The sequence below is a fragment of the Melitaea cinxia genome, chromosome 15 (genome assembly GCF_905220565.1).
Source record: "Melitaea cinxia chromosome 15, ilMelCinx1.1, whole genome shotgun sequence".
In the NCBI taxonomy this organism is placed as follows: domain Eukaryota; kingdom Metazoa; phylum Arthropoda; class Insecta; order Lepidoptera; family Nymphalidae; genus Melitaea; species Melitaea cinxia.
Window position 1 is genome coordinate 16,502,340 of NC_059408.1, and position 72,089 is coordinate 16,574,428.

At 35.7% G+C, this 72,089-nt stretch overlaps 2 protein-coding genes across 2 annotated transcripts; one reads left to right on the top strand and one right to left on the bottom strand.

The window, feature by feature from the left end:
* The first annotated feature begins 9,634 nt into the window (after positions 1-9,634).
* LOC123660213 lies at positions 9,635-17,795 on the top strand. Its single transcript, XM_045595312.1, has 7 exons — positions 9,635-9,686; positions 11,181-11,589; positions 14,643-14,817; positions 14,914-15,501; positions 15,648-17,166; positions 17,341-17,452; positions 17,669-17,795. Exons 1-7 carry the CDS (start codon positions 9,635-9,637, stop codon positions 17,793-17,795), a joined length of 2,982 nt encoding a protein of 993 aa, XP_045451268.1.
* A 5,565-nt stretch (positions 17,796-23,360) lies between these two features.
* Positions 23,361-29,161, bottom strand: LOC123660214. The gene is made up of 2 exons (XM_045595313.1): positions 26,431-29,161; positions 23,361-25,750 (listed from the first exon to the last, which is right to left on the bottom strand). The coding sequence occupies exons 1-2, from the start codon at positions 29,159-29,161 to the stop codon at positions 23,361-23,363; spliced, it is 5,121 nt and encodes a 1,706-aa protein (XP_045451269.1).
* Between the last annotated feature and the right edge of the window lie 42,928 nt (positions 29,162-72,089).

Consider the following 72,089-nt stretch of genomic DNA (forward strand, 5'->3'; position numbering starts at 1 on the left):
ATTTATAATATAACACACGTGTCACTCCGCGGCAACTAAAGCTAGTGTCAACGAGGTGACAGGTTACAAGTGAGTGATTCACGTATACATTATGTTCTGCGATGAACAGGCGGTGTAATAGTTACCCCAGTTAGCAGTTTCGGGTTAAATTGAGACCATATATAACTCCGAAGTCAAAATTTGCCTTATAAGATGCGTAAGTATGTATATATTATTTATTAATGGGTAGAATATTAAAATATGCTAAAACTTTGATAAGAATTATTTATCTTCAATTACGATTTCAGATAATTTGTAATGTATTTGCAAATATAATAAAATTTTGTTATTATAATGAGCTGCAGGGGTAAGATTGGCAAAGCGCTTACGACGCTTCTAAAGTTGCAAGCGTCTATAAGCTAGGTACGGTAACCATTAGCTTTACCGCTTACTTGTTTGTCACAAAATAGAACACTGTCAATATCCCTTCCACAATTGCACGGTTACGTAATTTGTTTAATAACCTGTTTGGCCTGTAATTATTTACATAAGTCTGTTGGTGATTATATACAGTATTGCAATATTATTAAATTTGAATATTAAAAAGTATGATATATTAATAATATGACATTTTAAAAGTATAATGTGATATTGATTTATTTTTTCCCAAATACTTGAACAGAGAAAACAAATGGAACTATTCCGTAAACCGAGACCATCCTAGAAATTAATAAAGTCTATAGTCACTCAAATTTATATAAATTCATCCCTCATTTCACCTCTATCACCAAATGGCTTCCCACCGTTTCAAAGTCCATTAATAGCACAAAAAAAAAACTGTAGCAATTTCAATTTCACTGAACAATATTTAAAAAATGTAAAAAAAAAAAAATATATGAAAAAGTTTTTCATCTCGATAATAAATGCGTGTATCGTCCGAATATTTTTTTATTGTTACACGAACAATAGGTTAGTGGATTCCATTAAAGACAATAGATTCAAATTGATCGTTAAATTTAATTTTACTGCAATCGAAATATAAATAGCCTTAAAGTGATTTATTGCGGTAAAATGGTAATTCGTCACTTTTATGATCAAATGATATATTATTTACAGCTCATTAAACACAATGTATTTATTTATATATGTAATATAAATGACAAAACATTAGTGTTAAATTTACAGTCACTAGATGTTCCTCTATCTGTCACGAGTTGTGCCTTCGCACATGACAAATATTTGCATATTTGCATTGGCCATAGAGATTGTCGCGAATTGGGTGTTGATGTATGTATGTTGTGTTTCCGGATCCATGAAATATGATTCATATCTTACTGGAGAGTTGGAGACCATTGGATGTAAGGCATTTTATTTATTTAATTTTGAAATGCGAGATGACACGTTATCACCAATTCAATTGCTAACTTGAATTCAAAATGATGTGAAATTCACAAAAAAAAAATTGAGTTAAATACAACAGTTGATTTCGTGATAACTACAAAGACTAAAGTACTTCTTTAGCAAAACACTAGCCACAAATATCAAATAAAACAGCGATATCTAGTATAAGTACAACTTGAGAAAATTTATATTATTGCCTACATTTTCAACGTTACATAGATAAGTGAGATATATTGAGTTACAGTTTCGTCAATCAAAAACGTCAAACGGCTACGTCTTTATAAATTGAGTTAGCATCTCTATCACCGTTAATAGACTTATTAGGACAACGAGATTAATTCGTCACGACGCTGGTGCTGGTAACATATTATCAGGGAGGCTTATCTTAAGCAAATAATATCGAACGTTATTCCGATCCGATTACGTCGGCCGCGTATCGCTTATAACATCTAACGACTACATTAATGTTCAAACTATGGATGCGGCATTTTAAATGTTAAAAGCTAGCTTATGCCACATGTAAAAAAAAGGATATACACATAGATACAAACGCAACCTACACACATCAGTCACATCATCAGTTCAGCCTAATGCAGTCCACTGCTGAACATAGGCCTCCACAAGTTTGCACAACAATGGAGTGTTGGAGTGGACTCATGTGTTTTGCCCATAGTCATCATGCTGGACAGGCAAATCTTCGGCCTGTGTATTTCAAAGCCAGCAGTTGGATGGTTATCTCGCCATCAGTCGGTCTTTTCAGTTACAAGGTGGTAGTGGAACTGTGTTATCCCTTAGTCGCCTCTTACGACACCCACGGGAAGAGAGGGGGTGGCTAAATTCTTAATCCGTAACCACACAGCATAACCTACACACAGATTATTTTAAATATACGACCAGTAATACAACGTAAATCAGCGAAAAAATAGTCAAGTAAATACACGTTATTAGATATAACTCGAAAAGTACTTGATAGATCTCAATTAGACTTAAAAGACACGCATCATCTTTTGATTAATAAAAACCACCGAAATCGCTCGAAAGTTCTGAAGTAACATACAAAAAAAAAGAATAAAATCGAATTGAGAACCCCTGCATTTCTGGAAGTGGAAGTGAATATTATGTAATTACAATAGTTTAGGAGAACGAGAGTAGTAACTTTCATTGATTAGAAGAAGTTTATATCATACAATGTCGTAACTACACGCTATTATTATATTTATTTAGTTGTTCTAATATTTTCATTAGGCAATGATTTAAGAGCCATTTCGGTCAAAAATCGGTAACAATCCGCGAAATTGTAATATTTTGACGTCGTTAATCTCAGTGTTGGATGCAATAATGTAATAAAATAATATTCTTGAAATATAATAGAGCAACCTTTGTTGTAGTCCATAGTCAGATCAGAATAATGATTTATATTATGTGTATAAAATTATTAACCTTTTCATCAGCCTCCTCCCTGGGTAAACGGTCGCAATGTATACTTTGAAGTCCTACTTTTCAATAACCTCTACGTTGAAACCATTTTAAAAAAATATCATAATATGTGGAATATAATTTTGTTGTTCACTATCATATATTTTTATTCCATTTGTATCTCTATTAAACGATAAAAAAAATTTAAAGTTACGAATATAAAAGCGATATTTCTCTTAGAAAACTAAGAAATTTTAACGAACTATCTTCATCAAAGTAAACTTACATCATTAAGGAATACAAAAAAAATAATTAAAAGATGTAATTATTTTTAATACATTTTATATTAAATAATAAAAAGATAGTATATATTGCCACGCATCAAGCCCGGTAAATCAGTCGAGCGCTAGCGCTCTTAGAGGTAAGGTCCACGCCAAATTCTGCGCAGCCGTCTCTTTCGCTCACACGCGCCAAGCGCCTGTTGTTATAGCGGATAAAACGCATTTGATACTTTCATAATAAAATAAACATATTACGAAAATGACTGTAAAATAATATAATGATAATTTCTGTAAACAAATGTATAATTTAATTTTCTTTTCTCACACTATCAATACAAATAGGCATTTCAATCTGTTTGTCTTGTTATTTGTTAATTAATATGTTTGTCGGTGGCGATGTCATTAAATGCTTTTTTATTCATATCGTAAATATTAGATTCATTCGTAAACTGAAAAAACTAAATCAATTTAAAAAAATTGTTTCATAAAATTGATTTTTTAATTTTATTTTAAATTTATTGACTGTTGTTATATAACATACTTGAAATTTTTAACAAATTAATTATGTAAAAAACATTTTATACCATAGTTATAATTTTTATTATACATCAGAAAATGATCACGATGGTCTTTTGGTTGTCACACTATACGTACTAGCACAAAGATCGCGCGGCTCGTACGACTCGCGCGATGCGACCAAATTTACCTAAACTTGCAGAGCGTAAAATTGTGAAATGGCTCTTAAGGCAACACTTGTTTTTACATATTTTAATGTATTCACTTTTACAAAAAGAATATTGCAAGGCAGTTTTTTATTACTATAACAGTATTGTCTGTATTCCACTTGCTACTTTCTGTATTATCGACTAAAAATGTTTAACGTCTTCACTCTAGATATTTTGTGTTTCCATCTCATCAACCACATCCAATTTCGCGGCTTCATGTTCGAAACGGCGGGTCGAATCATTTATCTCAGTTTGGCGTGCACCCAGCCGCCGGCGTATCCCCGTCATGGCATCACGTCTCGCTGCTGCAGTTGATCAATTCTGTTACATGATACACTTCGACGTCATCTTAAATTTGTGACTAGCTATAACAGTAGTCATAACATTGACATTGATAAACTAATTCCTATATACAAATCAATTTTTTTTATAAATTGGTACACGATTTAAATACTTCGAATATTTAATAATAAATAATAATAATAAACGCTTCACACTCAACGGGCCTGTAGGATTAATAGCTTGTGTCGGGGGTCCGGAAACACACAATAAACAAGCACAAATGCCTAGACCACGGCAAACATCCGTATGGCCAATACAAATTAATGTTTGTCATGTGGGGATAGTGCAGCCACAAACCAGTGCTGTGAAAGTATTCATTTAACTGTATTTTTTTTTTTTGTTTAAGGACATTTTGTCACCGCTCATTACGAATGACAATTTCAATAGTAGCTATCTATACTTTATTTTTTTTTTGTTTGATGCTTATTTCCAGATCTGATGATGCATTAGCATTATTAATTTTCATATTATAAAGTAATAATTCTCATTAAAGTATTAACGTGAATATTGCAAATGAATACGCTATCACAATAGTAAACGATATTAGTTCGGATCATGTTATAAGAAACAATATGTGTAGCTCGCGTTGGTTACACAATCAGAAGCTGATAGAACGCAAACAGTACGCTAATCACCGGAGCGATCTGTTTGACCGTTCATTTGCCAATTGCTAAAACGGTAATCATTTAGCTCGATGGATGGAAATATGAGGGCTTTTAATTATGCATGATTTAATCCATCGTTATTATCGTTACATTTTGAATTTTCCGATGCCGCGGTGATTTCGAATCCCCGTGCGTTTTTAGTGTTACGTTTACATTCGATCGTTATTGAACGACAAATAAATCGAGATGATTCCAACGTTTATGACATCTGCAATGAATTTTATGTTGTAAAACAGTCTCGCGTCGATTTCCATGTTTCGTGTTGAACAAAGCAATATTGATGTCAGAACATCTATTGAAACGTTTCTAAGAATAAGACGAGAGAATTCGTCGTCTCAAATACTTTGCGACTAAGAATGAAATATTTGTTCAGTTCAGATAATATGAAATTTTCAAACGTCTGTTTGTCAAAGCCTAATGAAAGAACAAACAAAGTTGTACAAATTGTCGCTCCGACGGAAGATGGGAGATAAATCGCAACACGCCGCGCTCGACGAACGCCTCTAATCATTTAGGCTATTGTTAACATTTTCATCGACAACAACTCGAAACAATGTATCTTTTTCATTTGTCTCTTATTTCTGACGTTGTGGTTTTATTATGGAACTTTAAATTGTTTGAATTCTATTTCTGTGAAAATATCACAAAAACATTCAACACCACACTAATTTATATATAATTTCCGCAGTGAATTCTGTTTATATTTTCCTAAGTTCATATTCATGTCAGCCGTCTTGTATTAAATTAATCTATATTGGGTTATCAAAAGCGATCTGTATCATTTTTTTTCATCTCCATGTTGTGATGACGTTTGCTTTTTGCCTTTTCACATTCTTGGCAACATTGATATAAGGACCGCACACATGTCATCAATCTCAATTTTGCTACCCTTTGCGCGTTGCCAATTCTATTATCAAATTTACGAATCTGTGTTTTGAAATAAAAAAGTCGACTCTATAATAAGGCTGGGGTTCAGTACAACAGCGTATTTCTTTAGGCACCTTAATTTAACTTGCGGCAAAATTACAGGGACGAGATCCCTTTTAGAGTTGGGTGTCAAAGCGTTACCTTACCTAGTAACGTTTGTAGCAATTTTAATGGTATCGCTTCGCCATTAAAATTCCAGCGCATGTTCCAATGACGATCCCGCTTTAAAAGTGTAACTGATACTCATTCCAAAGACGTAATGGATGAGGTCGCGATTGGATGATACGGAAACTTGGAAGTAACAAGGTGTGGAGGCACGTCGGTTCAAATTTGTCAGTAACGTCGCTTTCCGAAGCTAATGTATTCGCAAAAGTTCGGTAAAGCCGACTCATCGGGTAAAGTCTCGAAGGAAAAACGAGTTGTTGCGTAATGGGAACAAGTTTGCGTTCGGATGGATCGGTTCAAGGTGACGATGGTATGTGAAATGTTGAGTCTTGTGATAATTCCAACGGTGCCGTAATTAGATTCCGTGCTACGGTAAACGAATAAAATGTATGTTGATTTTTGCGGCTGCAGCCTTTGAATGTTAATGTAATTTTTATTTTCTCGGTTACATGTTCTAAAACGTACGTGTGTGTGTTCAATAAAACATTGTTAGTTGTTCCGAGTTTTGATAATGTTGATGATAATTAATCTATCTACAAATAGATATTAAAAAATTTACCAAGTCTGACTTTACACATACGTGGTTTACTTCACAGTACACACAGTACATACAAGCTAAAAAATATTGAAAAGTAACGTGTCATAATATATGTAACCCATTTTATATTTTTTTGATGCGAAGTTACCAAGAGAGGTACCCTAACCCTAAGAGGGGTACCCAAGCCGGGTAAAAACGTCCGTAACTTTAAAGTACGTAAGATTTTTATGTATAGTCTATTAATTTTTATTTATAAAAAAAATCATAATAAATATGTGTACCCGAATAATTATTTTCTTTATACCTCGACTAGATATTGAAATAAATATTTTATAATTAGAAACTTTTTATAATAAGAAACTTCTTTCCTATCTGGTGTTCCACGACACCACACGGTTTTTTTTTTGTTTCAAATTGTACAAACTGTAGTGACCATACGCATAGTGCATTACGCACAATCCGTATAATGTCAAATATCTGCCTATCAAGGGTTCTAATACAATAGTACTATAGCAGAAAAAAAGACCGATCGAGAAATATTAATTTTAGAATTCTTTTTTTAAAAATTTAGGTACAGAGTACACCAAAAAGAGGAAATTGTGTGATTTTAATATCTGTTCCACACAGTCTGTTTCATATTTAAATATTGTATTCCATTTATCTTTCCGTTATTGAATAAACAAACATATTTGTATACCGTGTAATAATATTCGCATCATAATAAACGAATACAGTGAAATAAATACATCGCTTAAAAATCAACGAAATGTATCCAATCGTTTCTTGTTAAAGAAATATTGGCTATGTCATAATTATTATAATAGTCTTACCTAAACAATGGCTCGGGTCGATGTTTGTATTTTCCGTAGCAATTTTCAATACAAATAATAGCAATTGGAAAGGAAATATGAAACGAGTTGATTGAAGGGCCCTTCGGAAGTTCGACACAAAACAAAAGGTCACTCCGCGTTAATAATTCATACGCACTCTTCATTGTTGGTATAATGCGGGGGACCCTACGGGGACGTTATGGCAATAATAAATTATATGAAGCGATATCCGACAATTGAAATTTGATGAAGGAAATTAAGGGTAGATAACAATTATTCAAGTTAATTTGTTTCAGAAAACTGTTTTTCAATTATTTTCTTTTTTAGACTTGTGACCGATTTGTGCAATCGAGATTTTAAATAAGTACTAAGTAATGTTTTGCCGTCTCTTTCTTTGTCCACGCACTCGTTTCTCACTTTAATATAAATTTACAAAAATGTGTCTTTTTTTTAGACTTTTTTAGGACTTTGCTGCTCCAGACTAATTGTAAAGAGATTCGGTACATCGTACTTGGCGTATAGTTTATTTGCGTAAAAAGGATATTATCAACAACAACTAATTGTATATTTAACATTCCAAACAAGGTTTTAATTTAGCTAAAAAACTGCTGAACCATTCAAAAAATTCAGTAGCTCAGGAGTTCCCCTTCCTCATTATACCATACGAAGAATAAAAAATAATTTTCATTAAAACACTTAAGGATACTTGAAAAATTGGCTAACGAGACTAAAATCTGAATCCTGCAATAGCTTAATGCGAGGAAGATTGGAGTGCCTTTGAAAATGTAGATAAAATTACCGTTCTCATTTTTTCAAAGTAATTAGTAGAACTTTCAGTGACAATTATGAACGAGCGGGGATCCGTTTCTTATTAATTAGCATTGAAAGACCTTCATCTACGAACAAATTTGCGTCCCTTAAACTATGATGGATTATTACATCCATTGAATTGGTGACACTGTATTGTATCCAGTGTGATGCAATATGTCTTAATATTGTTTTTCTTTATTTATTACAAAGGTCGGCAAACAAGCGTACGGCTCACCTGATAGTAAGAGATTACCGTAGTCTCTAGACGCCGGCTACACCAGACGCATCGCAAACGCATTGTCGACTCTACTTTCAATTCCCCCCAGGAGCTCTGGTCACCTTACACAGGAACACAATACCGCTTGAGAGTAATAATATTTACCTGTGATCTTATGTAAGGTCGAGGTACTTATCCTACTGTGTCCTACCTCGGTGATTTATTATTATAACGATATATATATATTTTTTGGAGTACTATCAACACCCTATCGATATTTTCTAAATGCAATTTATACGAGTTCTATTCTGTCAATAATGAACACAAGAAAAATAGAACTATACAATTTTGTGCTGTCGTCCGAAATTATACGCATACATACATTTTTGTGATTCATTATTATTTGTATATAATATAAGCATATCGCGATATACTACTTATAATTTTGATGAAGTTAATAAATCATTCCAGTTACATGGCGTGACAAAATTGTCGTTAAAAGATGCGTCAATTTTCAATTGATGGAAATTGCAAATTACGGCTGAAGAAGTTACTGTATGTAAGCTAATTTAAACATTTAAAAAATACATTTTGAAGACCGAGAATTCCAGCGCGTTTTTTGTTTCTATAAAGAAAGGTACTTAACGAGGCAATGCGATAAAATACCAAGGATAAAGATACATATAGTTTTATTAACAATGCGGTAAGTTTTACTCAACAAACCTCTGGTGTAGTGGTACGTTACGCTTCAGCCTGTAATATCCCACTACTGGGCATAGGCCTCTTTCCCCATATAGGAGAAGGATCAGAGCTAATCCAGCACGCTGCTCCAATGCGGGTTGGCGGATATATTCCCTACTATGAGTAACGATCGCTATCAGGTGTACAAGATAACAACCGGGACCGACGGCTTAACGTGCTCTCCGAGGCACGGTGGGGAGACCCACAAGGACTGCACAAACACCCAGACCACGGCAAACACCTGTATGGCCAATACAAATGTTTGTCATGTGCGGGGATCGAACCCGCAACCGCCAGCGCAACAGGTACAATCCATGGCTGTAAGCGTTGCGCCAACGCGTGTCGTACGCGTCTAGTGGTACGTGTTGTCGCCTAAAGCATGTGCTCGGGATGAATTGTTGTATTTACGTTATGGATAATTGTATAGTTACTCATGGTAGGGAACATTTCCGCCAACCCGCAGTTTTTAAGCTCTAATCTTACTCCTACATGGAGAAAGAGGCCTATGTCCAGCAGTGGCTTGAATTGTATTATATCGTATTGGAACGAAGTTCCTTACGGTAGGCTTGACATTTGGCTAGGCGGCCGAACTAAGAAATGTGTGAGACTAAAACCGTAAGAAAAATATATAACGACAGTGACGACGACAGTGAGTAGTGACGTATGTAAAACCGAAATCATTTAACATTAACGCTATAAATGTTTGGCGTTTTTTAATTTTATACTCAGTGGTGGGAGATTAAGGAGATACAACAGAATTCGCGTAAACTTCGCGTTAAGAATACCAAAATTTATAGTTTGTAAAACAGTTATGGGAATAAAATAATGGTCACAAATAAAATTAAGTACTTAACTACAACTTAACCCAAACTACATTAGATTACAAAAATAAATATCAAATAGGTTTAAGGATCTAACTAAAAGAGGCGGTGATAATAGCGGTTGCATGTTTGTGCATGCTGCATGTTGCATGGTCGCAGTGGGACTCATAAACTGGGCATGAACGCCCAGTTTATGAGTCCCACTGCGACCCGCGTACTGGACCGTTTTTACGTATTCACTGTACTTACAAAAACTCTTTACATAACATTTCACGCGTGGCAATTTCTTTGTTGGTCAAAGCCGAAATGTTGATGAAAAAAGTCTTCTATTCGTTTACCGTGGAAAATGTGTTGCTCTCAAATATTTGTAGGGAAAACCATTATTTTAAATCCTTGAAAGATAATGTATTACGTTCAGAGCGGGTGATTAAAATTAAGGTAATTTTATTTGAATCCATTTATTTGTCTAACTCGATGAACAAATGAACAAACCTCTAATATTCAAATAACGAAACCCCATATAGCAAAAGTAGCAAAAATTCATAAAATGGAGTTAGATTTAGAAAAAGGAAAAGTCATTATACCATTAATTAAAAAAAAGAATAAAGTATTTTCGATAGCAACTTGTAAAGATATAGAATTTTCTCTTTTGTTAAAAACAATTAGCAGGCGTACAATTACCAATAAAAATACCCAATCTTTAGTTGAGTCCAATATCGTGGCTCACTAGGCTTTAATTCGGTCCGAATCAAAGAAACCCTTGCTAATTGAACTGTTCGAAGCGTCCGTTGTAATTGGGTCGTGATGGTATTTTCGTCCATCGACTGTATAGCCATCGCTTAATCTGTTCAAGCCTAAGATGTAATGGCGTCGCGACAAATAAGAAAAGAAAATATTTGCCAAAACATATTTTCAATCGCTGAGTCTGTTGCTATATTATTGATGGATGCTCAACTTTAAGCCATTCCTACCGTTAATTACTGACTGGATTTTCTGTTACGAGAAATATTCTAGCACTGAGTTTTTAGAGCATAAGCAGAAATGAACGATCTAATAAATTCAGTAACGTGATTCATAGAAAAGTCATAATTACCACGCGTGATTAAAAGTCAATATATTTTTATTATTATAAAGAAATAATTCAAGTTTATATTATATTCCATAATTACTTCATTAGGTTTTGTATAAAATTCAAGTAGATAATTAAGAGATATGTCATGTATAGTGTTAAACATTAAATCATAAAAAAAATTAAAATAGAATGAAAAATGATTTTTAAAGAAATAAATATGTTACAATTTTTGGATGATTTTGTCGATTAGATTTTAATATTGGTTTCTTTATTGTTTCAGATTGTCTCCATCTGCAACTGTATCGTGATCCGAAGGACCGGTACAAGAAGGGTCAAACGAAGGCTTCTCTTTCCCTTCAACACTTTCTCGGATTTGAATCAGGATTTACTTTAGATAAAGAGTCCAACACCATCGCCATAATATGTCAAGATGTGACAGTAGTTCTGGCTTTTGAGACCAGAGAGCGACTTATAGCATGGCAGGTCAAAGTTGGAGGTCAACTAGGTTCATCTAAGGAGTTCTTGGTGATGATAGGCAGTGGTGGATCTCGGAAACTTCCCGCTGGACCTGCACGGCTTCATCTTCAGGGTAGAAGATTTGCTCTGACAAGTGGAGTACCGCCTCGAGTACTTGGATTATGGGAACTTGCGCATTTGAGGTGAGGACTTGTACCAATATTCCATACGTACGTACATTTTCAAAGACCACAAAAGTCTAATAATTCAATACTGATACAAAAACAATGTTAAAACTATTTTCTAACTATTTTATATCAGCTGTTAAATTTTTAAAACTTAACTGACATCTGCACAGTCGGTGAGTTTTAGAGCAATAAATAATAGAGACTATAAAGTCTCAAGACGAAGGACCAACGAATTCAAGTAAATAAAACTGAAACGGACCATAAAACCGACGTTGGCTCCAATGTGAATGCAGTCACAGAACGACACACATACAGCTGACAATAAAACTCGATCATTTCACGGCCGCTCCATAAACGCGGCATCTGTTGGTTTATGTAGTTCGTCTGGTCGCCAGTGAGTTAATGGCGGCGACTTCCGCCATAGCAGCCATTTTGTGCGCCGCGCCGCCATTTTGTCGGCATCTTATCCCGTACTAGTGACTTTGCCAACGTTCTCCCCAAATGGTTTGATGCACATATTTTTAAAATTACGACCGCGTCACGGTTTTTTAGTCCCGTGAAAAATGATCGCGTAGTGTGGGTTATCTTGTGATGTCAAAGATTAACCGGGACGATATTCTCTTTCTACATAATAAAAATACATTATGATTTTATGAAGATTTTTCTTCGGAAGTTAATATCAGTACAATAATAAGTATAAAGTTCAGTTATAATTAACACTTAAATATAAAATGTCGATCGAATGTCGAAAATAAATTGTGACAACTTAAGCATTAGCGCAGCGGTCACAGCAATGGTTGTTGCGCTGGCGGTCACGGGTTCAATCCCCGCTCACGAGAGACATTTTTATTGGCTATATAGATGTTTGTCGTGGTCTGGGCGTTTGTGCTTGTGTATTGTGTGTGTTTGCGGACCCCCGACAGCGGAGAAAATCCTACCGGGGACCGTTGAGTGAGGCGTTTATTACGTTTGTTATTGTTAGATATACTAAAATCTACCTTCCGGTGTATAAGGTTATCTTATCTTGGTGTCACCTTTTTTATACGGTGTAATCTATACTAACATTATAAACCGGAAGAGGTTGTTCCTTTGAGCGCGCCAAAATCAGGAACTACCCATTCGAATCTAAAAATTAATTTTGTTTTGAATAATCCATTTACCGAGGGAGGCTATAGGCTATATAGCATCATGCTTCGACCAGTCTCAGCATTAATAACAAATGTTACGAAAACGGGACAAAAATCCTTTTTGGGAGCTTCCGTTGCATGCGCTGCGTAAACGGTTAAAGTTACTCAAAAGTGATTTATGTACAGCAGGGTTGATCACCGTTAAAGGTTCTAAGAAAAGTCCGCGACAGCATATAATATTTTAAAATTAACTCATTATAACCTTTTCATTATATTATTTAATCATTTTTTTTTCTAAAATAATGCACTATTTGCGAAGGTAGTTTTAAAGACATGTATCTTTATCCAAATAAATGCGTTATTCATCACAAGTATTTCTTTTTGAACAAAATTGTTATAGAATTATTATAGATTTAAATTAACTCTACAACGAATTAATGATTCACCAAAAATAAAAAGGTGATTTTATTGCATTAGTATTGGTTAGGCGTATCAACCCTTACGAATGAAAAATACTTCATCAATAAGATAAATCTATGGAGACGAAGTTTGTCGTTTATAGAATTTAATTAGTTCGCATAATTTAGGAGATAATGTAAAATCAAATGAAACAGTCGCGTCGCGTTGCGCGTCTTTGTAAGTCGCCCGAGTTGCAACCGCAAACGCGGTTGTAACCGCGGGATACAACTAGTAATTCTATATAACAGTTGTGGGTAGTAGACTTAACGAATCCTATTATCGAATATATATTTGAAACATGTACACAGAAAAAAATATAAAGATAATACTTAATGGTTAAATCTTCGATCACAAATAGATATGCCTTAGTTAGTCTTTAATTTTGGACCATTTTGCTTGTGCAACTCTGGTGTAATGGTGCATGTGCCGTGTCGCGGGTTCAATTCCCGCTCGGAGTGGATATTTGTGTTTATACAAATTAATATTTATTTCCGGTTTGGTTATTAGTTCTTGTGGATCTCCCCACCGTGCTTCGGATAGTTGCCTTAAACTATCGGTTTCAGTTGTTATCATGTACGCCTGATAGCGATATTTATTCATACTAAGGAATATATCCACCAACTCGCATTGGAGCAGCGTGGTATCCACGCTGTCGGTCCCGGTTGTTATTATGTACACCTGATAGCGATCGTTACTCACAGTAGGGAATATATCCGCCAACCCGCTTCGGAGCAGCCTGGTGGATTAAGCTCTGATCCTTCTCTTACATGGGAAAAGAGACCTATGCATAACAGTTGGATATTACAGGCTGAAGCAATAATTGTTTCGTTACGCTGTGAGTTAGAATTTTTGAGGCGGCTTTAGTTTCAATCTTCATATAAAATATAATATTTTCAATTAAGATACGATTTACATTTATTACTTTTATTTATTTAAGTTCCTTTACTCAAGTTACCTTTTTAGACAAAAATGCTAACTAGCATTATTAAAAAAGACGAAAGTAAAAATTTGACGTTTGAATGTAATATACCAATTAATATAATAATTTAATTTTACGTTGTATTGTATTATTTTATTATATTATATTATAATTATTATACAGGGGTCTAGGCTCCGAATATGATTTTGTCCCATTCGGTGTTGAGACCCTTGTTCCGTGGGGTCCTAGCGCTATAAGACTTTTTAAGGAAATAGCAAAAAGGTTATTCGACGTCACAGGAGACCGAAGACCTGGCAGCTACTTTAGACAAAGAATTAGTCTAGCTATTCAAAGGGGAACGCTGTCAGTATCTTCGGAACCTTGCCTAAAGGGACTCCTTTTAATAATATTTTTTAGTTATTATATTATGTTTATATTATACTTGAAGGTTTTTTAGTTTAATGTAATTTGTCTTATTATTATTAAAGTAATAATATAATTTAATTACATTCATTTCATTCAAATGTTTTTTAAACTGACTTATTTTCTTGTTCCTTTTTAAGGCGCTACGGTGTTGTAGAGGGACGTTTTTGCTTCGAAGGTGGATCTCATTGTGGTAAAGGCGAAGGACTACATATGTTGATAACCGATCAAGCTCAAGACATAACAGACGCTTTTGACCATTCCACTCATGGAAATCTTCAACAAAGAACACATGGACCTAGGAGTACTGGTAAAGTGGTTTCTACACTATTTTTGAAAAACGTGTTCCAAATATTTAGTTCTAAGCATAATACTTGTATTTGTTTTGCAGGTACCGAACGCAGATTCAAGTCTCGACCGAATACACGTTTATCCGACTTTAATACTGCAGATCAATCTATACAAGACAACGCAAGTGCTTTGTATGAAGAAAATTACTTCGGGGAAGATTGTGGAGATATATCGCCTTACTGGCCATCAGCAGAGAAGCGGGGATACGATGAAACTGAATACAGGCCTGATACAGAAATAGATGTTAAGCCACCTTGGAGTGGAGCAGACCACATCACTTTGGAACGCTGTAACAATTGTGTTACTAAGCTTGGCGGTGTTTCTCGATCTTCAACGGTAGCTCTTAACACAGGAAGTAACTTTAATCCTGCATGGACAATGGAAGCAGTACCTGAAAGTTGTTCGGATAATTCTTCCAATAGTACTGAAAATTTTACGCCTAAAGCTGTTAGAAAAGAATCTTGTCAGTGTAAAGAGAAACCTCCGCAAAGGCCGCCGAAACCACAACATTTTGACCAAAAAAAACCACCTGCACCATTGCCATCACAAGGTTGCAGTTGTATTTCAAATGCAAACTTTCGACCTAGCAACAACCCAAAAGTAGGGCCTTATGAAAACTACGATGTACCTAAAGTTTCGTATTCTGAGGTGATTTCAAAACCTTTTCCTACCTTAATTATGTCCAAACTAATATAACTTTTAATTTTACATAATAGTAACCTCAACATAAATATTTACTTTAAAAATATAAAAACAATCTAGACAAAGTATTGACTACTGTGTTTCTGTTACAGGTGGACAAAGAAGAGTACTATGATACACCGAAAAGAATTAAAGCAGCACTCGCTGATGATCTTTTTCAAGTTACAAGCACTTCGACGCCGGGCTCATTAGTATTAAAGAAGAAGTGTGGATGTATACTAAAATTTGGTTCAAAAAAGAAACCTGTTATTGTGGAATGCGATGAAAACTTACAGCCAGTTGATTGTCCATGTCAAAAAGTTACAAATTGGGCGAACAATTTAATTAGTCTACCGTATTGTAAGAGAAATACAAGCAACGAAAAAATTAGTACCGAAATTCTTAGTAACAGTAAGTTAGATGACATGGCGCTATATGCAACAGTAGATGTCTCGAGGAAAACTAATAGACAAAGTGCTTTGGATCAAGATAAAATACAAGATAGTACAGCTGAAATAACGATTACAAATTATCAAAATATAGAACCGAACGAAAGCAAAGACTTTGAAGGTCCTTACTCTAATTATGAAAATCTTGAATTTGCATTATCGTTAGAATACTATGAAAACGCAAAAGATTTGTTGAAGAAAGCTGGGGTCACTCAAAATGAATTGGATGCCCTTAGTGCTAATATTGATTTAGCATCTACAACTTTACCAAAGAAACCTCAGCCTTGTTTAAAATGTAGTCATCGTAAACCTTCTACTCTACATGATAATAAAAATAAATCTGATGAATACTTACTTATGGAACCAACGAAGGATATTAAAAGTTGCTTAGTTTCCCGCGCGATTGGAAATAATCCAGGTTACACTCCAATGTCACCCAATCCTAATTGGTCACAAAGCTTGAAACATCCTATTGTGAAAGTTCACCGAGCGGACATTGAAAAATCATTAAGTATACCAACGTTGCATGGAACTGGTAATTGTAGTCAACACTTAGATGGTACAATAAATAAAGAAGCCATTCAAAAGAGATCAAGTTCAGTAGATTCTGCGAGATTGCTTGAAGACTTAAAGGAATTCGATAGTAGCATAGGTAGTCATGCAACATCATCGTCCATGGAAACATTAAGAAATCTGGCTTTAGAAAACAGGCTAGCATCACCTTGCGATAATGATCGCGAGTGTTACGACTGCTGTAAATCATCTGGATCGGAAAACAAAACGTCAGAAGCTAGTTCTTCGAAAGATATACCTCATTTACGAAACAAACATATGGACAACGCAGCTATAAAACGGTCGTCAAGTGTACCATGCAAAGGAGGAAACAGAGACTCTTCTAGTTCCAATGACTCGGGAGTCTCAAGTTGTTCCTTGAAACACGGCGGTGGAGAGTTTCAAGAGTTTGAAATGCCTTTGACTTCAGGACATTCAAGATATCATTATATGGTAGCTAAAAGAATGCGAGGAAATCTTTCAGGGTCCATTCATTCTTCGCTACCAAGGAAATCTAAATCATCAGATCTTTTAAGAGATCAGCCTATGCAACTACCTAAAAGTAGTGCCCATGGTAAATCATCTTCTGCAGAAGCTGAAGTACCAGTGTTGCCACCAAAACAGTTTAAAGGTAAAATGTTTTTGTTGAGTATAGTAGTACTGAGAATAGTATAATAGAGAAGAGTCTTGTAACAAAAGTGCCAGATTTATATTCATATTTATTTAACATGTGTTTAGTAAATAGACTAACTACTAAGACTAACATGATTAGATCTCAAGTATTCTACAGTTGTATTTATTTTAGGTGTTTTGGATACACACAGCACTTCAAGCGGTACTTCTGACATGTCGGATTATATTGAAACACTATCACTGACGTCGTCTCATTCGTCTTCAGACTCCCCGATGGCAGGAAGGTATAATTCAAGTTGTACATTCACTTTCTTATTAAGTGTTTAAGATAGCAGACAAAAGAAGACTAGAGCTTGAGAGCATTTAATATTACTTCTCTACTTAACCTTAAACTATATCAAGTAACAAAATAAGTCTTTAACCTAAACATGTTGACAGGAATAGTTTATTTATAATTCAAATAATCGTAAGCTTGATTCTTAAAATTTCATCTCTTTCAGGTTAAATCGCCAACCAACGAGCACTCTTCGGCCACGTTCAGGCAAAGAATACCACAACTTGGATCCCATTATCACATCGATGTACAAGAACGGCAAAGATTTGGCTAACTATACTAATCTGCCCTAAAATATTGATATTATAAATTATTTAATTTATTTAAAATTATTTCATCGATTGTAGCTCGTCTTTTGATTAAAATGTTTATTTGTTTCATTTTCTCTGGTACAAATAACAAATTTTTGAGCTAGCGAAATCTTTTTTCAATATTTGCAATCATCGTATCGACAATTATCATTACAATGTATAAGCTGGTGCACATAATCGTCCTAAAGTGTACAAATCTGTCAAATGTGTGAAGTACCCATCCAATACGTGGATGCAATTTGAAATATAATTCAACATGCTAGCTCGTTGTAGAAACAGCGTCAATATGTGACATAGAAATACAATATGTCAACAACAAAAGCGATCTATAGCTCAGTGACTTGGATAAAATTTCGATGCACATTCCATGACATTTGCCATCTCATTCTAACCACCAGACGGAAGTATTAACCAGAAAGAGATGTCACGATACCTAATACAGTGATGTGATGCAATCGATGAAAAATGTTTTACTATATAACAAAAAAAAATATATACTTGAAAATAAAGTAAGGACAAAGGTTGTTGCATAAGCATATATTTACTAGCTTTCTCATTTGGTAACATTTGATACGATTTCAAGGAAGACGAAGATTAGTTTACCTCATGAAATACAATAACAAGGAAGTAATTAATTAATTTTATCAAATAAGACTGACAATGTTTTTATCTTATTTTTTTTTTATTATTTTTTTCACCAACCTTTTAATCTAGTCGAAATATTCTATAGCTTTTTTTTAATTTAGTTGTTTTGAAGAGTGTATTTGTAATATAAATTCTATTACTGTAATGTAAAGTTGTAAAAAGATTTTGGGTAATATGAACAACGATTACTAAACAGTTAAAAGGTAGATTGTAAAAACGTTTTATACCATGTTTTAAACTCAATATTTACCGACCTTGTAATATAATGTAATCCCTTCAGATTTATGAACAAGCTATTCTTGTAAATTACGAGCTCTAAACAGAGAATAATTTTTGTTTTTATTAAAAACGTTGAGCTGTAAATGTTGAAAGTTTAAATCGAAGAGCCATAACAGTCTAAAAATTGGATAAATTTATCAAATGGTGAGTTTCAGGCATTAAACGTTCAAGTCTGGCTTGTATTGCAACTCAGCTCTACCAAAGTGTCGAAACGATTCCTTTAAAGCACTTTCTCAAAATGACGATGTGCATTAGCTTGGATGTTTAAGAAAATAAAGTGAAAATGTTGCAGTAAGACCAGATTCAAGCATTTGAATGACATGGGAAAATTACTTGCAATCATTAAACGATCTTGAAAAAAAAGTGACGCTTCAAAACGGAGTAATAAATCTGCTATGCAGCTATAAGTACTCAAAAGGATCTTTAATGTTATATTGCAAGTGACAGAATAGAAGCTTATTCTACAGATAAAACTAATGTTCTAACGTGGAAGCCATTAATCTGAATGAATGAATGAATGTTCTACTGTATTAACTTTTATTGATATAAAATTTTCATTGATATGCTCGAATATTAGATCCATCTTCATTATATCTGTTTAAATACACTTACCTAAAAAGTTAAGTTTAGTTTTCATTTCTTCTACTCGATCTCTCGGTCTCGGTCTTGGAATTTTTTTCTTGTTAAGGACGATATTCTTAAAGCACCGAACCTTTCAAAGCAAATGAGAAATGACTAATTGTCAAATACGGGAAAGTCGTACAGTCGCAACAATTATTAAACACCAGCGTCTAAAGGTCTTCTTTCACATTAATAATAATAATTATCGTGGTAAATGGAATTAGGAAGAAAACGCTGTTCTGAAGTGACTGCAGACCATCTTTACTTACCATCTCTACTTAAAAAGGCACTTCATAAAGAAAAGGAAGAATTGCCAGTTGCTGGTCACAGTTCTTTTCACAAATTACACAGAGGAATCAGAATTAAAAATTACCAATTCCACTTTGAATTCGTAAAAAACTAATAAAGCGACCTTCATTAAAATTTGAAATGAACAAATTGGCGATTAAAGCGTTTAAGATAAGTCGAGCTGGCGTGATATTTTCAACTTTTGATCTTATACTCAAATAATAGAGCCTATTAATATAACTTACATAATATGAAGTGACAAAATTTCTAAAATTGCTATTGTTATTCTCTGTATAGAGTGTCTTAATTGTAGCTTGTTCGGGAATAATTTATAATTTATTTGAAATTTATGGAAAATTCATATGAAAGTATTATTATCATTTAAATGTATTATATATTTCTTATATATTTTTTCCAATATTATCCTAAACTTTATTATTTACTGTACATGTAGCGTGTGTTAAGCTACATTAGTCTAGTCATATAGGTATCAAGAGCAATGCTTAGAAAAAAGTATCAGAAAATATGGATTTTAGTATGAGGCCTTTAACGAAACTGTTTAACGATAGTCGATCAAGTAATGAACAGTCTAAATTAGTAAGCGTCGGTCCAAGGTTACTTTTGTTTAAATTATATTTCCTTATTACAGTCAATGATTTGATTCATATTTCTAATATTATTGAAAATTTGGTTATTTTGGTTTACAAAAAAACGGTCACTAAGCGAATTCTACGATCTACAAATAAATTTACGTTTTTTACTACTATTGCTATCTATCCTTATCAATCAAATAAAATTTATTAAGGTAATAAAAAGACAAAATCCAATTTTTCAAGTTCTATTTCCGATAGAACAATGAGTGTAATTGCTTCCACGCTACATGTACATGTAAAATGAAAACGTGCAATAAAGTAAGAACATTAGCAGGCCGACATCAACTCTATGTGTTATAATGGCTTATATCGTATGAATTGTGTGTTGTTTGCTGAGATTATATTACCTACATATCTGTAGTCATTTCGCTAGTATATACCTACCCAGTACCGACTATCCTCAAGTTACCTTTGTATACCTGCGTATAAATAAACATTATAGTTATTCGTAAATTATGGAGTTTTATTTTGCACGCCTCCACGGAGACTGTGCTTAACACTCACAAAATGAAAAAACTAAAATACACACTTATTATGATATTTAATTTACAGTTTCATGTGTACTACTTGACGATATGAGCTGTTTTTATATTGTGTCAGGTAACTATCGAACAAGAAGCCTATTGAATATGAAGGCTGAAAAATTCTTCAATTTTGTACCAATAATTATTTTTTGTTTCTCCCATAGTAAAATGTTATGTGATGTAAGTAAGTAAATCAGAGATATCTGTAAGTATCTGCAAGAATCAAATTAACTAATCGAACTTATTATCGTTGTATGGTCGGTCATTAGTTCCTAAACAAGCTACTAGATGGCGCTGGTAAGTATATGTTGCAAACAATAATTTCAAAGGAGTGCCCTTGCGTTTTTGGATATTTTTTTTTTTTATAATTCACGCGGTCTACGTAAGGCCAATAAGTGATGGTTAAGGATTGCAGAAAAACGGAATTTTCAGCGGGAACTCGGCGAGACTTATGTCCATTAGTTGACTGTGACACATTGAAGTGATTTTTCCAGATATTTCCATTAAATACATACATATATTACTAATAAAAATATAAGAACTATTCCTTAATCCATATAAATTAAAATGATAGTCTTTATAGAACAATGCATTATGTGTTCATACACATGGGGGGTTCTGTAGAAGAAGAAAATAAGCTTACACGTTTTTATTTATATGTATGTGTGCGTTGCATATTTATCCAGCAAAATCCTATTAATTCTATATATTATACTAGTACTTGTTTACTGTACAACATTTTCATGTATCATACAACTAGATATGGTTTTTTGTTATTATATCGTGTGTAACATCCAATCTCGTACGCAATTTACCATCAAAAGCGAATTGCGTCACGTAGTTATAGAGACAGTTCGTAAATCCACTGGATTCAGTATGCTATGAGCTCAACGCGTAACTCAGTGATAGCGTCGAGATTCTGGCTGACTTACGTACTTTGAAGTTGGATAGGAACTGTGCTAGCGTACTAGGAACAGTAAGTTTGACCATAGAAACAAAAACTTCAACTTAGGTTAATATGTCTATGAAGTATAACTAACTGATTGTTTAGTACTGTAATAAAATGTAGCTAAAAAAGAGGAGGTTACTCTATTCGACCGTATATATATATATATATATATATATATATATATATATATATATATATTTTAATGTATGTTTGGGGATAACTTCGTCGCTTATGAACCGATTTTGATAATTCTTTTTTTGTTGTAAGTTTCATTTAATCTGATTTGGTGGTGTTAAAACATACTGGAAAGTTTCGATCTAATTACCTTACATACGTTACTAAAAATATAATAGATATTACACCCGCTAGCTGAACTACCAGCGCCAAGAATAGAGCACCTAGACTACATAAGACGTTCGACTTCTAACTGCGTTCCTTCAATTGGGGAGTTCTATGGGTGTTAGATAACGTTCCAAGTTAAAAAAAATCGTAGCCTTTATTAAACTTTTACCTGTAACTTTTTTTGTGTTTACTTATAAGAGATAATCTGGTAAAGTACTTCTGCAAAACCTACTACTACTACTACTACTAATACTATTTTCCTTAGCCCTAAAAACGTCAATGAGGTGAAATGTTAATAATAATGGCCGCATACAACTAAAGACTCGCATATGGTAAGGAAATGAAAGGTTCATTATAAATTATAGCCTTGCTTACGCGCTCTCGAAGGGTATTATACGGAACGAGTCTATCAAACTATCCCGTCTGTTTAAACAAAGTTAAATTTAAACTGGCTAGAATTTTTTTAAGCGGCAGGTCATCTATTACACCTACAGAACCCCCCATTTGAAGGAACACAGTTAGAATTCGAACACCTTGTGGTGGCGCGGGTATACGAAATTCTAAGCGGCGATTTAGTGGACTGTATATTTTTTTGTTTGCTCGATCCCACAGGTAAATGGGACGTAGGGACTTTGGAATTATGGAGGAAGGGGAACTGACCTTTGCAAGCTTCTTCTTAAATGGCCGCCGCCGCTGTCCTTCGGGCACACGACGAGCGCAGTAACACTTTGTCCAGGGCTGATACAGTCTTCTTCCCTTCACTTACACAACTCCCAAAGCGGATAATTATAGATTTACGGTAGGCAATATTAATCAGACGGCACAAAACTACGTAGGTTTACAAAACAAATTAGCGGGCGCGGCGCGGTGCATTCGATGCGTTATTATATATTGACAGCAAAAGGTCCGAAGAAAAAACGAAGATCCACGACGTCACTCGATGAGTTTACGAATTGATGCACAGCTATAAAGTTGCACTTGCAATGTTCACTATAGGTCAGGGGATAGACAGCGGGCGGGATTTTCAAATGGATTGTGGATCGAGCATTATTTATTTCTAGATTTATTAAAGTTAACGCGCTGGCGCGTCCATGCCCCCGGGGTTGAAGTGCTACCTTCAAAGAAACTACGACGCGGAGTTTACGAGATTTAGAAAATAAAATTCGAAATCTAATCTAAATTATTATGAGTAATAAAACCAAATAAGAATAACCTAACCTAACCTACGCGGAATGACTACAACTAATTACTGTTTAGGTAGTGGACAAAGACGCACTACAGGACGCAAATACGTTCCTGTAGCGGTACGAACGCGAACAATACGCGTGACACCATTCGATCCAGGGAAGACTTCCTCAACTACCCCTAACGGCCAGTGAAGTGGCGGTGCATTATCGACTATAATTATTACCACATCCCCCTTAGCGATCGGATTGGTTGGAGTGTTCCATTTATTTCGAGTCTGTAGCGTATGTAAGTAGTCAGCCTTCCATCGTTTCCAGAACGACTGAACAAGTTTATCGATCAATTCTTGACGCGAAAGCAAATGTAACGGACCTTCTTCTATCTCCTGAGCCGGTAAGTATTTTAAAGGAGTGAGGGTGAGAAAGTGAGCCGGTGTCAACGCGAGAGATTCCGATGGATCGTTCGATAGTGTGCGGCACAATGGACGAGAGTTCATGACTGCCTCGATTTGAGCAAGCACAGTACTGAACTCCTCCAAGGTCAGAATTTGGTCGCCTATCACGCGATATAAATGAGCTTTGAGACTTTTAATGTTGGCCTCCCAATTGCCACCAAAATGACAAGCAGTTGGAACGTTCAGTGACCATTCGATGCGGTTTTCTGCAAGTATGTGACCAAATTCAGACCTGAAGTGTTTTGACATTAAAAAGTCGTGCAATTCAGATAGCGTGCGCTTGGCACATACGTAATTCGTCGCATTATCAGAGTGCACGCGAGCGACGAGGCCTCGGCGCGCCTGAAAGCGTTTAAATGCTCCGAGGAAGCTAGGTGTGCTTAAATCGCTCGCAACTTCTATATGTACAGCGCGAGTGGTTAAGCACACGAATAGACAAACGTATGCCTTTGCTGGTCGAATTCCGCGGCCGCGAGATATAGTCACTTTAAAGGGGCCTGCGTAATCAGTGCCAGTGTGCAAAAAAGGCTTAACGGCCGGCGTAACTCGACACGAGCGGTGATCTGCCATTTCCGGAAAATTTGGTTTAGCGCGGAGTCTAAAGCAGGGTAGACATTTGTGTACCCGGCTTCGAATTAAATTGCGAGCGGATAAAATCCAATATCTCTGACGGAGTATGGACATCAACAAATCTGGACCGGCATGGCAATTGACTTTATGATGATAATCAACCAGAAGATCTAATATATGACCCTTTCGCGGCAGAATGATCGGATGTTTTGTATCGAAGCTTATATCGGCGTTTCTCAAACGACCTCCAACTCTTATGATTTTATCCTGAAGGAAAGGTTTGAGGCGTTGAAACGTTGGGCTGCAATATTTGCCTGATTGTAAATTGGCAATTTCGTTTGCGAAGTAAGAGTGCTGTATTTCACGCAAAATCAAATTTTCAGCGTAATCCAGATCCGACGCAGTCACTGTTTCACGACGCGGTAGCAGCTTAGCGAAACGACAAACGTAAACTACACAACGTAAAAACTTCGACCATGATGAGAAGCGATCTGCGAGCGAAATTATTAGATTTCCTTCGCTGCCTTCTGCAGCGAGAAGAACATGTTTCTTTTCTTCCGGAGGCTGTGACACCGTGGAAGGATTGAAAGCGGTAACAGGCCAAAGATTTGGATCCGTTTCAAGCCACTCAGGGCCAGAGAACCAAAGCGGGTGATCAATTATTTGTGCGGGTGTAAGACCTCGCGACAAACAATCGGCGGGATTTTCAGTGCCTTGCACATGGAAAAAAGTTTGAACGGGAAACTGATTTTGAATTTTGGTGACCCTGTTGGCCACGAAAGTATCCCAACGATGCGGTGAAGAATGCACCCAGCACAATGCCACCGTTGAATCCGAAAAAGCGAGAATGCGGTCGATATTAATGCGGTTGTTGCAGGCTTCAACTACCCTTGTAATTAAGCTGCTTAGTGTAAGGATCGCACAAAGCTCCAATCGCGCTAGTGATACGACTTTACGAGGCGAGACTTTGGATTTAGCAGTTATCAAAAATACTGAATTCCTGCGAAGGCCTCTGCCATCTTTTACGTGGAAATAAACTACTCCTCCATAGGCCTTTTCGCTCGCGTCCGCGAACCCCACGATTGTTACGATATCGCCAGTGACGATGCCTACATGCCGTGGAATTTTCAATTCACTTAGCAAGGGTAGTTCCTTCTTGAAACGGGACCACTGTTCAATAATATGTTCAGGAGGTACATCGTCCCAATCACATTCGCACAACCAAAGTTGTTTGATAAGAAGCTTTGCGTATAAGACGACGGGAGCAACGAAACCCATGACGTCCCATATTCTAGCGACACATGACAAAATTGTACGTTTAGTACATGATTTAGCGGGAACACTAATCTTAAGACTGAAATAGTCTGTAGCGGGTGACCAACATAAGCCGAGTACCTTATGTGGTTCAGAATCGTCGAATTCTTTAACTGCGGAAAGACGATGAGACAGCGGAATTGCGTTTAAAACCTTTTGTGAATTACTCATCCACTTCACAAGGTCAAACTGACCAGCTTTCAGGAGAGCAATCACTTCGGCAGCGGTGGAGATAGCATCGTGTTCACTATCGACGCTGTAGACGAAGTCGTCCATATTGTTACGTGTTAGGGTTCGAAGGATTTGGAGAGAAAGACCTGCTGACTCTTTTCAAGACTTTATTCACTAGCACTAGGTCCAACACAAAGCACTAGGTTCAAACACTAAGCACTAAGTTCAAACACTAAGCACTCACAATGTCCTCAGTCGTAGCCAATGTCGTAGGTTTCGCTGGTACCACTCTTGATCACTAGTTTTCACTCGTGAAGTCGCCTCGAAGATCGCTCAAACTGAACTGCACTCGCTCGCCTCCCTGCGGCTATTTATATCGGCCGACACGAGGCCCAGACCATTCTGGAAAGTTCGCGCATGTGCCCGGTTTTCGAGACTATACTTCTACAAAGTTCCACAGTAGTTCCTCTAACGCCATCTAGTATTGAGTAGAGAGTTTCATGCGGTCTCTGTCTTTGTGTGGTTTCAATGGTTGCCGCTAGATGGCGCTAGTTTCTTCGAGTGTTCGTAACAATATACAACCCCGTATCTACGGTTTCTTTAGCGCGTGGGTATGAAGCACCTTCATCTAAAAGGAGTTGCTTCACTGTACGCAGAGCATGAAACGGACTTGACTTAAGTCCGAAACAAACGCGGTTAAATTCATAAACCTTTAAAGGTTCTTGCGGGGAAAAGCGATACAAAATGCGTTGAAACCTTCGATCGCATGGACGAATTCCAATGCAAAGGAACATTTGACGAATGTCAGCGGAAAGAGCGATACCATATATGCGGAAATTAACGATAATATTGAATAAGTTGCCCTGCAGATTCTGACCATTGTACAGAATGTCATTGAGGGAAACTTGTGTGGTTGTTTTGGAACTAGCGTCCAGAACCACGCGCAATTTAGAGGTCAACTTGTCTTCCCTTATGACACCATGATGCGAAATCGTGTACGATGGCAAACTCTGCGTTGCCTCCGTGTCCGAGGATGCGCGGGAGATATATCCTTTGTCTAGGTATTCCAGGATCACGCTGTCGTAGGCCTCTTTAAGCTTAGGCGACGCTAACATTTTGCGCTCTAAGCAAAAGAAGCGGGTTTTAGCCCTTTTAAGAGAATCGCCTAACGACAGTACGTCACCCTTAAAAGGGAGTGCGACCACGTACCGTCCGTCCGCTTCGCGAGTGGTCGTGTTGCTATAAATTTCTTCACACGCCGTGTCGTCTGGACTTAATGCTTTCGGTGCGTTCACCTCTTCCATCTGCCAAAATTTACGCACGGCGGTGTCTAAGGGATCTGTAGCACAACAGTAAGAAACCGTCGCGCAACTGTCAACACGAACAGGAGCAGAGCCGACGATAACGTAGCCTAACACCGTTTCCAGAGCTAGCGGCGAGGTAAGATCAGATTGACCTTGAACCTTACGTGACAACAAGAGATGCGGAAATATTGAGGCTCCAACCAGCAGATCAATGTCTCCTGGAATGAAGTAACTGTCGTCTGCCAAAGGTAAATTATTGAAATTTATTAAATTCGCAATATCTACGGGGACTGTGGGCAAGCGTTCTGTGACCTTGTCTACAACGAGCGAGTCTATGTCGAAACAAACGCTGAGATCGAACCTAGAAAAGAACCTTATCGAAACTGAGCCTTGAATCGGTTTGGTTGTACCTCCAATCCCTTTAACTACCGAACAGCTTGGATTCTTACTTGCTTGTAAACCTAACCGTTCGCATAAACTACGACTGACGAAGTTACTCTGTGAAGCACTGTCCAATAATGCGCGCACAGAATATTCTTTCCCTTTGGCATCGAAGACAATAACGCGTGCGGTGGCGAGCAGCACCGTAGTTGGTGAGCGAGAGATATTAGAACTCGACAATGAACAAATCGATACGTCATTGGAGCGTGCGGGTGAATCTGAAGATTGTGACTTACTGGTGTCGTTGCCAGCAGTGATGGTAGTAGCAGGATGGTGCACGGTAGCACCGGGCGCCTTCTGCGAAGGAGTGGCACCAGAAGTTGCACCAGAAGACGCGGAATTTACAAATGCGGAATTTACATTGGCGGAATTCCTGTGGATCATACTGTGATGAGGAGATGCACACCAGCGACACCGCGACTTACTGGAGCAAGAAGCTAACCGGTGGTTCCCAAAACAATTTATACAAAGGTTGTTCGCCTTAACAAACTTGAAACGATCTTCAACAGACATCTTATGAAAAGCGGAACAATTATAAAGATGCTCGTGTTGTGAATTACAGAGCGAGCAGAAAGTCTGTACAGGCGTAGTCGCGGTAGTGGTATATGTATGCGTCGACTTGGGCGGTTTGTGTGGCTTAGAAGCCGTATCCGCTTTTCGTTGAGCACCTTTCGGAACATCCTGTTTCCCAGAAGTGCGTTGTAATACCTTAATGTGTTCGCGGAGGAAAGCAACAAAATCGTCATACAAAGGTATGTCGCTATTATGTTTATTTAACTCGAAGAGGCGGACAGTTTCCGGATCTAACTTCTTTTGAGCGAGATATAAAAATAAGAAGTCAGCCAGATTGTCTAAATTTAAATTTTTAAGCGCGGCAACCGACGATGCAAAAGTGTCCAAAAAATTTTCAAGGTTGGTCGGAGTCGCGTTTGACATCGCCTTAATATTATAAATTTGATCTAAGTACGAAGTTGCCAAAAAACGTTTATCTTCAAATTTATCAACTAACGTTTTGAAAATTAGTTGATAATTTTCCGCGGATGGCGTGATTCCAGCGCAGGCCAATTTGGCCTTTCCGGATAATTTCCCCATAAGGTAGTATAACTTTTCGGCGTCGGTAAGAGTCTGGTTCTCATGTATGATTGTTTTGAAGTTTGTATAAAACAGACTCCATGCCTTCAAGTCGCAACCATCGAACGATACCAATTGAATCGGAGGTAAGTAAGGTTTCAGTCTTCGCGGGTCATCATCCTTTGCAATTTTATCACCTCCCGTATACTCAGAGACTAAACGCTTAACTCGGCTGTATAGGCGTTCAAATGACGTTAGGCTACCGAACTCCGGTTTCGCTGAAGGGTTTAGCAATAATAAGCGACTGTTATAGTCTTCCACTATTTTATTAAATTCGGAACGCAATGTGTCTATGTTAGAACTAGCGTCGAGGAAGTCCTCCCGTAATGAAGGTCTAGTACTAACATTTTTTGACATATCAAAAATTTCTTGTAGATAACTAAATATCGCATTGCGTTTTTGCTCCATTATAACTAATTGAGTATCAAAACTACTCTTATTTTCGGAATCCTCTGTCGTTTTGTTACTCTTTGACATGTTTACTAAGTACTAAGAAACGAAATATAACGATTGTAAGTTTTAAAAATTATTCTAATACGCGAGAAATGTTTGTTACGGCGTAAAGTTATTACTTATTAGTTAAGTAGCTAAAGTTATAAACTTCGGTTAAAGTGAAAGGGAGCGGTTGACAAGCCGCGGTACTCGAATCGATAAACAGATGTATTCTTTTATTTCACGTACGTAATTACGTAATTTAGACGATATATTTAATCAATAGACTAATTAATATCTAAGCGGGAGACAATTACTTATGTAAAATAACTAATATTACGATGAATATGTTACGTATGGCCTATGTAGGTACTTAACAAATCAATATAAAATTACCTTATTTCCTAAGCAATGCGGACGAACGAAATTAATTTATTTTAGAAACAAGATAATATGATGCGCGGAATAATTAATTACCTACGTGTAAATCTTATAAACTTAAACTATTTAACAATTAGCGGTTTCGAAATCCGGGTCGAATGGAACCAGCATTGGTGGCGCGGGTATACGAAATTCTAAGCGGCGATTTAGTGGACTGTATATTTTTTTGTTTGCTCGATCCCACAGGTAAATGGGACGTAGGGACTTTGGAATTATGGAGGAAGGGGAACTGACCTTTGCAAGCTTCTTCTTAAATGGCCGCCGCCGCTGTCCTTCGGGCACACGACGAGCGCAGTAACACTTTGTCCAGGGCTGATACAGTCTTCTTCCCTTCACTTACACAACTCCCAAAGCGGATAATTATAGATTTACGGTAGGCAATATTAATCAGACGGCACAAAACTACGTAGGTTTACAAAACAAATTAGCGGGCGCGGCGCGGTGCATTCGATGCGTTATTATATATTGACAGCAAAAGGTCCGAAGAAAAAACGAAGATCCACGACGTCACTCGATGAGTTTACGAATTGATGCACAGCTATAAAGTTGCACTTGCAATGTTCACTATAGGTCAGGGGATAGACAGCGGGCGGGATTTTCAAATGGATTGTGGATCGAGCATTATTTATTTCTAGATTTATTAAAGTTAACGCGCTGGCGCGTCCACCTTGTATTTAGGGGTCTGAGTGCAGACTGCCGAAGATCAGACTGATTGGTTTTGGTATAGACTCTTTAGTCTCCTATATATCAGCTTTAATAAAATTCTCTAATAGTTACAAATATAAACTAAATATGCAAGCTTAAGGAGTCGTAATATAATTTCTTAAAATATTTTAGGTTAGACCGTTATTTAAGCTTTAAGCGAAACAAATTCTATTCCTGTGTTATTTCCAACAATATCAGAAATATATACGACGTCTAAAATTCTTAATATTGCACCCAGTTTTGCATTTACATAGAATTAACATTACAATACTTTTTCCGCTTTGTTTCGGCGTAACAACGGTCTCGGAACAAACAAAATGATTATTGTTCTAGTTTAAAACTTTCCGTTCATTGGTGAAGTAAATTTTGATGTGCTTTTTTTTGTTTCAACCTTTTGTCATAAATTAAAAAGGATTGGATTTATTCATATTTCAATGTAGCTTTTAGTACTTTTGTTTTGTTTCCGTGACCTATTTGAAATAGTAAATTTTATTTATAAATATCGTCGCGGATGTTTTGAATAAAACAAAAATATCCAATAAGATAAAAAAACATTTATTTAATTGAAGTTAGAACAAAAAACATCGGTATTAATATTATTGTAAAGGTCATGTCAAACTTGGATAAAATTTTAAATCATCTTTAACTTATCATCGTTACGGTCTATACAGTCCACTGCTGGACATAGGCCTCCACAAGTTTACGACAAAAATAACGTGAACTCATGTGTTTTGCCCATAGTCACCACGCTGGGCAGGCGGGTTGGTGACCGCAGGGCTGGCTTTGTCGCACTGAAGACGCTGCCGCCCGTCTTCGGAACTCTAACTTATAATTATTAATCAATCATTGAAAAAAAAGCATGTGTGTGCAATTATCACACATATCAGAAATGAAACTTCTGTCGTAGGAAGGTTGCGAAGGGCCGCTGCGATTTGTTCTATCGACGATAATCACGGTCTCGTGAAAAAGGTCGTAAGCGCCCGCAAAAGGCGTCGCTAACGCGTCTTGAGCTTGAGATGAGATGCAACCTATCTCATTATCTTCTATATGTAGTCTTTGTTTCCTTATCATGACGCATTTTCGTTTCATCAAGTTTCAAATCACATCGCTGTGAAAAAGAAGAAGTTTTTTAGTCTCTTGTCTCTTTCTTTCTTAGTCTTTTGTTTTCTCTTGTGTAAAGAAGTTTCTCTTCAAAAATACACAATACAAAATAACTACATATTTTGCATATGATGAAACTGTCAATGATGGCATTCATAACAACGCACCCAAGTACGCTCCCCTCAGCTTAGCAAACTTCGTATGATTGGGAATATAAATCTGGGTACAGCCAGCCAACAACAATGATTGGGAATATACTCGTAAATCTAGGTACAGCCAGCTAGCTGTTGCTGTAATCTCAAACGACAGAGCAACATAATCAAGACTATTGTCATAGAACATTGAAGACAAATATTGGATGCGATACAGGCAGACGCCATTCCGATGAGCAAACTGACCATATTGTATGACACCAATCAATCAGAGATTTTATAACAATTAAGTTACTACATTAAATTAAGTGTACATTAAATTAAGTTAATAAACTAAATGTAAATTATTAAATTAAGTTACATTTAAAAACAAAATTTGCAGAAATATTTCAATCAACTGTTGTATTAATAAAATTTGTCCCTTTTTGAGGTTGATATTATGTCGTTTATTAAGTAACGGTCTTGCAAAAAGATTAAGGAAAAGTAATTAATTCAACTATAATAGTCAAACGCAGTATGGGACGACCTTCGGCCCGCTGGACTGACGATCATCTACGTAAGATTGCATGTGGTGGCTGGATAAGGATTGCGGAAAACTGGAATGTCTGGCAAAAACTTGGGAAGCTTATATCCAGCAGTGGACTGCAATAGGCTGAAGTGGAGTCACAGAAAAATATATCAATTTTAAATGAGAATAAAAAATGTGGTGTATAAGTATTTTTTCCTTCAAGGCACTCAGCCCTACCGTTACCAAAAAAAGAATATGAGAGAAGTACTACGATTTCAGGAGATTCGTCATAAGAAAACTATTTTGTTCCTAATTTGTCGTGTTAATGATAATATTTGGACAAACAATATGACCAGCTCAGGTCGCTATTAAATAGTTATGACAAGACATCTCTTATATTTTTAAACTAAGCTGATTACTAAAATAAATTTTACTAGACTACTTATTGACGTGACTCGAGAATAAGTTATATGTACTAATGTTATAAAGCTGAAGATTTTGTTTGTTTAAACGAGATAATCCCAGAATATATTGATTTGAATCAAAAAATTATTTTTATGTCGGGTAGTCCATTTAACGCGGAAGGCTTGTGGCTATAAAATATTCTAGTGCGTTTTTTCCTCAAATTAACGCCGATGAACCGTGAGGCACGGCTAGTTAGGGATAACAACAAGATATGTAGTAGGTAGTCGAAAATTATATGAAACAATATATATAGCTTATAGTTTAAAAACGGTTGGGTTCGTTATACTTTTGTATAACACATAAACATACTCGGAAGGAAAATCATACGCTCAGACGTTTTTGTAAGGAGACCACGAAAACTTTGTGTTGGGATTTGCGGATTCTAAAATATCCTCACAAGTTCAAGATTATACAGTTTAAAATTTATATAAATCTTACTTTCAATTTACTTTTGAGTACTAAAAGATTTGGAAATTTAAGCGATGAAAGTGTATTAAAAGAGAGATTTAAGTGTTTTCAATGAGTAGTGTCCTTAAGGATTTTTAGTTTTGAAGATTTATGTTGCTGAAATACTTAGGTTAACTATCTAAAAACAATTAAGAATAATCATTATGACGAATTACAATATAATTTTCAAATAATCAACTGGCCTAACAAGATAATGAAATGGTTACCGATTAATGAAAAGTCAACAAAAATATCATCAGAATTATAAGAATTATCATCATCATTATCATTTAAGCTTATTTCAGTCCACTGTTGGATATAGGCATCCACAAGTTCGCGCCAAAAATGAGGCGAACTCATGTGTTTTGCTCATAGTCACCACGCTCAGCGCTGAGTGGGAGGGTTGGTGACCGCAGGGCTGGCTTTGTCGCACCGAAGTCGCTGCTGCCTGTCTTCGGCCTGTGTATTTCAAAGTCAGCAGTTGGATGGTTATCCCGCCATCAGTCGGCTTCATAAATTCCAAAGTAGTAGTGGAACTGTGTAATCCCTTAGTTGCATCTTTCGACACCCACGATAAGAGATGGGGTGGCTATATTTTTTTAATGCCGTAGCCACACAGTATATGAATTAGCGGGTTCTCAATACTAGATATTAGAAATGTCAAAATTCCAAAAGGAGGTCAAAGCTGTTAAAACAGCAATGAAACCGAAATGGATAATTTATTCATTAGAACAATAATTTCAAAACTAAAAGCACTTGTACTAATATCCACCATGATGGGGCAATGAACTGCCAAACCTGCGGAGAGTATTTCCATCAAAGATTAATCGCTTAAGTTTGAGCGGTCCGAGTCGGAGTGAATCAATTAGCCATCGAATTTCATCGAGCACTTAGTTCAAACATTCATTACGATCTGTTACGCGGCACCTCCCGGTAGTCTTTTAGAATAGACACACAACTGGTTAAATATTGATAAAGTTTATTAAATAGTCCAAACACTTACAGTACTGTCCCTAGAAACACCTCACTTTCCTTTTCTGTATAAAAAATATATATATAGTGACGCGCTGGATGGTAAACGGCAACTGACTCGACCGTATGGAAAATGAAATATTTAAAGTAATTAAAATAGCGGCGTCAGCACTATCCGCGAATTAAACCTAGGCATAACATCTCCCCCCTTTTGATGGAGCTTTATCTTTCAAGATGAAGCGGAATTGAGACGCGACTAAAATCGAAAAGGTCAGAAAGGAAAATGAGCGTTTTACAATTTTTACCAAAATATTAATTAATTGGAATTAAAAAAAAAAAAAAAATTTATCATTAAACAATAAGAGAGCTGCTTAGCTACAATTTTAACAATGTTAATATTATCATCAATAATTAAGAATTTGACATTTTATCATAAAATTATAATAATAAGATAATTATAATAATAAGATAATTATAATAATAAGATAATTATAATAATAAGTTTGATTTAGAAAATTCATCCATATGTGTTAGTAACATTTTAACTTATATGACTAATGTTAGTCTATTCTAAACACAAACAATTCTCAAAGAAAATATAAATTTAATAAAATTCACAAAAATCATAAAATTTATAAAATTGTCAAAAATTGCCAAAATTCATAAATAAAAAATCATAACAAACTTTTATAAGTATCTAAATGTGTTTATCTTAGAGTTAAAATTATTATTTATTATAAGAATTAGTATAATAGTGTAAGAGATAGTACATTAATAATCTTAAAACATTAGTTTTATATTTAGAATTAGTATAAAAACATTTATTTAGAAATTGGATACATTACGATTTGAGAGTTTCATTACATTTAACAGTTAATTTATATGGTTTAGATTGAACAAATATCCACTTATTATTACTAAGCGTTTGCCAAATATCGACATTACAAAAGTTTATGATTACATTCAGGTGACATTGATAGGACTACTTCTGTTAACAATTTACTTTCACAACAAGGATTATTTATACTCGAATAAATGCTGAGCATAGGGCATATAGAATACTCATCGTTTATCAACTTACAATTGTTTAAGTTATCTAACAAGACGTAACTGAGCTTATCATCTGTTACTGCAATATAAGCTTTAGTCGGTTGCATTAAAGAAAACGTGTTAGCATTTTTATTATATGGAGTCGGTAAAGGAATATTTTTGTAAACAATGTATTTTTCTGGGTATATTAATGGTATTTTTAATATGAAAATAATCTTTTGTTATAGTAGAAACATGTTAGCTAAAATATTTGCTTTTAAAAATAAAATAGAATTAAGGATTACGTCTAAGAAATTAGAAATTGTTATCAGGGAACTTTCAATTAGATTGATAAAACTATTTATTCGCGTTACGTAGTATAAGTTATCATTTTGCTTTGTAACTTGAGAAAGAATATCATTTAGTAGGTATAGTTATATGGGAATTTAATTTAATTTCGTTTTGGTTTAGTCTTCGAATAGTAGAATTAAAAGTATTTAAGCTTGATTTTATGATTGTGCTGGCTTTATTTCATTTGTATGATATTTTATATCTTTACGGCCAATTAGTAAGGTCACGTTGTTTTTATTATGGACTTTTATTATTTTATAAGGGCCTTTCCATATTGGTGAGAGAGATTTTTTTATGAGATTTAAGAGACTTATATATTATAAGATTCAGTGAGACTCAGCGGCTTGGACTGAGATGCATTTATTTTATAAGATTCAGTGAGACTCAGCGGCTAGGACTGAGATGCATTTAATTTATGAGATTCAGTGAGACTCAGCGGCTAGGACTGAGATGCATTTAATTTATGAGATTCGGTGAGACTCAGCGGCTAGGACTGAGATGCATTTAATTTATGAGATTCAGTGAGACTCAGCGGCTAGGACTGAGATGCATTTAATTTATGAGATTCAGTGAGACTCAGCGGCTAGGACTGAGATGCATTTAATTTATAAGATTCAGTGAGACTCAGCGGCTGGGACTGAGATGCATTTAATTTATAAGAATTAGGAATAGTATTCATAATGATATGACTCAGGCCTACCTCGCGGGGAGGCTGAGATGATAGAGAATCGAAAATGGAGTTTGTGCCGTTTATAGCCGACGATTTCGACTGGCACGAGGCCGAAATCGGATTTAGTTTAAATCGTTTTCGTTAAAAGAAGTATTACATCGATCAATATTATCACAATGGTGCACGCGCGAATCGTTATTCGGTGCACGTGAACCCGTGGCGTTGCTTTGTGCAATCTGAGAAGAATCGGGTTGCAGTGTGCGGCGGCTATTGTTATATTCGCGTTTGCGACATTCGTTTATAACATGACCCTTGTTTTTACAATAAACACAATATTTATTATTATAATTAAAATTAGGTTTATAAGGTCGACTTAAAATAAGAGGATTTTGTAGATGAAATGTTTTTTGAAAATTGTTAGATTTAGTAAAATTAGGTTTTTGGTTTTTAAAACATACAGAGGTGTTATGACCTGATCTGTGGCAGATTGAACAATATTTAGAAGGTTGTTGAGAAATTTTGGTTAGGTTTAAAAGCCTTTCTTCCTCAATAGCAAGTGTGATAGCCTCAGATAGCGTCTTGGGATTACGACAGCGTACAATTTGCGATAAATTTGAATTAATCCCTAATAAAAAAGTATTCAATGCCAAATCCTCCATAGCAGCTAACCTTCCTATTAACTCGTTTGAGTTTTCGCAGCTGTTATGTATATCAGATAGTAATCGTGTTATACAAGACTCAATTCTTAATGAATATTGCGTGACATCTTCTGTTGAATTTTGCTTACAATTCTGTAGATCAATTAAAAGATGCGTGGAATGCTTTTTCTCACAAAAAGTGACTTTTAAAAATGATTTTATTTCGGACCATTTATTAAATGTTTTAAGACAGCAAGCCATTTGAGCCTTGCCTTCAAGCTGGGATATAATGTATTTACAAAGCACATTCTGCTGGTCAGCGGTTGCGAGAGAAATAGCATTTTCGCAGTTTGTGAGAAAAGCTGGCAAAGATTCGCGATCACCATTATAAGGTTTTATAAATTTGGTAAGAACAGATAGAGTTATCTTCTCAGCCATTTTCGGTTTTGAGAACTTTAAAGATGGATCTGAATAATTGCTGTCGGAATCAGAGCGAGCTTCCTCAATTACAGTCTTTTCCTTTTTAGGAGGCATTCAATTAAAAATAACAGTAATTTTAGTGAAAATGTAAATAGATTTTTGTAGAAGTTGTATATACGTGACTCTATAAATATACTAAGCTTGTTACTAAATTTAAGGTTTATTAAAAAAAAAGGTTAAGATATATTAATCTTCTGGGAAAGAATCACTGATCACTAGCACTTATTCACTTTTAGGCTTTTAGTAAAATAGAAAACTCACAATGAAACAGCAAGCGCGATCATATCTGCTGGGAAGCGTGACACGTGTTGATGACGTTGCGGGGCCGGAACTCGGACACGTGGTGGCTCTGTGAGTCGTATTGCAGCTAACGCGTCACGTTGCAATATAGCGACGTGTATGTAAAAATTTAGATGATGGTGTGGTTGCCTGGTGAGGGTTCTTCTGCTGGGACACAGTCTCAGCAGCGTGGGGCTGTAGATCTGCTAGAAGTTCCGTGTGTTTGGTGGACCTGCCTCGGCTCGTGGGGCCTGAGACGTATATCTGATGTAGGCACGGCAACGTGGGGCCTGTGACCTTGTGTAATGTCTAATGACGTACCTGGGTGCCAGGGTTCGGATGTCAGGGTTTTACACAGAAAACCACTTACGACATCCCGCTTCTGACACCAATTGTTACGCGGCACCTCCCGGTAGTCTTTTAGAATAGACACACAACTGGTTAAATATTGATAAAGTTTATTTAATAGTCCAAACACTTACAGTACTGTCCCTAGAAACACCTAACTTTCCTTTTCTGTATAAAAAATATATATATAGTGACGCGCTGGATGGTAAACGGCAACTGACTCGACCGTATGGAAAATGAAATATTTAAAGTAATTAAAATAGCGGCGTCAGCACTATCCGCGAATTAAACCTAGGCATAACAGATCGTTAGTATCTGATTTTGATTAGCCGATAAGGTAAATTATTCGAAATCTGGAATGTTAGCTTAATATTCTACTAAATACAGACTTACATGTAACTGTGATCTGCAGATAATGATTTGTGTTAATAATATCGTGACATTTCCACTAAAATAAAACATAATTTAAATAGATTGAAATCGTTAACGAACTCAATTTTTTTTTTATACAACAAGCGTATGGCGCTGATGGCAAGCGATTACTGAAAGCTTAGATAGCTTATAGACCTGCAACACCAGAAGTATCGCAAGTGCGTTGCCCTATCCTTAACCTCCATCAGTCAGCTTAGTCACCATGTGAACAAAAGCAGTATTATTTAGCTGTGATCTTCTGTAAGGTCGAGTTTCTACCACAGTCAGTTTGCTCCATATTTTGAACAGAATATTTCCCGCTGTGCATCTTATTTAATCTTAAGCAAGATTTCAGTAAGTATGTCATCACGTTGTCTTTTGATTTACAACAATAAAAATAGTCCTGTGGGCTACATGATACCAATAGAAACTATAAAACTTATTATTAGATAATATGAAAAAGTCTATCTTGCAACTGAAATAAAAACGTATTTACTAGTATAATGTGCTCATACCAATGGAAACACAGTCACATAATCTACAAATTTTAATGGCACACAAAATTCTTACTTTCTACAGACTGCAATAATAAAAAGAAAAAATAAATATATTTTCCAGTTTATTCACAGCTTCATTATACGAATGAATAACAAATAAAACATTTCATTAAAACAAAGCATACGCAAGAAATACGAAAACATTTTTCTCACTAATCTAATCAGCGTCCGCTTCGCAGACAAAATTAAAGGACGGTACAATAAAACCATATGAGAATAATTACAAATCCGAAGTCTGAATAAATAAAGGCCCATTATTCATTCAAAGGCAGAGTCAACATTTTCGATTAAAAAGCGAACTCGTTTTTATTCCCTAAGCAACAAGTAGGCAATGGCAATGGGCACTCCCAAATGGCACCTTATTTTAAAGCAATCAGCAATTCAAAATGGATCCGAACGGACATCAGTGTTCCTATCACACTCACCATCAATATTATGGTGTGAATAGACGATTAAAAAGGTACTGTTGCGTTTACACTGACGCTCTATGTTTCAATTAAAAATGATATTTCAATTAGAGTCAATCATTGTAACGTGTATTTTATTAATATAGCTTAGTTTCAGTCGATTTCCTTTGAGATGTTTTTTTCATCAGATGGTTTTATCTGATTGAAAACTGGTTTTCAATACGTTTTTTGTAATTCCTAAGCCTTTACAAATATTGACGCTGTGGTGTAAATCTAAGGCTATGATAAAAATATTCAACAGCAATATTATTTGTAAAATTTTTCATAGCAACCTAAAATATGTGTGCCATGAACCAGAAATGACTATGATTTCTAAGCCATTTATTTTTACTTACGGCAGGCGACCGTGTATGCGTTTTACGTAAAATATTTTGTGTAGCTGATGTCATCCGTAATGACATAATAATAATAATACTAAAAATTAAGATCAAGTTTTTACGGCACTCGTGATACGAATGTAAATTTTTAAATTTACATCGCTAGATGGCGCTGACAAAATCCGTATAATTTTTCTAAATTGTATTTTTTTATTATATTTTAAATCGGTTTCATATTTCTTATGTGACGATCATTAAATCTGAAACTAAAATGTTTGTGAATGGAACTGAAAAAATTTATTTTAGATTTATTCATAAAAAATAAATAAATGATAATTTAACTCAATAAAACAAATAAGGTATATATTTAAAAATATAATATATATGTATATACAAATTAATATTGTATAAAATAAATTTATTAATTCTGATAACAATTAAATAACACTAAATTTTAATTACCGTATTTGCATGAACAATTAGCAAAATAGAATAGAATGCTCATTTATTTATTATATAAGCGAATTTCTATATGTAAAAAATTGGTAATACTTCATTAAGCATCATCATTTACGAAGCAGTACCATGGCTAAGATATCACAGACAAATATAACATTATTTAAATAGTAATACAGTAATGTACACTAAAATTACAAAGATGACATTTAGATAATGTGGAGGAGGGTAAAGACACCTCGGGGCAACGTCCGTCCCTTATTCCGGTGGTGGGGCATTAAAATTCATTTTTACGAAATGTCACATTATTCTACAATCCTCCGGGGAGAGCGCGGAAGGGACGAGATATATTCCCTTTTTAAGAGATAATTCGTTACCACAATGTTCAAAACGGTTTTTCTTATCGTGAACATTCGTCATATCATTGTGAAGCTGAATTAACCTTCAGGACTTGTAAAATAATTTTCTTTTAATACACCTAGGTCGGCAAAAAAGCGTAGGGCTCACCTGCGATTACCGTAGCTTAGAGATCTGCAACATCAGAAGCATCGCAAGCACGTTGCCGACCCTATCCCCGATTCTTCCCAAGAGCTCTGATCGCCTGACTCACCAACAGGAACATAACACAGAAAGCCGTAATATTTAGCTGTGATCTTGTGTAAGGTCAAGGTACTTCCCCTGTTGGGCTGCTCCACATTTAAAGCAGGATATTTCCTATCTATGCCCTACATCTGTGATTCTGATGTTTGATGATGAAAGACTCATTGATTTCATGACAACTTCTTCATCAATAAGACTATACAAAGCTAAAAAGTGATTATATGATGCTTGAATTGGTATTTTTACCTCTTAGTGAGTTGATTAAGGTTATGTGTTTACGTATGATACGATTCAGCCTGTAACATTCCACTGCTTTTCATAGGCCTCTTTCTCTATGTAGGAGCAGGATCGGGGCTCAAACCACCACGCTGCACGCTGCTCCACTGTATACGATAAAAACCGAGATACACCTTAATGTACTCTCCGAGGCACGGTGGGAGACCCATTAAGATATCCAAACCGGAAAGAAATATTTGTGCAAATACAGTTATATATCATCATTTCGAGGGTACTACAAAAAATTAAAGTCATTTGTAGCATACACTACACTTAAAGGCTCTCTCTCAAAGATAGGATTAGAAATGAGACTATCCGCGAGAGAACGAAAGTAACCGACATAGCCCACAGAATTAGCAAGTTGAAGTGGTAGTGGGCTGGCCATCTCTGTCGCAGCACCGATGGTCGTTGGAGCAGACGGGTCCTTGAGTGGAGACCGCGTCTTGGCAAACGAAGTGTGGGACGTCCTCCGGCCCGTTGGACCGACAATCTACGTAAGATTGCCGGTGCAGGCTGGATGAGGATTGCGGAAAACTGGGATGTTTGGCGCGAGCTGGGGGAGGCCTATGTCCAGCAGTGGACTGCAATAGGCTGAGCTGACTACACTTAAACACACTTTAGCCTATCACAATCCACTGCTGGACATAGGCCTCTCCAAGTTCGCGGTCCCGCGACACAAGTGACAAGCCCAATTCCACTTCAACTTGTAGCGTATTTTATGTAAATTCTACATAATTCTGGCCTACTCAGTAATTCACACGGCGGTCTAGATATATAGTGGAATATAAATTTGATTTAAATAACCTTCCTTAAATATAACCAACACATTACCGACCTCTCGATGTGTATAGGTTTTACGATATTTTCCTTACACCTTCATTGAAAATGGGGTGAATATAATTATTTTACAAAAAGACATAAATATTTAACCCCCACAGATTGATCCACAACCTTTTAACTAAAAACACAATTAACAAAGACTAAATCATTAAAATAAACACAAGCACCTTTTAAGGTAATATTCGAAAAATTCAAAAAGCACTCAGAATTGATAAAACTTTATACTTTCATTTTGGTATGGTTTTGAATTCATTATTCGTTGCTCGTCTTCGACGGTAGAGATAATGTTGTTACAGTACACGAATGTATTGGCTCACCTTCGCTTCTATGAAATATGTATTGAATTTATTATAAATGCATGGAAAGTGATTACACGTCTATTCATGTTTTCATGATGAGGCTATAATTATTATTATTTTTTGTAATTAAAGTCACAAGGAATGATTTAAGTAACAACTTATGAAATTCCCAAATGTTTTGTAATCACTTTGTGTGTTAGGGTCGCGCTACAAAAACGTAAAACAAAACACGGCTTTAAGAAGATCATTTTTAACATTTACTGTTACAGCCTTGTTATTAGTTAAGTTTACAATTACTTCTTAAAATTCCGTTATCGTTCTGCAAATTACTCACATGTTTTGCTGCCGCAAATACTTCTTTAAAAAAAATAGCTATTAATTGCTCAGAAAACGTTCTGACCAAAGCAACCAAGAACGAAGGAAAATACCCAACACAGCAACAGCTGATCCTCAATAAGCGAAACTTTTATAAATTTATAACATACATCTGTAGGGGTTGAAAGTTTTAATGCAACACGCACGAAGTACTAGACCATCTGTCAGAAAGACGGAATATTCTCGAAGCTATATCATATTGTTAAAACTTTTACCAGTACAGTCAGAGGAAGATAAAGATATATATATTCATATTTATCATTACAAGGCCTAACTTTGTATTGAGTTAAATATTCATAAGATATCCCTACATTCTTTCTATTTATTATGATTCCCCAACGGACTTTTCTTTTATGAGGACTGTTGTTTGTCACAAAAATGTATGAAATATGTATTATTTATATTGCGCTAATATGGTCGCTATCATAAAGATAATTTGACGTTTATTTATTAAAGTAATACTAACAGATAAATAAAAATAGCTTTTTAACAATTAAATTAACATTTAATTAACAATCAAAATTAATATATCTGAAAATTAATATATCTGAATTTTATTTAATTAATTTATATTTTTATTAATTTTCGTATTTTAAAATAGTATTAAACGTTGAAATAGAAACAGTTTCAAAGCACACTTTCTAAATCAATTTCATCCCCAGTATACTCTCAGAGGCTATCAAGTGAGTGCTAAGTGAGAGCTGGAGGGCGGAGGACGATATAAATCAACTACTAAGCGGTAGTGCTCCGAACCTCTGGCTCAAGCGCTCCGTACTTACTGGAATATTGGTTAATTTGAATATTTCTTTGATATTCATTGATATGTCGCTTAGCCTAATATTTAGAGATCAGTTCAGGAAGGCCTCCAACGAAACCCTGTTATAACGCCTATCTGCCGCCGTCCACCCATGTGTTACAAGAGTTTTGACCTATAATAGGAAGATACTTAAATTAATAATAAAAAAAACCGACTACAGAACTAAATTGGGATTAAACAAAAGATATAATAAATGATAATAATAAATACTCTTTATTGTACACCATAAAGAATCATTACAAAAAATGTGATACATACAAAGAAAGATGTACAAAGGCGGTCTTATCTATAATATAAAAATGAATCGCTGAATGTGTTGCTAAGCGCAAAACTCGAGAACGGTTGGACCGATTTCGTTAATTCTTTTTTTTAAATATTCCTTGAAGTACGAGGATGGTTCTTACGGAGAGAAAAATTCGAAAAAAAAAAAAAAAATTAAATTTTCTGAAAAAGTCTAAAAACAACACTTTTCTATACTCCCATACAAAAGATTTGTGATAATACTTAAAAGTCACTGTTAGGCGATACGAAGTTCGCCGGGTCAGCTAGTCGCTAATATATATCCAATACCCAATAAAGATATTATTGAATTTATAATACATAAATTCAAGGCAGCAAATATAAAATAACACCCTATGCTTGGATTTCCTTTTGTAACCGGTTAAAAGTGACAAGTTTGCTTACTTTTTTACCAAACGCTTTTTATTATCTTCACCTGTATGTTTGTATGTTTGTAACCGACTCTTTTGGACTTCATTTTGACCCACTTCGAAAGTTCAGATTTCATTTCAACTTAGTAGGCTTATCGAGGACCGACGGCAGTATACTAATTTGATAAGATTATTTCAATACCCTGATACCCTCATATATGAGTCTATATAACCTACACTATACAGCTTAAATTCAAAAGAAAATCGTAATATGTATAAAAGGTCTTTCCAAAATATAATAATATTTACAAGAATAAGAGGAAAATGTCAACTGTCATTGCACAGTGATTGATTTATCGGAATGTCAGGATTTCCTTTGACATCCTCTGTCCCCTCAACAACAGGCCCCCAGGGACAAGGGGAACCCTTTAAAATTTACATACACATGTGGGGGGACACATCGCAACTTCGATAAGCCAACTGTCTGATGCTATAGTTACATATTTAAATAGTTAAAAAGTTTAACGTGAACCTTTTGCAAATGTTTTGACTAATAATATTCTATATAAGACATATGATTACAGACATACAATTGTGTTTTTTGCACATAATTTGGGTATGTATAATTTGGGTATGGTGATTACCTCGATAGGATCTATAAAACAGGATTCTTTTCCTAATGAGGAACTTTAAGTGTCATACTTTTATTTATTTATATTAATAAGAGGACCGTCTGGTGTAACCGTGCGTGTGCCATGTCGGCGGCGCCTAAACACCAACAGTCGTGGGTTCGATTACTGCTCCGAGTGGATATTTATGTTTATACGAATATTTATTTCCAGTCTGGTGGTTATTCCTTATGGGTCTCCTCACCGTGCCTTGGAAAGCACGTTAAGTCGTCAGTCCCGATTGTTATCATGTACCTTTGATAGCGATCGATACTCATTGTAGGGAATATATCTGCCCACTCACTTTGAAACAGCGTGGTGGATTAAGCATTGACATTTCACATGGGTAAAGAGGCCTATGCTCAGCAGTGAGATATTACAGGCTGAAGCGATATTAATAGAGAAATAATTCAGTCTTAAAGATGGTATTTACAGGATACAGCAATATTTAAGATTTTGCTGAAAATTTTCTTAAAATAGAATAAAATTAAAATTTTCAAAATTTTTATAATAAAAGACCTTCGATGCACTTGTTAACTTTTAGTAGATTTAAATTATATAAAGATATAGAAAAAAATATATAAAAAGAGAAATAAAGCTAAAACACAAATAAGAAAGCATATCTCTAATAATTATTTAGTCTGTATGAAATGAAACATAATTTGTCTAAGATAAAGATCTCAGAATTTCTAAAGACTCCTTTTAAATACTAATCGAGGTCCCCCGGCGCGTCTTCCGCAGGTATCTGACGACGTACTTGACGGTTTTGTTTCCAAGAAATATTATCATTTCTATCAAAAAGAAAACGGTTCTGTCTTTTTTCTTACAAGTAATCAATTCTTTTTAGACGAGTCAATGACATTGTTAGGATTTTTTTTTGGAAATATTTGTATTTCACTCAATGTAGAGTTATCTTATTGATTGACGTTTTTTGATAAGTAATGTTTCTTTTTTATACTATTTTCTTAGGTGAGAACATTTGGTTACATTTATTTTGTAGTGGCTGTTCACCGCGGCTTCGCTCCCATTGATTTTTTTTTAAATACCTTCAAGTACATGTGTACAAAGTTTCATGATGTTCGGTTAAGTAGTTTTCGCGTGAAAGCGTAACAAACAAACTTACATTTACATTTATAATTATAATATTATATTAGGGATTGGTTTATAAGATGGTATAAAATGGTATAACTTTATTCAAAATATTGGTTCAAAAATAAAATAAAACTTTTCAGTGTTAAGTAAATATATACTAGCAATATATATAAATAAATTATATATATATGTCAATCAATAATTAAATATATATGCCACAATGTTAGTTAAAATACTCCTCCAAAACGAACGATTTTCTGTGCATATCGGGTAGGTCTAAGAATCGGCCAACATCTATTTTTCATACCCCTAAGTTATGTTACCGTGTTCCTATCGTGGCAACTTAATGATTATGTTGTAGGTAATAGCCGACTACCATAACAAATTTTGTTTTATAAATATACATAGAAATAAAACATATATAAATAAAAATATCAGTTGTTAATAGTCCATTAAAAGCAGATGCTTCTCGCCTTTACAATAAGAAAGACTGTATTAATGGCTAACTATTCAACATATACCATTCTATTTTAGTTAATATATATAGTTATCATCACGTGTTAGAACCTGGAAGCTATAAAGCACAAAGCGCATTCCTCACATACAGAGCGCTTCACAAAGCGACCTTCAATATCCACTAACAGCATCATTTCCGCATAATGGTGCGTCTAGCACCTATCTATGTTTCATGTATTAGCATCAGTTAGGGCTGCGCTGTGTCCATTAATAAGTATTGTAATTTATTATTCTGTTCAGCTTAAGTTCCCGAAGGACCACACGACTAAAGTAAAACTTACGAAGAGTAACTCTCTCTCTTTCTATCTTCACTAACTTATATCTCCCTCTCAACTTCCGTTTGCCTCGCCTGATCACACTTATCGTAATGCCCTCGTCACGCATTTAAGTTTTATTTTAATTCAATTATGCTACGTATAATAGTCACAAAACGAATATAATTTTAATTATATGTATTTAGTTGCGTGATGGTACAGCCCTGAAATGACAAGACGATGTTGGCTTTCATTGCTTAACTAAGCTAGCCAAGTAAAACGTAGCCAATTGTAGGATTAGTAGAGAGCCGTTATAGCGATAGGTACATTAGAATATTAATGTATTATATAGCCACTTTGTTTAGCCAACTAGCCACACATGATTGTAAAACATAAGCAAATTAGATTTAATATTGTATTTAGATATATGATAAATAATAATAATGTTTAATAATAATGATGTTTGACTAGCCCATTTTTAGTGGTCCGGCTTTCTGCTCCAGGGGTATGAGTGCGATTGCAGCCTTAGTCTGGGTGTAATATTTGCATTTATTAATATATGTCTATTTCTATGTACATTTATCAAAAAATAATATATTCTTTTATTGCACTTTAAAATCATAATTATATATTACACTACAAATATGTACATGTATATATGTATATATGTGCTGTGTGGCTTCGGCACTAAAGAATTTAGCCACCCCCTCTCTTCCCGTGGGTGTCGTAAGAGGCGACTAAGGGATAACAAGGTTCCACAACCACCTTAGAACTTAAGAAGCCGACCGATGGCGGGATAACCATCTAACTGCTGGCTTTGAAATACACAGGCCGAAGACGGGCAGCAGCGTCTTCGGTGCGACAAAGCCAGTACTGCGGTCACCAACCCGCCTGCCCAGCGTGGTGACTATGGGCAAAACACATGAGTTCACGTTATTTTTGGCGTAAACTTGTGGAGGCCTATGTCCAGCAGTGGACTGTATAGGCTGTAATGATGATGTACATGTATATAGCTATAAAGATGTAGCTATATCAGTCGTCTGTTGCCTATAACACAAGCATTCAGTTGCTTACTTTAGGAACAGACGACCGTGTTACCCGCTATTATTAATACATACATACATTATTATATGAATTTTTAACCGAATTTCATAAAAGGAGGGTGTTGTGTTTCATATAGTATTAACAGTAAGTCATAAGAAGTGACAGAAACATGTTCCATAAACGTACATATAAAATATCGCAAGGCTACTCTGAAGTAACGTATTTGAAATACTCGTAATATATATTCATTATTGCACTTTAAAAAAAACATAATTACAAGTCATTTTTACAAAAAATGTTTGCAAGGGTGAACTTATCTCTGTAAGAGATCTCTACCAGTCTAGCCATGGTGTAACAGTACTTTTTTTGTTATATACTAACGTAATAGTACTTTTTTTGTTATTATCGATATTTATAATAAAAGGACAAAAAAAATTAGGGTTCGCGAATGTATTCCCTATTATGATTCACGATCGTTATCAGTTATTTTTAATAAAAATCGGGACCGACAGCTTAACGTGCTCTCCGAGGCACGGTGGAAAGACCAACAAGGACAGTCATCCAAACCAGAAAGGAATATTTGTAGAATTACAAATATCCATCCCGAGTTAATATATTTATTTATTTATTATTTAATTTAATTTTATTATATTGATAATATTGTAAAGTCCAATACACGAACATAAATCATATAACGTAGAGGAATAAATCCAAAAGTATGTACGTCTAACTGTTCAATAAACGAGGCACTATTTTAGCATTATACAGTAATTAATTGAAAGGATTTTGCGGTAGACGATAATAGCGCTTGAAACGCTTTCTGAAAACGCTTTATTGATTCAATTGTTTCACTTGTATGAAAACATTAAATTGAAACTAATGGTAATGAAATACTAATCGTTCCAAGCGATTTTGGAACGAAGTTCCTTTCACTTAATAGTTTGAATTATTATCATTATTATTATTTTGTTTGATTTATTTTATTTTACGGTATTTGTTATTTTCTAAAAAACTAAATTTCCTAAATACTTTTACGTACTTAATAAAAACCAATCAACAAAATTAAAAAAAATCAAGAACTAGAAAATATATATAAAATTCAACTTTTTTTCAAATTGTGTTGCTTCTATACTACCCGAAGGAACTTCGTTCCTACCTGGTGTCCCATGACACCACATAGTTGTTATCTAAATTTACCTTTAAAACTTATATTACTATACCGGAAGTTGTGGTCGTTGTGACGTAGTAGAATTTTTTTTAATACCGATGATTGTGCCTTTGATTCCCGCTGGGCAAATATTAGACCACTAATAAGTAGATCTACATATACATCTATTATGTCCACGTGGGTCTCCTCACCGCGTCCTGGGGAGCATGAAAAGTCAACAGTACTGGGTGTTGTTAAAGATATCTGATAGTGTCATGCTAAGAAAATTTCCTTCTAACTAAAGGTCGAATTAAGCTCGAACGCATCATCTGTATGGTCTGGATTGTCGTTCACGAACAATTTTACTTTAAAGTAACTTTTTATTGTTTTTAATTATAGTCATACAATGAACATTATATGTGCGCTACACACACTTTTTTGATACATACATGATAGATGAGGTAGATCTCTCCCGCTCATCGTCTCTGAATACTTGTCTGTGGGCTTCAGTGGTCAATGTTGACACAAGAAACCACAATTTATTATATCACCAATTTATTATGACACAGGAATCACTCAGTAGAAAGGTAGTTATTTTAGTAGAAAAATACGCAGCACGAACGCGGGACAGTTATTGGTTAACGGGGAGGGGGACGAACTTCTTAGTATTCGATGGTTCCACCGTGTGGGTGCCGGGTCCATTGTATGGTAGATGGAGAAACTCCAAGCAGTTCCTAGGACTTGCGACCTAGGTGTAGGTTTAAGGAGGCCCCCTTTGAGATGCGCATCAACGCTCACCTTCACTGCTCGAATTGCCCCACCCTGCCTAGCCAAATTATAGATCGTAATATAATATCTAACAATTAATTCGTTTGTACAAATTAATTATTGAAAGAGTCTAGGTTAAGCTAGTAGGAGGATACAACAAGTGCACCGTGCCAAGCCAGGGTCAAGACTGCCTTTGCCGCGATTGTACCGATCGTCAGAATGACTCGAGTAATATGATGAGTGATGTTAGGTGACTATCGAACGATGTGCTAGGTGGCGTGATCGGTGCATCTGTTGTTTATAAGTTCCTTGCTAATTGCGTACAACAGCGCAAGCGCCGACATACATATAATTCAGAATAGGAATGTTAAATTTAATATTTTTTTTTTAAATCTTTAAAAGATATTTTTTATTTATGAAAGTATCAGAGCTTAATCCACCACGCTGCTCCAATGCGGGTTGGCGGATATATTCCCTACTATGAATAACGATCGCTATCAGGTGTACATGATAACAACCGGGACCGACGGCTTTACGTGCTCTCCGAGGCATGGTGGGGAGACCCACTAGGAATGCGCAAACACCCAGACCACGGCAAGCACCTGTATGGCCAATACAAATGTTTGTCATGTAAGACACAAATAAAAAATTGAAAATTTACACCTTTTTACTGTAGTCAGTTCAAAAAAAAAATTTTGGTGAGTATACGATATTTTTATATCGTATACTCACCAAATTTTTTTTTAACGTGAAAGTGTATTTTGAAGGTAAATAACAAATAAATATACAAAACGCAAACGCTGGAAAAAAACACGCTCCCAGTTCATTCTTTTCAATTTCAAAGACTTAAAACGTAATTTTAAAAGTATCATTGACAGTAAAAGAATTAATAAAAATAAAAGATATTTACACGTAAAAAGAGTTTTTAATGTATTTAATTTTTTTTTTTTTAATATTTTTCCTGTTGAACAGTTCATTAATTTCTCACTGGGCACGAGATGCAATTTTTCTAAGTGAATGAAACTCCCTTGATAACGATTCGTATCTGATTCGACTGTTCGAGTTCCTTTTATACACAATTTTTTTTTATATTTTTTAATTATAAAGAATGAATATTCTCGAATCGAATATTATTTTCACGTATGTGTATGTATATGGAAATATATGCTACACAGAAACACAAAAATATTCTGTCAAAAGCAAAGCGATTTGTTGTATTATTTTTAAATTAAAAACGTAAAAATAATAAACATACAGTGCGGTGCCTTACATTTAAATTATTGATAGGCTATCAGAGACTTTACTAGCAGCCGGTAGTAAGACACGCAGCCACACCATGTTTCGGCTATATGTATTACTAGCTGACCGCGCAAACGTTGTTTTGCCATATATGTTATTAACCTCCTTAATCCCCTCCCCCCTGTTATAACTTAGAGATACGAAAAATAGATGTTGGCCGATTCTCAGATCTACCCAATATGCACACAATATTTCATAAAAATCGACTCCGCCGTTTCGGAGGAGTATTGTAACTTATATTGTGCCACGAGAATTTTTTACAACATTTGGACTTACATTTGTGAACAGAAAATATCTTGCAGACTAAGTGGAGATTGATGATAAAACATAAAAAAAAACATATTACAAGTTATTATCTATTGGATATAACATCAATAGTTATCACAAATCATTGAAACAGAATCCAAAACTTGTTAAGTGTAATTGCATTATCAAAGTCATGTCCTACTCGGAAGTAGAATTAAAAATAAATCGGTACAGCATATCTGTCGATTCATCAGTTCAGCATTCAGTAGATGCAGGCTGAGAATTGATGGCACCGCTCCCAGAGGACTGTCTGCTCTACAGGCCTTTGATTAAATAACAGCTGAACTAAAGATGCTAGAATCGGTAGATTGCTACCTTAATGTACGTTAAATAAATTATACAGTATTTTCGTTCATCACGACTCAGGTTGTTAAATCCCACTGCTGGGCAGAGGCCTCTTTCTCTTTGTATAAGAAGGATTGGAGTTAAATCCACAACTCTGCTGTGCTATGGATTGGTAGATATATTTCATAAGATGATAAATGTTCCTACATGAAGCGCAAATGGCCGCAGATCCATTTCATTAAAAATATATTTTTCCACGTGTGTGTACGTATTTGTTTAAAAGTTTTCATCATATATTACAGATATTTGAATTTTATTGAAACAAAAACTATACTATAGTATCATTTTTCGAAAATTCCATAATTAGATTAAGTTTTACGGCTATTGGTATAACTATTGTGATCATAATTTACGCAATAAAACTACAAAACTATATCTAACAGGATTAGTATAAATTATATTTGATACCAAGAAAATTACCATATTGAACTTGTACATACCAATGTTGTAGTCATAATTTATTTTTTAAATTATTATGCTGAGTCATTTAGTTCGTCCGTTGAAGCAAGTGATGGAATCCTCTCGAGGACGGCGTTTGATTGCGACGCTGGCGGTGCAGCTTACTATCGCTACAGCTAAAATCCGCATAGCGACGAGTTTGCATTTTATTGCTACTGAATATCTTCAGATAATATAATATTTTATCGCTAAATATTTTGAAATTTTATTTCACAGACGCATAAAAATGCAAATACGCACGCACGCACACAGGCAAGCAAGGTAATTTACACACACATTTACAATACTGTATATGAAATGTAGTATACCTATTTCAAGGCAATTTATACTAATATTATTATGCTGAATAATTTGTTTGTTGGTTTCTTTTTGTGTTGGATAGCCCATTTACTGAGGAAAGTTATAGTCTAATTTTTATCCCCACCTTGAGGCGTGTGGAAACGCGGGGAATAGCTAGTATTGTATTCAGAAACCTTAAACTACATGTAAAGAAATACTTTTGCAGTTTTAAGGGTAAATATAGTGAACTGGATTTTGGAATAGAAACACATGCAAAATCGTTATTAAGTTCTATAAGAAAATTTATTTCAATTAAAAAGTTACTCGCAAATTCCGACTTTGTTAAATAAATGTTTAAAACGTAAACAGTCGATGGATGAACGGGGTTTGTTATTAAAGAGATTCTATTTATAAGATTATATGTATCTACGCTAAATAATGATATTATGGGTACAATGTAAAGAGCGTTTAGAAAATGAAGTTAATGGTATACTTCGATATTTTCTAATTTAGGTAAATAAACTTAACTAAAAATAATTTAGACATGTTAAGTTCATCATTACAGCCTATACAGTCCACTGCTGGACATTGGCCTTCACAAGTTTACGCCAAAAATAACGTGAACTCATGTGTTTTGCCCATAGTCACCACGCTGGACAGGCGAGTTGGTGAATGTTAAGTTCATCAAAATTAAAAATAGAGCAGATATAAAACGGAACACAGTTTCAAAGCAAAATGTTCCGTAGTTTTACCACCAAAATATCAGAAGAATCTTAAGAAGTGCTGTCAGTATCCGATATCAAAAAAAAGAGTGTGCTTTAGACAACACGACTGAAGTAAAACTTACAAACGTAACTCTCTCTCTTTCTATCTTCACTAACTCATATCTCTCTCTCAGATTTCGTTCCCCTCGCTCGATCACACTTTTCGTAACGCTATCATCACGTTTATCAGCTTATTCCCCAAGTCAACTTCGTAAAGAAGTTTTGTTTCAAAAAAGTTTGAAATTCATTCGTCGAGCGTAATAATTACCCTTTTGTAAGGGTTACAAAGGGCACTTGACATTAAATCTAGATATGAACCCTTCGTTCCGCGATGCACCCAATTAGATCAGTGGGGTGACGTAAAACTGACAATGTTTTGTTTGACAGTTACTAGACTACATTGACGCCGTGGTTCTACTCGTGAATTGTGGTGTTGTTGAAGTTATTAACACAAAAAAATGTAATTAACAAACTTATAATTTGACCAACAGTAAATTCAATAAGGTTGATGAGGTACCAAAGAAGAACCATTTAACTGTTACGATGTGTCGTATTTATAGTAATATCCTTAGATATAATAAATTAATTTTAATATACATACACTGATAAAAAAATTATAATAAATTTAATTATGGCCTTCGACTAAATCGTCAGTCCATGTCAGCCGGTGTAGGCTGGATGAGGATTGCGGAAAACCGGGATGTCTGGCGCGAACTTGGGGAGGCCTATGTCCAGCAATGGACTGCAGTAGGCTGAGCTGACTCACTGACTGACTGACTTCGACTACGTTTTATTTATCTCAAAATCAAGCCGTTTGACAAATAATAGAATTGATCTCTGACCCATAAATTATTATCGACTTTACGTAAAACACAATGGAAAAATATACAAATTAGTGGGAAATAATGATGAATGATTATCTGAGTTCCTAGAGACCTAGATCAACAAAGACTATACAAACACTGTGCTAGTAATAAATAAATAATAAATAAATTTCTTCTAATTTTTTTTCTGATCTGGATTCGTTGATTCATCTCTTCTTCAAAATTGGACCTGCTCAGTTGAGTTATGTGTTCACGGTGCACGAGTCATAAGTCGAAAATTGAGTCTTTAACTATTTATTAGTTGGGCGGAACATGACTAACAAAGCTAAGATATGTCCACAACCTCCAAAACCATAACTTTCCATTTGTAAATTACTTATAAGGAAACAAACAGTGCCGTGTGGTGTCGGACGAGTAGAATAGCACCACCCCCTTTCTTCTTAATATAAAACCTGGCTCAAAATCATCAGGGTCCTGGAGAAGGAAAACTTCATTTAAAACCCGGAATGGGGTCTCCGTCAAGCATTCGTGGCATAGCTCTAATATGCGAAATACTCCCGCAGCCGAACTGGCTCCACACATATCGACTCGTCGTTCCTGTGGGCCTAGCCAGTGAGGTCGAGAGGGTGGCGCAGAGCTTAGGCAACTGGGATTTTTCTGAAGATTGACATAGGCGACACAGTGTATGTCGGACACTGTCTAAATCGTCTGCAATAGACGGACTAAGGCCAAAATTATAAGGAAACAATAAATACAACTAAAATTAAGACATATATTTATTTCAGTCTATTATTCCACATTCATTCGATTAAAAGAACAAAAACGGGTAATTTCATTACGTAAAGAAAATTTTAATTCTGGTAATAGAGAGGAGGTCTGATTCTGTTTGTAGAGGTTTGCCAGCCGCGGGCGGGACCTCGGATCGCTTTTTATTTTCACCAAAGAACCGACGACCTCATTATATAATCATAAAATATATTTTATCATTTAATTGTGTTGAATCAGTTGTTCTTAAAATCTCATTTATTATTTAACCTCCTTACCGCTCGACAACCGCTATGCTGTAGTGGTGCATGTCGCCTAAAACACCGACGGCTTGCGGGCTTGATTCCCACTCGGAATGGATATTTGTATTTGCACAAATATTTCTTTCCGGTTTGGATGTCCTTGTCCTTGTGGGTCTCCGTGCCTCGGTGCACGTTAAGCCGTTGGTCCCGGTTATTATTATAAGGCTTGTTACTTATCATCATAAGGTCTGTAACATCTTGACAGATGATTTAATCAGTGTCTGTGTTATTTATGCGACAACGCCGTTCGTGGCTGAATAAGCCAATCTGTGAACGACACATTCGTCCACACTTTGGACACAGATATTGGGGATTCATCGGTGGAGGAGCCCCCTCGCGATTGTGTCTCTTGGCACGCTTTTGAGCCAGGTCTTCGAACCAGGTGCTATCGTGGGTTTTGCAACCCGTGAAGATGGTCTTCCGCCACTCATTGCGGTTCGATGCTAGATCTTCCCAAGAGTTGCGATCAATGTTAAATGCAACCATGTCACGTTTAGCGCAATCCCTGAAACGCAGCATAGGTCGCCCCACGTTACGCTTTGCAAACGCAATTTGGCCCAATAAGGTTTGTTTGGGCAAACGCGCACTGCTCATTCGGTGTACATGTCCCAGCCATCTCAGGCGTTTCTGTTTGAGGAGAGCGACAACACTAGGAAGCTTTGCAATCCCCAACACTCTCTCATTTGTTACTCTGTCCTTCCACGTGATGTTAAGTATGCTACGAAGACAGCGCATGTGGAAAGTGTTAAGTCTTCGCTCTTGCTTGGCGTACGACGTCCAGGTTTCGGCTCCGTACAAGAGTATGCTTAATATACAAGTTTGATAGACTATTATCTTAGTCTTTGCGGTAAGGTGTTTGTTATTCCATACTCTTGTGCGCAGCCTGCCGAACGTCGTGGCCGCTTTGCCGATGCGGATATCAATCTCTCCATCAACGGAAATATTGTTTGACACAGTTGACCCCAAGTAACAGAACTTGTCGACTACTTTCAAGGGTTCGCCTTCCAGCAAGATAGAAGGCTGGTAGGTGTAGCCCTGCGCTAGAATTACGGTCTTCGTTGCATTTATGGACATGGAGAACAGCGAACATGCGTATGCAAACTTGTCCAACAAAGTCTGAAGCTCCCCGGGAGTTTTCGCCACGAAGGCTGCGTCGTCGGCATAGAGCAGACTATCGATATATAAATCCTCTCGTTTACGGGAAGATTTCAACTGGGCGGTATCAAACAATTTCCCATCCGCTCTTGTGTGTAGGTGAACTCCCTGTTGTGCATCACCGAAGGCAACTTTCAGCAGCAAGGAGAAAAATATGCCGAACAAAGTGGGTGCCAACACACAGCCCTGGCGAACCCCTCTTCGCATGTCGAAAGCGTCGGACATTTGGCCATCAAAGATAACGGTACCCTTCGTGTCATCGTGAAGAGATTTCACCAGCTTCAGCAGTTTTGGGGGACATCCTATTTTCTCAAGCGCGATGTATAGCCCCTCCCTACTCACCGTATCGAAAGCTTTGTTTAAATCAACAAATGCGATCAGCAGGGGCGTGTTCTGCTCTCGGCACTTCTCTTGAAGTTGCCGAAGGGTAAAAATCATGTCCGTGGTTGACCGTTCAGAGCGAAAGCCACACTGGGCCTCAGGGTATACCCGTTCAGCAAGACTTTGCAGTTTAGTCAACATAACCCTTGCAAATAGTTTGCCAACGATGCTAAGAAGAGATATGCCGCGGTAAGAGTTACAATCGCCGCGGTCACCTTTCCCCTTATACATTGTTACTTATATCAGGGTACATATCCGTCAACCCGCAGTGGATCAGCGTGGTGGATTAAGCTCCAATCCTTCATCTACATGGAAAACAGGCCTATGCCCAGCAGTGGGATGTTACAGACTGAGTCATTATCGTGATCGATTTACACTAACATGATATTTATATTTACACAAACCAAAAATTGAGATGTATGACAAGTGAATGTAAATTTATCTATATTGAAGAAAGTTTGTTGATAATCAAAAGCAATAAGTATTCAAATATACTTCAAAAGCACCTTTGAGTCGTTATTTCACAAATTAAAATTTTAATTATTTTTAAAAGTGAAATCACCACCGGTTCGGAATGCAGATTCTGCAGAAAAGAACTGGTAAGATACTCCAGTTACTCTTTAAAAAAAAGTATAAACTGTGTTTTTAAACAAATTTGGTAATGTCTTGCATGAAATACAACGTAATCAATAGTAAAATTAACAAAACGTAATTTTTTATCAAAGTATATTTTTGATATATTTCGCTACCTACGTTACATTTAAAGTGTGTATGATAAGAGACTGAAGGTTTCAGATACTATCCAAGGTACGGAGTGCGCAAGCGCGTTGTCCACACTCCACAGTAACATAACTTGGTTATCTCAATCACATTTTAGCTCCTATATATCATTATATAGATATAGCAACCGCTAATTTTGGTTGCTCTTATTATAAATATTACATTTTATTTAACGGAGGCAGGGCACAGCAAGAAATGTCCTGCTCAAAATATGAAGCAGGCAGACTGGGGTAGTATTTCGACCTTACAGAAGATCACAGCTAAATAATACTATTTTCACTGTTTTTTCTGTGTTTTTGCATTGTGTTCCTGTTGACGAGTAAGATGACCAGAGCTTCTGGGGGTAATTGAGAACAGGGCCGGTAAATACGCTCCCGATGCTTCTGGTGTTGCAGGCGTCTATAAGCTACGGTAATCGCTTACCATCAGGTGAGCCGTACGCTTGTTTGCCGACCTAGTTATATATTGAAAAAAAAAAACATTTATTTATAATTAGCCATCATCCTGTACTGTGTGGCTGCGGTACTAAAAAATATAGCCACCCCCTCTCTTCCCGTGGGTGTCGTAAGAGGCGACTAAGGGATAACACAGTTCCGCCACTACCTTGGAACTTAAAAAGCCGATCGGTGGCGGGATACCCATCAAACCACTGGCTTTGAAATACACAGGTCGAAGACGGGCAGCAGCGTCTTCGGTGCGACAAAGCCAACCCTGCGGTCACCAACCCGCCTGCCCAGCGTGGTGACTATAGGCAAAACACATGAGTTCACGTTATTTTTGGCGTAAACTTGTGGAGGCCTATGTCCAGCAGTAGACTGTATAGGCTGTAATGATGAACCATCATCAATTTGTAAATACATATTGTATATTCCTCGAAAGTATCATTTACGGTTTTTATAAAAAAGTCGATAGCTCATTGTACGTTCCCTTATGAGTTTGAAGCAGCAGCGAGTCTAGTAAATTGCAACACGGATAGTTTAAAAGAAAATCGTGAAGTGAAATTGCTCTGAAACAGGAAAATGTCGATGCTGGGACGGGGTAACTTTTTTCCCCGACACTTGTAAGGATCGTTCCGCACTATTTCAGAATGGACGGGATTCTATTCTTCTGTTCTTCGGATTATTGATTTTGTTATCTGAGACATTTTGATGTGAGTACTAGCAGGAGGAAATGATATTGCGGCGTTATATATATTTATAAGTTTACCACATCTATGTTAATATTATACCAATCGGCCATTTTACCGATCCGCCTGCCCAGCGTGGTGACTACGGGCAAAACACACGAGTCCACGCCATTTCTGGCGTGAACTTAATATGGAGGCCTATGTCCAGCAGTGGACTGTAATAGGCTGAAATGATGATGTTAATATTACAAAGCTGAAGAGTTTCTTTGTTTGAACGCGCTACTCTCTGGAACGATTCGCTTGAATTGAGTTTTTTTTTGTTGGATATTCCATTTAGCAAGAAGATTATAAGCTATTTAATGCGTTTAAATAATGGCATACGTTTGAATATTTCAACACGTTTTTTTAAACGTAGGTGAAACCGTGAGGCATAAATAGTCAAATACAGATACAAAATATCTCGGCGAAGTTCTTACCGAGATATTTTTTTTGTGAATAGATCATCATCATCATTATCATTTCAGCCTACTACAGTCCACTGCTGGACACAGGCCTCCACAAGTTCACGCCAAAAATGGGGTGAACTCATGTGTTTTGCCCATAGTCACCACGCAGGGCAGGCGGGTTGGTGACCGCAGGCCTGGCTTTGCGCACCGAAGACGCTGCTGCTCGTCTTTGGCCTGTGTATTTCAAAGCCAGCAGTTGTATGGTTATCCCGCTGTCAGTCGGCTTTTTTAAGTCCCAAGGTAGTAGTGGAACTGTGTTATCACTTAGTCGCCTTTTACGACACCCACGGGAAGAGAGGGGGTGGCTATATTCTTTAATGCCGTAACCACACAGCATATCATGCTGTCAAGCATGTGAATAGATCGTATCGTATATAGTATCGTTTTTTTTTTTCGTTTATTTAATTCTTATCCCGAAAATTCTACTCTCTATTCTAAAATCTATCCTTAAAACTATAACCAAATTAAAATAATTATTATCACATTTTTAAATTTCGCTTTGTGGACATCTATTGATTTAACCTCGCTATGTGGTTACGGCAGTAAGAATATAGCCACTTCCTCTCTTCTTGTGGGTGTCGTAAGAGGCGACTAAGGGATAACACAGTTCCACATCACCTTGGGACTTAAAAAGACGACCGATGGCGGGATAACCATCCAACTACTTGCTTTGAAATACACAGGTCGAAGACGGGCAGCAGCGTCTTCGGTGCGACAAAGCCAGCCCTGCGGTCACCGACCCGCCAGCCCAGCGTGGTGACTATGGGCAACACACATGAGTTAACGCCATTTTTGGCGTGAACTTGTGGAGCCCTATGTCCAGCAGTGGACTGTATTAGGCTGAAGTGATTGATTGAACCATTCAGAAGTGTTACACAATATCGTCGGCTTGTCCGGATAGGCTCTTGTGAGTTTTCATGACAGGCTTATGAATAAGCGTTAAGTATGTGTTTTTTGTATCTTTGAACAAATTAAAAAATTCACCACAAGATATAAGGTTCAAAATTGACACAAAAGTCAAATTAAACGTTATTGAACCATACAATTATGTTAATACTAGCGACCCGCCCCAGCTTCGCACGGTTGCAAAAACTATCATTGTTCCTCTACTATATTATGCATATATTATACATATAAACCTTCTTCTGGAATCACTCTATTTACTAAAGAAAAGCGCATCAAAATCTATGCGTAGTTTTGAAGATCTAAGCATACAGATAGTGGGAAGCAACTTTGTTTTATACTATACATAGGTATTGATTAACATTATAATACACATTTTATCTAACGAAAATCAACGTAGTTGGAATTATTCCAAAAATGTTTAAACAAATTCGGTAAAAGCGCCTTCTCTCCTAACCTCCATTTTTATTATCAAAGACAAAAAAAAATTCTCGTTATCAGAAACAAAAAGTCACCCCACGTGTTTCTTATCATTACTAACTAGCGATTTCCTCTTGTAGGGTAGATAAGTTACCACAGAACAACTTACATGCAAATGTACACCTAATGTCTATGTGTTATGGATCAGAATTGGCTGTATTTATCTAAGTAATAAAGAAGGGGGATCTTATTGAATTTATGCGTATTTTAGTGGGGGATATATTTCAATGAGTCGACTCGTTAGTGGATGCATGCTGTGTGAAAATTAAATACACTATGATTTAGGAGAGAGAGTGAGATTGCTTTGTTTGAAGATTGCGATATAAATCAGTTTGAGATGACGTGTCGTCGTCGTGAGATTGTTTGGTTAAATGTGCCTTGTGTTCTCGAAGTTCATTTCTCGTATCTATGTCTCGTATTTAGATTCGATAATACTAAGCCCATGAATAACTGATAGTCTTTATTCCGTGTAGTCTCATTTTTAGATTGTAGTTAGTCAGTCAGTCAATACAGCCTATTACAGTCCACTGCTGGACATAGGCCTCCTCAAGTTCGCGCTCCAGCCCGGACAACACCGGCAATCTGACGTAGATTGTCGGTCCAACGGCCCGGAGGACGTCCCACACAGCGTTTGCTAACAATGGCCATCGGTCCTGCGGCACAGATGACCACCCCACTGCCACTTCAACTTGCTAATTGTGTTCTATAAGGGAAAAAGCTGTATAATTTAGCCATGAAGATGCGTAAAAATTAATCTAATCGATAGAGCTACCCACTTCCCTTTTACTTAAAACTATTACCGTTATTATGTGGTTTTACCCACTTTTCTGTCTTAGCATTCGTTGAAAATAATTTTTTAAAAGTATCATTAATTTATTTATTTATTATCATTATTTATCATTATTTATTTTTTTAAAATTATCTTAACATTAAAAAAATTATAATTATCAAATAATTGAAATTACTTTGGAGTTATAAAATGGAAGTCTGTATTGAGCAATTAAAAAACATAAATTTATTTATATATTTTTGTATTATAGTTAATAATATTTTAACTTAAACAAAACATACAATAAAAGTTCCAAAGCCGTACCACACGAACCACAGAAGTTATTGAAGTGGGTGTTTTAAAATCAAGCATGCCGCGAGATGTCGCCAGCATCGCAATGGCGGTAACGAGCGATAACTCGATTGTGTTCATCCTGTCTTACCCGACATACAAAATGAAAAACGAAGATTTACCGCGAAGAGTTGAAATGAAAAATTCCTATTTGACATTACTTTTATAAAAATTTTAACCTTAAACTAGCATCGAATGGTCCAAATGAACTCTTATCCTCTGCTATGCGAACATTGTTATTGATTTGTTATCGATTTAACATCTCGTTAAGTAGAAGTCATTTGAGGTTGAGATGGACCCTTGATGCCTTATCTGTAACGAATGTGTCGTGTTTGTTCCTCCGTCCGTGTGCGACCTGCGATAAAACAGCCTATTTAGTTGTTCTTTAATCTTTTCCTTACATAGAGAGAAGACCTGTGCCCGGCTGAGGGTAATTACTAGCAAATTCAATACAATACTTTCAGTCTGTTATGTTTCACTATAAAAATAAAGTAAAAGGGAATGATAGTTTTTTTATTCAAATAGCCCCCCCCCCCATATGCACTTTCGCATCGTCATTTAACAAATTAAAATTTTAAGATGTTTATTATTTTTGTGAAAGTAAAGCTACCGCCGATTCGGAATGTAGTTTCTGCAGAGAAGAATCGGCAAAAAACTCCGCAGTTACTCTTTTGAAAATAATATATAAACTGTGTTTTAGTATAAAACTAGTAACATCTTGCATAAAATACAGCGTCACTAAGTTCCCACATCTTTATCAACTATGTCATCCTGCACTGAAAGATACGCTTTATCTATTAATCTCTTTTTAATAAAAACTTTAACTTTATGTTAAGACAATGGCAAAATTTTTCGTGGGATTTTATGATACAAGCGAATACCATAACCCAGTAGTAATTCAATAGTAATCAGAGAGTAATTTAATATTGTTGTAAATACAAGAATAATTATTGTTATAGATGTAATCTAATTTTGAATTAGTGCACACAAGTCGTCATAATTATCTTAATTTAAATTGCAGCGATATACTTTCTTACTCAAAATCAACAAAAAAAAAACATTTTTATTTCGCGAATCATCTTAGAAAACGATATTTTATCCGAGAAACGGGAAAATTAATTAATAGTTCCCGTTCAAACAAGACTCGAAGCGGTGTGTACTCAGCTTGTAGTGCCGCGGGCAGCGTCTTGACGGGGAATATCTACTGAAAACTGTTGCCTATACGTGTTTGAAACTAAATGTTTGTGTAAGCGAAAATTAAGGATCAATGATGCATTGAGGTCAAAAGAAGTACAAAAACTGTATTTAAATTCTAAGTCAAATGACAGGTACTTCAAAAAAGGAGGAGGTTGTCAGTTTTGATTGTATTTATTTTTTTATGTATGTCACCTCTGAACTTTTGACTGGGGACCGATATCGATAATTTTTTTTTTTATTGAAAGATGTTGCGTGTCATGTGTTCCTATTTAAATTTAATTGATATCTAACAACTACTTTTCGAGTCATATCTAATAATGCTTTACTTGACTATTTTTTATTGACCTACGTTGTATTATAACACAACTTTTCATTGAGTTTACCGGTTTTGATAATCCTTACTTCAATTAAGCTGCTTGTCATGTGGTTTCATTCAAATTTGATGGAGATCTGATAATTTTCTGATAATTTTTATTATTCTTGATATAATAATGTATTTCTTTGATTTATTACAGTAATTTTTGTATTAATCTTAATTTTAATTCTAATCTTTGACTTATTTTTAAATTATAATCCTTTCGTTTGACATAATTGACACGTTCGACTCTTTTTATGACTTTTTTTTATAAATCACATAAATTTTTGTATCTAAGTGATTTTTTTTGTCTCTTTTGATAGTTAATTTAATTTATATTATGTTAACTGATTTAAAATTACGACTTTTCAAATGACATGTCTGTATATTATTGTTAGTGGAAACTTTAGTGAATAATGTGTTTTTGTAAAAAAATTAATTGTATGTGATTTTTATATTGTATGTTTCCCAAATAAATAAAATAAAATAACTACTTTTTGAGTAATTTTTGATAACTTATCAATATAGTAAAGAGACATTATCTATATATTAATATGTGAAGCAAAAACTTTGTACCCCTTTTTAGGAAAATTGCGTGGACGGAAGAGTATGAAATTTTGTAAACTTTTAGTTTATATAAAGAAAAATGCAGAATGCATATATTTTTTTAGTAGGTATAAAATATATTAAATCAATAAAAAAACATCACACACACTACCATGTATTAGACACACACATGCATTATAGTCTTTTGTTGATTGTCAAAGTCTGTAATCAAATTGAAATTTTTTAAAAAAGGTTCTTTATTTTCATTATGTTTTGATTTTATTTATTTAAATTTTTAATTATGATCGAATTTCGACCACAGAGCGACCACTAATTAATATAAAAGAACCAGTGACATAAAAGTAATATGGAATCGACGCCTTTATCTTAGTGCTTTATTTAAATAATGTGCTAAAATTACCATCACAAAATGGAACACTCTCCAAAGTATTGAAAATTTTAATATGTACGATTTTTTTTTTTTTTTTTTTTATTTTTGTGTTACCCACAATTAGGAATTCTAAACATTTTTGAATATCATATCAAAAATTGACCGCTCCAGCGGGATTCGAACCCGCGTCTTCGACATACCGTGTCGACGCTCTAGCCAATTAAGCTATGGAACGATATACTCGCCAGAGCGAAACTTTTGATATGATGATTTTTACTTTCGGTTTAAGCGAACCGTGGCGCCGTCTATAGTGAGTTCTTTACAGAGACTCGTAACTATTCAAAGTTTCATATTACAATGAAAATCTTTGACAGGAGACGACACCATGCTATTTTTAATATGTACGATTTTTTTTTTTTTTTTTTTTTTTTATTTTTTTTTTTTTTTTTTTTTATTTTTGTGTTACCCACAATTAGGAATTCTAAACATTTTTGAATATCATATCAAAAATTGACCGCTCCAGCGGGATTCGAACCCGCGTCTTCGACATACCGTGTCGACGCTCTAGCCAATTAAGCTATGGAACGATATACTCGCCAGAGCGAAACTTTTGATATGATGATTTTTACTTTCGGTTTAAGCGAACCGTGGCGCCGTCTATAGTGAGTTCTTTACAGAGACTCGTAACTATTCAAAGTTTCATATTACAATGAAAATCTTTGACAGGAGACGACACCATGCTATTTTTAATATGTACGATTTTTTTTTTTTTTTTTTTTTTTTATTTTTGTGTTACCCACAATTAGGAATTCTAAACATTTTTGAATATCATATCAAAAATTGACCGCTCCAGCGGGATTCGAACCCGCGTCTTCGACATACCGTGTCGACGCTCTAGCCAATTAAGCTATGGAACGATATACTCGCCAGAGCGAAACTTTTGATATGATGATTTTTACTTTCGGTTTAAGCGAACCGTGGCGCCGTCTATAGTGAGTTCTTTACAGAGACTCGTAACTATTCAAAGTTTCATATTACAATGAAAATCTTTGACAGGAGACGACACCATGCTATTTTTAATATGTACGATTTTTTTTTTTTTTTTTTTTTTTTTATTTTTGTGTTACCCACAATTAGGAATTCTAAACATTTTTGAATATCATATCAAAAATTGACCGCTCCAGCGGGATTCGAACCCGCGTCTTCGACATACCGTGTCGACGCTCTAGCCAATTAAGCTATGGAACGATATACTCGCCAGAGCGAAACTTTTGATATGATGATTTTTACTTTCGGTTTAAGCGAACCGTGGCGCCGTCTATAGTGAGTTCTTTACAGAGACTCGTAACTATTCAAAGTTTCATATTACAATGAAAATCTTTGACAGGAGACGACACCATGCTATTTTTAATATGTACGATTTTTTTTTTTTTTTTTTTTTATTTTTGTGTTACCCACAATTAGGAATTCTAAACATTTTTGAATATCATATCAAAAATTGACCGCTCCAGCGGGATTCGAACCCGCGTCTTCGACATACCGTGTCGACGCTCTAGCCAATTAAGCTATGGAACGATATACTCGCCAGAGCGAAACTTTTGATATGATGATTTTTACTTTCGGTTTAAGCGAACCGTGGCGCCGTCTATAGTGAGTTCTTTACAGAGACTCGTAACTATTCAAAGTTTCATATTACAATGAAAATCTTTGACAGGAGACGACACCATGCTATTTTTAATATGTACGATTTTTTTTTTTTTTTTTTTTTTTTATTTTTGTGTTACCCACAATTAGGAATTCTAAACATTTTTGAATATCATATCAAAAAGCAATGGAGCGGTCAATTTTTGATATGATATTCAAAAATGTTTAGAATTCCTAATTGTGGGTAACACAAAAATAAAAAAAAAAAAAAAAAAAAAAAAAACGTACATATTAAAAATAGCATGGTGTCGTCTCCTGTCAAAGATTTTCATTGTAATATGAAACTTTGAATAGTTACGAGTCTCTGTAAAGAACTCACTATAGACGGCGCCACGGTTCGCTTAAACCGAAAGTAAAAATCATCATATCAAAAGTTTCGCTCTGGCGAGTATATCGTTCCATAGCTTAATTGGCTAGAGCGTCGACACGGTATGTCGAAGACGCGGGTTCGAATCCCGCTGGAGCGGTCAATTTTTGATATGATATTCAAAAATGTTTAGAATTCCTAATTGTGGGTAACACAAAAATAAAAAAAAAAAAAAAAAAAAAAAAAAATCGTACATATTAAAAATAGCATGGTGTCGTCTCCTGTCAAAGATTTTCATTGTAATATGAAACTTTGAATAGTTACGAGTCTCTGTAAAGAACTCACTATAGACGGCGCCACGGTTCGCTTAAACCGAAAGTAAAAATCATCATATCAAAAGTTTCGCTCTGGCGAGTATATCGTTCCATAGCTTAATTGGCTAGAGCGTCGACACGGTATGTCGAAGACGCGGGTTCGAATCCCGCTGGAGCGGTCAATTTTTGATATGATATTCAAAAATGTTTAGAATTCCTAATTGTGGGTAACACAAAAATAAAAAAAAAAAAAAAAAAAAAAAAAAAAAAAAAAAATCGTACATATTAAAAATAGCATGGTGTCGTCTCCTGTCAAAGATTTTCATTGTAATATGAAACTTTGAATAGTTACGAGTCTCTGTAAAGAACTCACTATAGACGGCGCCACGGTTCGCTTAAACCGAAAGTAAAAATCATCATATCAAAAGTTTCGCTCTGGCGAGTATATCGTTCCATAGCTTAATTGGCTAGAGCGTCGACACGGTATGTCGAAGACGCGGGTTCGAATCCCGCTGGAGCGGTCAATTTTTGATATGATATTCAAAAATGTTTAGAATTCCTAATTGTGGGTAACACAAAAATAAAAAAAAAAAAAAAAAAAAAAAAAAATCGTACATATTAAAAATAGCATGGTGTCGTCTCCTGTCAAAGATTTTCATTGTAATATGAAACTTTGAATAGTTACGAGTCTCTGTAAAGAACTCACTATAGACGGCGCCACGGTTCGCTTAAACCGAAAGTAAAAATCATCATATCAAAAGTTTCGCTCTGGCGAGTATATCGTTCCATAGCTTAATTGGCTAGAGCGTCGACACGGTATGTCGAAGACGCGGGTTCGAATCCCGCTGGAGCGGTCAATTTTTGATATGATATTCAAAAATGTTTAGAATTCCTAATTGTGGGTAACACAAAAATAAAAAAAAAAAAAAAAAAAAAAAAATCGTACATATTAAAAATAGCATGGTGTCGTCTCCTGTCAAAGATTTTCATTGTAATATGAAACTTTGAATAGTTACGAGTCTCTGTAAAGAACTCACTATAGACGGCGCCACGGTTCGCTTAAACCGAAAGTAAAAATCATCATATCAAAAGTTTCGCTCTGGCGAGTATATCGTTCCATAGCTTAATTGGCTAGAGCGTCGACACGGTATGTCGAAGACGCGGGTTCGAATCCCGCTGGAGCGGTCAATTTTTGATATGATATTCAAAAATGTTTAGAATTCCTAATTGTGGGTAACACAAAAATAAAAAAAAAAAAAAAAAAAAAAAAAAAAAAAAAAAAAAAAAAAAAAAAAAAAAAAAAAAAAAAAAAATCGTACATATTAAAAATAGCATGGTGTCGTCTCCTGTCAAAGATTTTCATTGTAATATGAAACTTTGAATAGTTACGAGTCTCTGTAAAGAACTCACTATAGACGGCGCCACGGTTCGCTTAAACCGAAAGTAAAAATCATCATATCAAAAGTTTCGCTCTGGCGAGTATATCGTTCCATAGCTTAATTGGCTAGAGCGTCGACACGGTATGTCGAAGACGCGGGTTCGAATCCCGCTGGAGCGGTCAATTTTTGATATGATATTAAAAAATGTTTAAAATTCCTAATTGTGGGTAAAAAAAAAAAAAAAAAAAAAAAAAAAAAAAAAAAAAATCGTACATATTAAAAATAGCATGGTGTCGTCTCCTGTCAAAGATTTTCATTGTAATATGAAACTTTGAATAGTTACGAGTCTCTGTAAAGAACTCACTATAGACGGCGCCACGGTTCGCTTAAACCGAAAGTAAAAATCATCATATCAAAAGTTTCGCTCTGGCGAGTATATCGTTCCATAGCTTAATTGGCTAGAGCGTCGACACGGTATGTCGAAGACGCGGGTTCGAATCCCGCTGGAGCGGTCAATTTTTGATATGATATTCAAAAATGTTTAGAATTCCTAATTGTGGGTAACACAAAAATAAAAAAAAAAAAAAAAAAAAAAAAAAAAATCGTACATATTAAAAATAGCATGGTGTCGTCTCCTGTCAAAGATTTTCATTGTAATATGAAACTTTGAATAGTTACGAGTCTCTGTAAAGAACTCACTATAGACGGCGCCACGGTTCGCTTAAACCGAAAGTAAAAATCATCATATCAAAAGTTTCGCTCTGGCGAGTATATCGTTCCATAGCTTAATTGGCTAGAGCGTCGACACGGTATGTCGAAGACGCGGGTTCGAATCCCGCTGGAGCGGTCAATTTTTGATATGATATTCAAAAATGTTTAGAATTCCTAATTGTGGGTAACACAAAAATAAAAAAAAAAAAAAAAAAAAAAAAAATCGTACATATTAAAAATAGCATGGTGTCGTCTCCTGTCAAAGATTTTCATTGTAATATGAAACTTTGAATAGTTACGAGTCTCTGTAAAGAACTCACTATAGACGGCGCCACGGTTCGCTTAAACCGAAAGTAAAAATCATCATATCAAAAGTTTCGCTCTGGCGAGTATATCGTTCCATAGCTTAATTGGCTAGAGCGTCGACACGGTATGTCGAAGACGCGGGTTCGAATCCCGCTGGAGCGGTCAATTTTTGATATGATATTCAAAAATGTTTAGAATTCCTAATTGTGGGTAACACAAAAATAAAAAAAAAAAAAAAAAAAAAAAAATCGTACATATTAAAAATAGCATGGTGTCGTCTCCTGTCAAAGATTTTCATTGTAATATGAAACTTTGAATAGTTACGAGTCTCTGTAAAGAACTCACTATAGACGGCGCCACGGTTCGCTTAAACCGAAAGTAAAAATCATCATATCAAAAGTTTCGCTCTGGCGAGTATATCGTTCCATAGCTTAATTGGCTAGAGCGTCGACACGGTATGTCGAAGACGCGGGTTCGAATCCCGCTGGAGCGGTCAATTTTTGATATGATATTCAAAAATGTTTAGAATTCCTAATTGTGGGTAACACAAAAATAAAAAAAAAAAAAAAAAAAAAAAAAAAAAAAAAAAAAAAAAAAAAAAAAAAAAAAAAAAAAAAAAAAAAAAAAAAAAAAAAAAAAAAAAAAATCGTACATATTAAAAATAGCATGGTGTCGTCTCCTGTCAAAGATTTTCATTGTAATATGAAACTTTGAATAGTTACGAGTCTCTGTAAAGAACTCACTATAGACGGCGCCACGGTTCGCTTAAACCGAAAGTAAAAATCATCATATCAAAAGTTTCGCTCTGGCGAGTATATCGTTCCATAGCTTAATTGGCTAGAGCGTCGACACGGTATGTCGAAGACGCGGGTTCGAATCCCGCTGGAGCGGTCAATTTTTGATATGATATTCAAAAATGTTTAGAATTCCTAATTGTGGGTAACACAAAAATAAAAAAAAAAAAAAAAAAAAAAAAAAAATCGTACATATTAAAAATAGCATGGTGTCGTCTCCTGTCAAAGATTTTCATTGTAATATGAAACTTTGAATAGTTACGAGTCTCTGTAAAGAACTCACTATAGACGGCGCCACGGTTCGCTTAAACCGAAAGTAAAAATCATCATATCAAAAGTTTCGCTCTGGCGAGTATATCGTTCCATAGCTTAATTGGCTAGAGCGTCGACACGGTATGTCGAAGACGCGGGTTCGAATCCCGCTGGAGCGGTCAATTTTTGATATGATATTCAAAAATTGAAAATTTTGTCGAAGAAAGATTTTCCTCAACAATTTATTACATCAAAATATTCGCGATAAATATTCGAAAATAGTTTATAAAATTTTATACGGAAAGTAATAGGCATCCTTTTAACCCGGAAGAGTTTTTAAGTAAATAAAAACTATTTCCAAGAAACTAAAGTCGCGAAGACAATGGTCGGATCTCAGAGTTCTTGTTTGAGTTTCGGCCGCGGGCCTCCAGCAAGCGGTTCTATTGCGACCGGCTTCATTAACTATTTCAAATAAAATAAGTCGCGAACAACTTTGTATATTTTTGTCTCGAAACTAGATTAGTTCCGCTCTTTCTTTAAACAGAAATTCATTTAAAAGTTCGTGTTTTCGCACAGCTCGGGAACATTTGCGGGCTTTAACAAGTTAACTTGTATAACAGGAACGAAAAAAAAAAGTTGCTGTAAAATAATTATTTTTATTTTATAAAATAGTTTTATAAACTAATACCATAAAAGACTGGCTATAAATTATTACTTGCTATACTATACTACTTACTGTCACTGTGTGACTACGGTACTAAAGAGTATAGCCCCTCTTCCTGTGGGTGTCGTAAGAGGCGACTAAGGGATAACACAGTTCCGCTACCACCTTGGAACTTAAAAAGCCGACCGGTGGCGGGATAACCATCCAGCTTTGAAATACACAGGCCGAAGACGGGCAGCAGCGTCTTCGGTGGGACAAAGCCAGCCCTGCGATCACCAACCCGCCTACTCAGCGTGGTGACTATGGGCAAAACACATGAGTTCACGTTATTTTTGGCGTAAACTTGTGGAGGCCTTTGTCCAGCAGTGGACTGTATAGGCTATAATGATACTATACTAGACTTCATTCGCCGTTTTACTTAAACCAAACTAATAACACTTCTAATATTATAAGGCTTAGCACGTTAGCATCACGATAAGCTGTTAAAAGTTTCAGTGATAATGAAAGAAAAAGGGGAGCCCTTAGGAGGGCTCGGGATGATTATTCTTTTTTTTTTTATAACACTAGGTCGGCAAACAAGCATACGGCTCACCTGATGGTAATCGATTACCGTAGCTTATAGACGCCTACAACACCAGAAGCATCGCAAGCGCGTTGCCGACCCAATCTCCAATCCCCCCCAGGAGCCTAAAGGTGTCCTCTAGTGAGATTGTACGTCGACTTAGAACGCAGTAGGTATGGAGGAAAGACCTGTACGGAGCACTGTATTGAGCGCGGGCCTTCGGATTTCGTATAGTACTCGCGCCGTTGTATTAAAAGGTTTGCTATTTTTATCATATAAAAAAATATAAGTATTCAGCCTGTAACATCTCACTGTTGGGCATAGGCCTCTTTCTCCATGTTGGAGAAGGCTCGGAGCTTAATCCACCACGCTGCTCCACTGCGGGTTAGCGCATATGTTCCCTACTATGAGTAACTATCACTATCAGGTATTTATCTTCTATAATATATATAAACGCGAAAGGTCATTCATCACGAAATCTCCGAAACTATAACACCTACAAACTTGAAATTTGGCAGGTAGGCTCCTTATAAGACGTAGGCATCCGCTAAGAACGGATTTTACGAAACTCGACCCCTAAGGGGGTGAAATGGGGGTTGCAAGTTTGTATGAACGTCCTATGATTTTGAAGTAAGAGACTTGAAATTTAAAATGTATGCTCTATAGATGATGAGAAGGTGTTCAAATAATATATCTTTAGAAATCAACTCCCTTTTGGGGTTGAATCGGGGGATGGTAGGTTGACTCACTCATCACAAAATCTCCGAAATTATAACACCTACAAATTTGAAATTTGGCAGGAAGGCTCCTTATAGAGTGTAAACATCCGCTAAGAACTGATTTTACGAAATTCAACCCTAAAGGGGATAAAACGGGGGTTGGAAGTTTGTATGAAAGTCCCATGATTTTGAAGTAAGAGACTTGAAATTTAAAATGTATGCTCTACAGATGGTAAGAAGGTGTCTAAATAATGTATCTTTAGAAATTAACTCTCTTTTGGGGTTAAACGGGGGATGGTAGGTTGACTCACTCATCACGAAATCTCCGAAATTTTAACAGCTATAAACTTATTATTTGGCAGGTAGGTTTTTTATAAAGCGTAGACATCTGCGAAGAACGGATTTTATGAAACTCGACCCCTAAGGAAATAAAACGGGGGTTGGAAGTTTGTATGAAAGTCCTATGTTTTTGAAGTAAGAGACTTGAAATTTAAATTGTATGCTTTATAGATAGTGAGAAGGTGTTTGAATAATGTATCTTTACAAATCAACACCCTTTTAGGGTTAAAACGGAGGATGGTAGGTTGACTCACTCATCATGAAATCTCCTAAACTATAACAGCTACAAACTTGAAATTTTGGCAGGTAAGTTCCTTATAGAGCGTAGATATATAATAAGAACTGATTTTCGAAACTCGACCCCTAAGGGGATAAAACGGGGGTTGGAAGTTTGTATGAAAGTTCTATGTTTTTGAAGTAAGAGACTTGAAATTTAAAATGTATATTCTATAGATGGTGTGGAGGTGTTCAAATAATGTATCTTTAGAAATCAAATCCC

Excerpts from the sequence above, each read along its gene's own strand:
- LOC123660213 (XM_045595312.1), top strand. The coding sequence starts at position 9,635 with ATGTGTGAGACTAAAACCGTAAGAAAAATATATAACGACAGTGACGAC. Across the intron at positions 9,687-11,180 it reads TAACGACAGTGACGACGACA|ATTTTAATATTGGTTTCTTT; the intron begins GTGAGTAGTGAC and ends TTTGTCGATTAG. Across the intron at positions 15,502-15,647 it reads CTAAAGTTTCGTATTCTGAG|GTGGACAAAGAAGAGTACTA; the intron begins GTGATTTCAAAA and ends TTTCTGTTACAG.
- LOC123660214 (XM_045595313.1), bottom strand. The coding sequence starts at position 29,161 with ATGTCAAAGAGTAACAAAACGACAGAGGATTCCGAAAATAAGAGTAGT. Across the intron at positions 25,751-26,430 it reads GCAACTCCTTTTAGATGAAG|TTAAAGAATTCGACGATTCT; the intron begins GTGCTTCATACC and ends GTCTTTCCGCAG.